Here is a 72,089-nt window from a genome sequence, read left to right on the forward strand (position 1 = left end):
TGATATGCACAACAGGGTAACAAGAACACCATTAATATTGCTCAACAAATAGTAAATACAAGTACACCCAATTAAATTAAGTCCTTCAAATAAATATCTTTCACATATAATTCTTCCAATAAATCTCTCTCAATTATAATTCCTCAAATAAATATTCTTCAAATATAATTCTTTCAATAAATCTCTTCCAAACATAATTTTCTCAAATAGGTATCTTTCAAATATAATTCTTTCAATAAATCTCTTCCAAATATAATTTCTTCAAATAAATATCTTTCAAATATAATTCTTTCAATAAATATTATTTGAATAAAAATCCTTCTAAATAAATGTTTTGAATATAATTCTTTCAATTAAAAGTCACCATGTGATCCTCATTTAAAAATCATAAAATACGGGCCTCAACCCACTTTCATATTTCCACGGCACTTCGTGCCCATAATTAAATCATCATATTTCCCTGGCACCTCGTGCCCACTTCTCATATCACATCTGTACGGACAGTTCACGTGCCAATAATAAAACCATCATATTTTTCCGGGCACTTCGTGCCTGCGTTTCATATCTCAACTGTCACGACCTAAAATTCATTAAAGGTCGTGATGGCGCCGGACCCCGCTGTCAGGTAAATCAAAAATAAATACTTAATTTGATTCTCATTTTAATATTTTTGAAATCATACTTCCTTTAATTAAATAGTAAAAAAATAGAATTTACAGTGTAGATAATAATATTTTTAACAAATTTCAATATAGGACTACCCCTAATCACCTACAAAACCCAGAATGCATGAGCCTCAACTAAGAATGTAAAATAAAATACAACATCTGTTCGAAATACAAATTCGAACAGGAGAAATATAAATACTCTGAAGGAGACTCTGCTGGCTGCGGACTCGTAACGTGGAATGTAACTCACCTAAGTCCCCGTAATAACCGCGCCTCTGTGCCCACAAGACCACTAGACATATACGCACCTGCACAAAATGTGCAGCAAGTGTAGTATGAGTACGTAAATCAACGTGTACCCATTAAGTATTCCGCCTAACCTCGAAGAAGTAGTGACGAGGGGTCGACTTCGACACTTACTATGGGCTATAAATAAAATATCAATGATATAATTAAGCATGGATTACGTAGAAATGACTGTGAGCTCAATATCATAAAATAAGTAAACAATTCTTTTGTTCATAAGAAATTTCCAAATTTATTTTCGTCATTAACATTTTTGTATATCGGGCCAATGAAAGCAATATCAATTATTATCAATTTCAAAAATATATCATGTGCAAATTATGTCGAGGTCGTACGGCCCGATCCAACATAATATTTAAACTGTACACTGCCGAGCGTCGAATGGCATGAACCATAGATGCATCTATCTGCTACCGAGGCATTCGGCCCGCTCCACAAAAGAGAAAATACATTAAACAACCAATTCAAGATTTATTAAGGGGAAAATATTCCAAGAAATTTCAAATTCACATTTAACGGTTAAGTAAATGAAGTTTAACCTTTTTACAATTCCTTTATCGAATTTTTAAATGTTTTAAACAACTAATTTAACAAGTAGGGCACAACATCGCAAGTACAACATGATATGGGTCCTAGACTACCCGGGCATAAGCATAATAGTAGCTACGTACGGACTCTCGTCATCTCGTGCATACGTAGCCCCCACAAATAGAAGCACATAATGATTTGATTCACCTATGGGGTTAATTCCCTCTTACAAGATTAGAAAGGAGACTTACCTCGCTCCGAAATTCCATAGCCAGCTCCCAAAGCCTTTCCAACAACTCAAACCGATGCCCATTGCTCCAAAACTAGTCAAATAATATGCAAACCAATAAGAATATACTCTAATACTCATAACAAATCAATTTAGACAAATTCCCAACTCCACTCAAAAAATCGATAAAAATCACCCTCGGGCCCACGTGCCCGGATTCTGAAAATTTTCGAAGATAACCATTACCCATAACCTCACGAACTCAAATATATAATTTATTTTCAATTACATGCCTAAATTCGTGGTCAAAATCTAAAAATACCAATTCTAGGTTTTCTACCAAAAATTCCATAATTTTCCCAAATTTTCCTCCTTAAATCCACATATAAACTTTACATTTTGCTCACAACAAGTAAGAAACTACTTACATTGTGTTACATGATGAAGACTCCTCAAAATCGCCCAAGAACCGAGCTCCAAATATCCCAAATGAAAATGAAGAAATGACCAAGTTCGATCCCTTATGTTCTGTCCAGTTTCCGCTTCTGCGGATTACTTGACCGCATTTGTGGTCCCGCTTCTGCGGATTTCACATCGCTTCTTTGATCCAGGGCTTCCAGCCCATTTCTGCATATGCGGTCTCCCATTCGCAGATGCGCATCCGCATCAGCGGATATGCTTCCGCACCTGCGCCCCCAAGCTTTCTCTCAATCTCGCACCTGCGACGCACCTCCGCATCTGCGACCTCGCAGGTGCGGACAACCCTTCACACCTACGGTCACTGCCCAGCTTCGTCTAAACTGCACCTGCGACCATTTCCTCACTTCTGCGGTCAAATTTGCGCAGGTGCGATTACACCAGAACTGGTGTACTTCAGCCATCCTTGAAGCTTCAACTTGATCCGCTAATCATCCGAAACTACCCCGAGGCCCCCGTGACCTCAACCAAACCTACCAATAAGTCCTAAAACACCATACGGACTTAGTCGAGCCTTCAAATCACATCACACAATGCTAAAACCACGAATCACATCCCAATTCAGGCTTAATAAACTTTAGAACTTCAAACTTCTACATCTAATACCGACACCTATCAAATCACGTCCGATTGACCTCAAATTTTGCACACACCTACTCCAACTTCCGAAATAGGAATCTGACCCCGATATCAAAAGTCCACTCCCGGCCAAACTTCTCAAAAACCTTCAAATTTCCAACTTTTCGCCAAATGACCCTGAAATGACCTACGGGCCTCCAAATCCACATCCGGACTCGCTCCCAATACCAGAATCACCATATGGAGCTATTCCCAAACTCAGAATCCGAAACGGACATCGATAGCATTGAAATGCACTTCAACCCAAATTTATGAAATCCTTCCAAAAATGCCAACTTCCACAATAGGCGCCGAAATGCTCCCAGGTCATCCAAAACCCGATCCGGACATACGCCCAAGTTCAAAATCATCATACGAACCTGTTGGAACCTTCCAAATCTCGATTCTGAGGTCGTTTACTAAAAAATCAAACCTTAATCAATTCTTCCAACTTAAAGCTTCCGAAATTAGAATTTTCTTTCCAAATCAACTCTGAACTTCCTGAAATTCAATTCCGACCACGCGCACAAGTCATAATACTTAAAGTGAAGCTTCTCAGGGCCTCAAACCGCTAAACGATGCGCTAGGGCTCAAAACGACCGGTCGGGTCGTTACATTCTCTCCCACTTAAACATACGTTCGTCCTCGAACGTGCTAAGAACTGCTCTGGAGTTGTCTGAAATCACTATTTAACACCTTGTACACCTACCCGTGCTACCACAACTCAGTTGAGCACATTAGCTCGAGCAAATCTGAAGATTCTCTCCTTTATTTAGGCAAATAAGCCTTAGAGCCAAATTCCAACATCCGAAATTCTCTACTACGCCTGCTTCCAACATACGAACACTGTTTCAATCACTACACGATGTACCAATACCTGATTGTATACTCTCACTGAATTCACACCATGCGCCGCATTATTCACTTTACTATACTAACATCCTCTGACGACAATAGCCGAAATCCCATGAATCTGATGCTCACAACACACCTCATGACACATATAAGTCTTGTTCCAATTCTCGAAATGCCACGACAGAGAAGATGTGTAGAACTCATAGCCACCTGCCGAATTATAATTTATGGAGTCTCTCCTCCCGAGAAGAACCATTACCTCATTTTGGACTGAATAACAATATCTACTCTTTAATATGCTTCATATAAATCTGATCGCACTGATCCCAGGTCCAATAATCTCTTCTCACCCAGCACAAGCTGCTCAGGCAATAAGCCACCTCAGACACTGCCAAAAATCTCATATGATGCCACAATGTGCCCACAAGCTACAAACTCGAATGTGATACATAAGGAAACGAACTCTGGAAGGATCTACTCAACCCACGTAACTAATTTAAATAACCAAAAAGATGTTATGAACCTTTCTCAGGAAACGAAAAGCAAAACACCCAATAATAGATGTGGAAAACTGTACTCAATAACATACTGTTGCGGCGTGCAACCCGATCCACACATGATACCGTTGTAGCGTGGAACTCGATCTAACCATGATACCCGTTGCGGCGTGCAACCTGATCCAAACAACACTTCCGTGGCGGCGTGCCACCCGATCCCACCATATACCCGTGGCGGCTTGCCACCCGATCCACACATAATAATCTAAGGAAAACACACATCGAGCCGTAACGCTCATACTCACGAAATTGCCCGAATATCAACCATAAGCACACCAAGTGCATAATACAAATACTGGGGAGATGGGTAGCATCATACGCTATAAAACTCAAGCACAACTAAGGTGCAGTAAATGACCTACATCTCGAGAGCCATCCTGCTCATATAACACCACAAACGATACGGGATCTCAATACAAGTGCGAATAATCAAACCGTCTCACAACCCACATGACACAATAGAGACTACACGGAAGGGCCGACAACATAAATAACATCCAAGGCCCGAAGACCCCTCCGAAAATAGCGCTATGCTGAAATGAACACATCCAGCCTGATGTAAAGCCCACATTCACATTTAGATCCATCCACATACCTCAAGTCGATTTTGAGTGTACCGCACTGGGCTAATAACCTTTCAAGGATCCACAACACCCCTTTTCCCATGATACACAAGAACAGCCATCAAATCCGGGACAAACTTCCACAGTCCATAATCAAATGAACCGAGCGCCCATCAGGCATAAATTCTCAAATTAGCGATAGTACCACGATCTCCATACTTGGTTTCAATATTCAATCAAGCAAGTGACTACATGTCACACTTATATAATCTTCCCGTGGTACACGCTCCCACGACCTTCCACACCAGATAAAAAGTCTACACATCCATACCACCAGCCATACTAATGTTGTAAAGTAAATCAAGAATCCGCAATCAGTACGCAAAGCCTCCTACATAGGACACTGATCTCAGGTGACGCTAAAGACAATACCAGATTTCTCTAACCATTTGAATTCCTTTTCCTGCTCATCCGAGCTTGTGGCATTCTTGTCAACATCGAACCGCAACCTTGATCCTCAACTTCCAATTCCCATGTTACTCACTGCACCTAATCATGCCAATGCGCAAGAGTACAAGAATTTCACTATAACTTCTGAACCATTAATTGAATACACACTTCATCATATAGGAACCTCTCACTTGACTCATTTCAGGAGAACCATTGCAACGCATGACTGAATTCGCATAACTGCAGAAAATACAAACCTCAAGTAGTGGTCTAAACCACCATAACTCTTCCAGGATCCATTTTTCACACAACAGGCCATAATAATCAAATACCTCCAAATAAATCAAATTACGTCGGCCGTCAAGCCTCGCACATACCACACAAATCACATGTATAACTCAACACGCTGAAGGAACTAATTATTGCCACCATCAGGCCAATTCAACCATTGCTAACCGATCTGACTTCTTCTAATTTACTCCGGACTTGCCTTCGGAATAATAATGGTTCCATTCAAAACATAACGAACCTAAATTCGCACTTATCTTAAGTGACCTCATTTCACGAGACCACGTTGTCTCAAAACCCACGAACCATCTCATACCCTCCTTGTGCGCATATTCACATCTTCAACTGGTACACCCATTCTGATAATCCCACTATGAATTCGAAGTTACTTTCCCCCATTCCTCCAATGCTACACCGCAGACTGAAGATAACGTAGAACACTCCCGGCCGCTTTCATAATCCACTGCAAAAGCTTGATACTTAACCATACTACGGACTCAAAATCCTGATGCACCACACTTTAACTTTTGAATCCACTAGGACCGTTGTTGAGAGTCACCCACTATGGCTTGGTCCCGAATATAACCAACTCCAAGGCCTTGCTAGCACGTGAACACTCTCTCAAAGAAGCACCCGGCTGGATCACTTTACTTTTACTTCACATCTACACGAAGCATAAACTCTGAGTCTTCCCAAAGCCTGAACATGAATTGATAAGGCCAATTACAGCTCACATTCCTCAAATCTTTTGCTCAAATTACCACTGATGTTCTCTTTCTTTAGTCGTAATAACCCACCAATATGCCGATAACCAGAACCCTCACAAATAGATAACCATGCAATCAAATTGTAGATGGTGGGGCTCTCCCACTTAGCTTGAAGCTACCATTACATGACCCTGGAACCTACCAAGATCCCTTCTTCCTTACTGACATGACCTCGCGTAATCGACCCGCCAAATTCCTCGAAATCTTCTTGTTAACCATTTCATGAACGCTCAGAATCACTAGCCACATTTACATATTCGACCTCTTACCGGATAGCCAGTGAAATTCTTCGTAGAGGCTTCCTCAACACCACGCAACAGTTAACTTGCCCGCCGGAAATAACTCACCTGTGGAAATTCCATGCCGACATCTTCCAACAATGTTGCACCGAGTACAATTACCACGAAACCAATAAACCATCCTCAGCCGGTGCTCGTTCACCAGCTGTACAAGTCCGTTCACTCCTCATGAACAGCAACTAAAGGTGCGACAATACCTTCCTATCCAAAGTCATGTTGTATCCTTCTTCATACCATGCAACTTCTTTTTGTCGTATCCAACCCTTCTCCGTATAGCAGCCAATATTCTAAATTAAGTTCGTAGACTTAGTCACTGTCCACCATGAGCTCCAAATCACTCTATACTTTCCTCAAGGCGTGCAGTTATCCTACCACAGAACCCATATGCTACTCTGCCACTCTCCCACTTTGGTTAAACCCTCTCTTTTAAGCAACTACTCGACTTCTGCCTCTCACACTTGGCCTTCTAGAAACTTAACCGCGACAAGACACCTCCCACATTTCTTTCCTCATCCTCCACTGCCCAGCTGTTGCCTTAAATCAAAATTCGTCTCTGTAGCACTTGAACTAATAGATCGCTACCAACTTTAAACCTCTCTGAAGATCATCCTTCTCGAGCCATCAACATTAGGGTTACCGATTCGATTTTGAACCACAGCACACTGCGTCATCTGACAGCCGGTTCCCTGGCACCATTCACAATACTCTGCCCCAAAGGCGATTTGAAGAAGGCCATAACACCGGCGAACTTAACACATTCAACCAAGGACAACGACACCACATCTCGGATGAAGATTCCACCACACTCGAAAATACCAAGTCTCGTTACTCCATCAATCCAGCCTGAACATTCTTGGTCTGATTGCCTTTCCTTCACTGGAAATAAAACACTGAAACTCTGAATCACGCATTGAGAAAAAACTCCTTTTAATCCATTCACTGCCCCTACACATAGACAAGTATCCTACCATTACTTTAATACTGTGTGATAATAACTCATGAACATTGTAGCAATTGGTGCGTAGCCCCAAAACCATCAGAAATACCGCTACTGAGCTGAGATGACAGAACACCCTTCCACAAGGCGACGACATTAGCCCAATCGAATACGCAGGGAGAAACATCTTGCTCTATATTAGTAGTGCTATTAAAATTTCTCGATACCCAATTGATAACAAGCGCTTCACGTCGCATAAGATTGAATAGGAAAGAAATGAAGGCATAAGCCTCAAAGGAATCAAATCGCACGATGAGGAATCAAGAAGGGAAGTGCTTCTATCAGCCCTGTAGTCTCTCGAAGATAAGTACAAACGTCTCTGTACCAATCCGCAAGACTCTACTAGACTCGCTTATGACTCGTGAGACCTAAGTGAACCTAGTACTCTGATACCATGTTGTCACGACCCAAAATCCATTAAAGGTCGTGATGGCGCCAGACCCCGCTGTTAGGCAAGTTTGGAAAGGCTTTGGAGCTGGTTATGGAATTTCAGAGCGAGGTAAGTCTCCTTTCTAACCCTGTAAGAGGGAATTAACCCCATAGGTGAATCAAATCATTATGTGCTTCTATTTGTGGGGGCTACGTATGCACGAGGTGACGAGAGTCCGTGTGTAGCTACTATTATGCTTATGCCCAGATAGTCTAGTACCCATATCATGTTGTACTTGCGATGTTGTGCCCTACTTGTTAAATTAATTGTTTAAAACATTTAGAAACTCGATAAAGGAATTGTAAAAAGGTTTAACTTCATTTACTTGACCGTTAAATGGGAATTTAAAATTTCTTGGAATATTTTCCCCTTAATAAATCTTGAATTGGTTGTTTAATATATTTTCTCTTTTGTGGAGCGGGCCAAACGCCTCGGTAGCAGATAGATGCATCTATGGTTCGTGTCGTTCAACCCTCGGTAGTGCACAGTTTAAATATTATGTTGGATCAGGCCGTACAATTTCGACATGATTTGCGCATGATATGTTTTTGGAATTGATAATAATTGATATTGCTTTCATTGGTCTGAGATACAAAAATGTTAAATGACAAAAATAAATTTTGAAATTTCTTATGAACAAAAGAATTGTTTACTTATTTCATGATATTGAGCTCACAGTCATTTCTACGTAATCCATGCTTAATTATATCATTGACATTTTATTTATAGCCCATAGTAAGTGTCGAAGTCGACCCCTCGTTACTAGTTCTTCGAGGTTAGGCGGGATACTTACTGGGTACGCGTTGATTTACGTACTCATACTATACTTGCTGCATATTTTGTGCAGGTGAATATATGTCTAGTGGTCCTGTGGGCGTAGAGGTGTGGTTATTACGAGGATTTACGTGAGCTGCATTCCACGTTACGAGTCCGCAGCCAGCAGAGTCTCCTTCAGAGTATTTATATTTCTCCTGTCCGAATTTGTATTCCGGAAAGATGTTGTATTTTATTTTACATTCTTAGTTGAGGCTTATGCACTTGTGACACCGGGGTTTGGGGTGATTAGGGGTCGTCCTGTATTGAAATTTGATAAAAATATTATTATCTACACTGTAAATTCTCAAACTGATGCCCATCGCTCCAAAACTAGTCAAACAATGTGCAAACCAATAAGAATATACTCTAATACTCATAACAAATCAATTTAGACAAATTTCCAACTCCGCTCGAAAAGTCGATAAAAATCACCCTCGGGCCCACGTGCCCCGATTCCTAAAATTTTCGAAGATAACTATTATCCATTACCTCACGAACTCAAATATATAATTTATTTCAAATTCCATGCCCAAATTCGTGGTCAAAACCCAAAAATACCAATTCTAGGTTTTCTACCAAAAATCCCACAATTTTCCCAAATTTTCCTCCTTAAATCCACATATAAACTTTACATTTAGCTCACAACAAGTAAGAAACTACTTACCTTGTGTTACATGATGAACACTCCTCAAAATCGCCCAAGAACCGAGCTCCAAAAATCCCAAATGAAAATGAAGAAATGACCAAGTCTAATCCCTTATGTTCTGCGCAGTTTCCGCTTCTGCGGATTACTTGATCGCATTTGCGGTCCCGCTTCTGCGGATTTCCCATCGCTTCTGCGATCTAGGGCTTCCAGCCCATTTCTGCATATGCGGTCTCCCATGCACATCTGCATCTGCAGATATGCTTCCGCACCTGCGCCCCCAAGCTTTCTCTCAATCTCGCACCTGTGACGCACCTCCGCATTTGCGACCTCGCAGGTGCGGACAACCCTTCGCACATGCATTCACTGCCCAGCTTCGCCCAAACCGTACCTGTGACCATTTTCTCGCTTCTACGGTCAAATTTGCGCAGGTGCGATTACACCAGAACTGGTGCACTTCAACCATCCTTAAAGCTTCAACTTGATCCGTTAACCATCCGAAACCACTCCGAGGCCTCCCATGACCTCAACCAAACCTACCAACAAGTCCTAAAACACTATACGGACTTAGTCGATCCTTCAAATCACATCACACAATGCTAAAACCACGAATCACATCCCAATTCAGGCTTAATAAACTTTAGAACTTCAAACTTCGACATCTTATACCGAAACCTATCAAATCATGTCCGATTGACCTCAAATTTTGTACACAAGTCATAATTGACATTACGAACCTACTCCAACTTCCGGAATCAGAATCCGACCCCGATATCAAAAGTCCACTCCCCGCCAAACTTCTCAAAAATCTTCAAATTTCCAACTTTTCGCCAAATGGCTCCGAAATGACCTATGGGCCTCCAAATCCACAATAGGCACCGAAACGCTCCCAGGTCATCCAAAACCCGATCCGAACATACGCCCAAGTCCAAACTCATCATACGAACCTGTTGGAACCTTCCAAATCCCGATTCTGTGGTCGTTTACTTAAAAATCAAACCTTAGTCAAATCTTCCAACTTAAAGCTTCCGAAATTAGAATTTTCTTTCCAAATCAACTCTGAACTTCTTGAAATTCAATTCCGACCACGCACACAAGTCATAATACCTAAAGTGAAGCTGCTCAGGGCCTCAAACCGCTGAACGACGCACTAGGGCATAAAACTACCGATCGGGTCGTTACATCAACTGCACGGATAATTCACGTGCCAATATCATCATTATTTACTCACAGCACCCCGTGCCCACATTTCTTTTCATAATCCGCCTGGCAATAGCCACAGGCTCCCAATTTTAACATAAATCAGACTATTATCAATTTACCAACAACAAGACAAATTGCACAAGGTATAAATATAAACACAAGGAAAATCACAATATCACATAAAAATCACCAATGCAACCACTCCACATCATTACATATCATCCCTGACAATAGCCACCCTTATCTCTCATGTAGCTAGCCTTATCACTCCTATAATAACCATCATTATCCCTCCACCCTGACAATATCAATAGCCACCCTTATCGCTCTTATTGCCACCCTTATCTCTCTTATAGCCACCCGTATCGCTTCTATAGCCACCATTATCTCTTCTATATCCACCATTATCTCTCCTATGGCCACCCTTATCGCTCCGCCCAGACAATATCTCAACACACATAACAACAATGAAATGCCTCCCGTATGCCCACATAATATCAACAGTGAAATGCCACCCTTATATCCTCAAAATAATAACTCAATTAACACAACAATTTACACGGAATATTATCAAGGCAACGTAAAAAAATCAATTCATATCACAATTTGCCCAATGGCCACAACCAATTCCAAGGATATAAATAAATCAATAAATTTCACAACAAATATCCCAAAGCTCCACACAATATATATAAAACCTCAAACACAATCAACAGATATAGAAAATAATCAGCATAGGGCAACGCCTTCATTAATCTAAATTTTGATAATTATACTAACACTCTTTCTTAAGCTTACTTAATTAATTATTTACATTAGGAAAAATCCATAATAAAATTAAATTCCAAGAAATATTAAACCATCAAACTCATGGAATTCACATAAATATACAAGTAATAATCACCTCAAATTTTCATACAAAAAAAAAAATTCAACAAACGCGAATTGAGGCATGGCAAGTAGATGATTTTATAAACATCAATAATTATCCAATTTACTACACAATATGCCTAAGACTTTAACCCAATATATTTTGTACATATAAGCCTGAGTACGTACTCGTCACCTCGCGTACACGGCTTTTCACATTTCACAAATGGCACATAAGACTCGATGCCTAAGGGGTAATTCCCCCACTCGAGGTTAGGCAAGATACTTACCTTTTTGAAGTTATGTCGATATTCTAAAATCGCCTTCCTGCTTGAATTGACCTCCGTCAAGCTCAAATTTATCCAAATTAATTAACTTCATTAAAATTTATCGGAAACAATTTCGGATAATAATACATCGACTTAAAATTTTATTTCAAAAAGTCAACAAAAGTCAACGTGGGGCCCGCCTCACGGAACCCAATATAATTTTCATAAAATTCGAACACCCATTCCGATACGAGTTCAACCATACCAATTTTATCAAATTCCGGTAACAACTCAACCTCCAAATCTTAAATTTTCCTTTTTGGAAGATTTTGCCAAAATCTTGATTTCTTCGATTAAAATCCGAATTAAACGATGAATATAATCATAGATTCAAAAAATATAAACACTTTAGGATATAGAACACTTACCCAAGTAAAAGTCGTGAAGAACCCCTCCAAAATCACCCCAAAACCGAGCTCCAACAATCCAAAACGAAAATGGTGAAATGCCCATTTTTGATCCTTATGATTCTGTCCAGAACCGCTTATGCGGAAAGTATTTCGCATCTGCGCAATCACAGAAGCGATGGACAAAGGCGCATCTGCAGACCTTGCTGCTTCTGCGTTCCACTGATGGCACCTGCGATGTCGCAGGTGCGCAAATCTGTCCGCTTCTGTGATGAGTTGCTAGCCTTCCCAATCTCGCTTCAGCGAGGTCGCTTCTGCGATGAAGCATCCGTAGAAGCGAGAATACCAGTAATCAAAATTCCAGTAGTTCCAATTGTCCAAAAATCGATCTGTTAACCATTCAAAATCCACCCGAGGTCCTCGGGACCTTAACCAAATATACCAACATGTCCCAAAATAAAATACGGACTTAGTCGAGGCTTCAAACCACGTCAAACAACGCCAAAATTACGAATCGCGCATCGAATCAAATTATGAGTTTTTAAATCTTCCAATGTCTATATTTTGCGCCGAAACGTATCAAATCAATCCGAAATGACTTCATATTTTGCACACAAGTCATAAATGACGTAATAGAGCTATTTCAATTTTCGGAACCGAAATCTAACCTCGTTATCAAAAATTCCACCTTCGGTTGAACTTTCCAAAATCTTCTATTTTTCAGCTTTCGCCAAAATGCGTCGAATTGTCCTACGAACTTCCAAATCCAAATCCGGACGCACGCCTAAGTCCGAAATCATCATACGAAGCTATTGAAATCATCAAAGTTCCATTCCGAGGTCGTTTGCTCAAAAGTAAACTCTTCGGTCAACTCTTTCCATTTAAGCTTCTAAATAAGAATTACTCTTCCAATTTAATTTTGAATCTTCCGAAAATCAAACTCGACCACACCTGCGAGTCATAATACATATTACGAAGTTGCTCGAGACCTTAAGTCACTGAACGGGGCATTAATTCTTAAATCGACAAGTCGGGTCGTTACAATGTACATACACACTCAATGGATTTAATAACTTTTCATTGTAATTTGTTCGCCTTATTATACAGAAGATGTTAATTGACTTTTGATCCTATAAAAACAGATTTTATATTAAATAAAAATATACTTTAAATATTTTATTAATATTTAGGACCTCAAAATTAATTAAAAATTTTCTTATTAAATCTTATCTTATTTGAACTATGTAGGAAGTACAAATATTTAGATCTTCAAAATGGATGATATATATATAAATTAATATGTACATACACACTCAATGGATTTAATAACTTTTCACTGTAATTTGTTCGCCTTATTATACTTCATGTTTTAGTAATGCTTTTTTTTTTCCCACACACATATTGACAAAGTTATATAAATCATATTTTTTTATCCCATCAATTAGAACATCACGGCTTGGGTAACATTGAAATCTTTGAAGGAAGATAAAAAAGACATAAGATTCAATTTTTTATTTATGTTATTTGAAAATCTTTAACGAATCATAACAAAAGTACAACTAATTAATCATGTTGTGTCTTGTTAAATGAACTTGAGCATAGCTTATTAAAAATATTTTCAGAAATTTTTTTAAATCTTCAAGGGTTATGTGCTTTTACCGAAACTAAAAAATGAAGCACAATAAATTTTGAAATTGAACTAATAAAATTATAAAATTAGAATAAATTTTAAAGTGAATATGTTGAATAATGATTGAGGACTTCTATGAGTAAAGTTTTTTTCTTTATTGAGTTAGCTATATATGATCAATATTCATCAATTTAGGAAGCTTACATTTTATTTTATAATTCAAATAAAATTTAAAGGTATATGTTATTTTCTTAGAAAAAATTATTTATTAAGATAAGAAACACGTGCAACGCACATATCGTGAGACTAGTTAGTTAAAAAATGTCAAACATCAACAATTTGCTAGCGACGAAGTTAGCATCTAAGATCTATGACTATATTATGTTAACGGTTTGTATTCCGTTCATTCAAGAGGAATTTTCAGAAATCACTATTGTTTAGTGGCTATTAACTTCCTATAGCTACCATATACATAATTACTTCTTATATCTACTATTCAGTTATTACGGTAGTGTATTCACATGTATTCGCACTGCTGTATTCATGAATACAGAAGCAGAAAGCACCTAAAATCAGGGCAGTCCAGCTGTACGCGCATGTATTCACATGTAAAATGTCAAACATCAACAATTTGCTAGCGACGAAGTTAGCATCTAAGATCTATGACTATATTATGTTAACGGTTTGTATTCCGTTCATTCAAGAGGAATTTTCAGAAATCACTATTGTTTAGTGGCTATTAACTTCCTATAGCTACCATATACATAATTACTTCTTATATCTACTATTCAGTTATTACGGTAGTGTATTCACATGTATTCGCACTGCTGTATTCATGAATACAGAAGCAGAAAGCACCTAAAATCAGGGCAGTCCAGCTGTACGCGCATGTATTCACATGTATTCGCGCACATGTATTCATGAATACAACAGTAAAAAGTGCATAAAATCAGGGCAGTCCAGCTGTACGCATATGTATTCACATGTATTCGCGTTGCCGTACTCATGAATATAGTTGTACACGCATGTATTCACATGTATTCACGCCATGTATTCATGAATACAGTAACGGCAATCCCTTAAAAATAGGGACGTCCAGTTGTCTAAGAGAGAGAAAAAAATCATAAATAGCGTATTTCATACCTCAATGGTAGTATATACCATAACATACTTATTTTGCTATAAAATATAAAAGGTAGCTATAGTAAAAATAATATTTTAAAATAATTTTAATTTATAATAAATAGGGTGTATACCTTTGAGGTAAAATTTCCTTCATTATTCAATCAGTATACTCCTAAGTATCCATAACTGTGATCCGTTTGCTAGAATCATGAGACGTGTCTAGATTTTAGAGAAGTTGTGTTGCATTTTAGAAGACAGCCCAATAAGTTTTTGGCCCAATAAAATGTAAAGTTGGATCTAAATAATATGGCCATACCCAACATACTTTTTGGGTCCTAAACAGTAGGCCTCTATGGCCAATATTCCAGTCCAAGCACAAGCCTACTTTGAGGATAAAGGGTCGTTCAGCCAAAAATAATTATATTCGCTAATCAAATATACAAAACAATATACACCGATTATGTTTAAAATATGTATATTATTTATTAATATACCTATACATATAATTTTCCCAAAAGAAAAGATTGTTTTCAATAACAATTGCTCTGCTTTCTAATTGTCCAAACTTAATTATTTGCTTCTTAACACGATGTGAAACTTTATACAACAAGTTATGCCTCACTTATAAGTAAGTTGGATTGGTATTTGGTTATATGAATCATTACTAATTATACTGCTTCCGTAAAATTCATCTATACTCATATCATACAAAAACTATCTAAAGGAAAAAAAAAAGATTCTCTCACAATAATCTAAATACTAACTTTTTAAAAATAAATACAAACACAAACACTCACAACAACAAAAATAGAATAAGTATATATAATTCGGTACTATATCATATATGTAATGTCCGATCACATATATTAAGTAAAAATTAATAGTTAACTAAACAAAGATTACGAAGATAATGAGAGCTCGTCTATTTAATTTGACAAGTCCTTAATGAAAGACTAATTATAAGTTGGGCCGTCTGCTCTTTCTTAAATGAAAATCAAGCCAAATTGTTTTTCTTTGGGTATTTCTATTTGTCTGTTTTGACATCTACCTTTTATTTATTTGAGAAAATTATTTGAACACATAGAGTGTAGGCTTAGGGCCCGTTTCGACATAAAATTTGATGAAAGATTTTTTTCAAATTCTTTTTATATTTTTTCGAAATCAGTGTTTGTTCATAAAATTTTTCTTTGAATATGCATTTTGGAAAAAAATTTAAAAACTGCAAAAAGTTATTTTTCAAATTTTTCACTCAAATCACTCACAAAACTTCAAAAACAACCCAAACTAAAATTTATGTTCAAAGGCAACTCTAAATTTCAAATAACTTTTTCACTTCAATTTTTTTTTAAATTTTACCATTCTTAACGCCTACTTTTATTGTTTCCTCAAATACAATTCACGTAATTTCTAAATTTGATTCTTTGGATTCTACGGCGGAATCTTCTAGGTGAGATTCTCATTTTCCTTAAACTTCTTTCATAAGCTGTAAAGACTCTTTAATTAGTTTTCTTTCTTTTTCAGACCCTCCCTTTTTTCTGGGGTAAAATTCTTTAGCTTTTAGCTTCAGTGATTATTCATCTACTCTAAGTAAACTGAATTTTTAATTTTATGTACTTCGTTGCTTATTTTTGTGGATTTTTTTTTTTTTTTGAAAGAACTTATTTTTACCAAATTCTTGATCTTTTTCTGCTCTCCCTTTTGTTGATCAATTTGGGTTTTTAGTTTTGTAGTTCTTGTAGTTTTTCAGATTTTTTTGGTGGAGTAAAGCTTTAAATTTTTATTGGGTTTTCAGTATTTTTTTTTTTTGTGCAGATAGTTTTGTGGGTCTGCAGTGTATGATTGAAGAGCCATAGCACAGTTGAATTAGGTTAGTGTAGATTTTGGAACTTATATTGGTTCATGAATCGTTTATTGTTGTAGTTCCCTGTTGGTTTGGTTAATATATGTTTGTAGAATCTTAATTATATTTTCAATCAATGCATGTAGATTGTATAGATCCCTATGTGATTGGTTTTGTTTGCAAGAACTTTTTCATGATTTATTCATCATATATTTTCTTTTTTGGGGGTACTTTTAGGGTTGGTTTCTTTTTGGGTGAGGGGAGGGGTGGGAGTGGGTAGCCTATCCCAACGCTCCTCCTTTATCCGGGCTTGAGATCGACAATGTGAGCAAGGTCACACAGACAAAAATTAGTATGGGTCTAAGATAAGCTTAAATGTAACTATATAGTTAGTGAGGATTCATATAGCCGAACTCAACTTGCTTGGTAGTGAGGTGTAATAGTTGTTAAGATTTTGGTTTATTTGTCTCGTGTTTTCTTAGTTGTAGATTTCGTGTACTTCATATTGTTTCTTTCTCTTCGGTCATTTTATGATTTTGCTGTTGTTACTGAACCCAACTTGCTTGGTATTGAGGTGTAATAGTTGTTGTTAAGATTTTTGTTTATTTGTCTCGTGTTTTCTTATTTGTAGATTTCGAGTACTTCATATTGTTTCTTTCTCTTCGGTCATTTTATGATTTTGCTGTTGTTACTGCTTCTTTTCATGGCTTATACATTACCGTATTCCTTTTTCGTTATTGTTGTGTTTATGCTTTCCTTGAGCCGAGGGTTTATTGGAAACAAGCTCTCTCTACCCCACAAGGGTAGGGGTAAGGTTTGCGTACATGCTACCATACCCAGTTCCCACTATGGGGGATTACATTGGGTATGTTGTTGTTGTTGTTGTTTATGGGAATGAGTTGGAAGAGGGATGAGGGTGCTTGGGTGGAGTGGAAGGGCTAAACCAATCGTTAAAGCTTGCAACTTTATTAGGACAAGCTTGTTTATGGATAATTCTAATAATTTGACATCAGTTATCAGAAATATTTAATTGAGTTGTCACGATGGATCTTTGGCAGCTCTTTGAGATTGTTTATCAACAATACAACAACTAAGGCTCAATGTCAAGCTAGGTTGTTTCACATATTTTATATGATTTGAGAATATGTGGGATATTGCTGAAGTTTGAATTCCTGCCTATTTGGAATTTTTTTATGAGAACCAGTGGGACTAAGAGAACGGATTAAGTATAGCTTGTGTACTTGCATGTGTACCGTGTACGTGTGCCATCTATATATAGGTCTTATTCTATTAGCTTAAAATATATGTTTTTAACCTTACTTAGCAACTAATCGTCTATGTGCAAGGTATAAGCCATTATGTGGTCATAGTCGAGATGGAATAGGTCATATTCGCAACTTCTTTTTTTCATGCATTAATATTTACTTGTATAGGGTAAAATTATAGTAACTTTTTTCCCAAGGTACAAATAATAGCTACCATATAGTGACATGCCATTCATCAGATTTGCTTCAACACACAAAATTTTACTTGGACAACAGTAGGATATGCATTTAAGTGAAAATTTGGAAGATTCTGTTGGCTCCATTTGCAATCGGAAATCGGACCTACTTAGCATTAATTAGGTAAAGTTGATGAATTAATATCTTATGAACATGAAAATGGCCTAAGGAGACATGATGTGCTTCATAGAGACAACAACAACAACCACCCAGTATAATCCCATAAGTGGGGTCTGGGGAGGGTAGGATGTACGCATCCTTACCCCTACGCTGGAAGGGCAGAGTGACTGTTTCCGATAGACCCTCGGCTAAAAAAGGTGAAAGAAGCCCTGATAGCAAGTAATAGCAAGACAAATAATTAGAAAACTAAATCGAAGATAGCAACAGAGAATATGAAAGAGGTACCGATAACAAGTAATAGCACGACAATATATTTAGAAAACTAAATCTAAGGCAGCAAACGAGAATATGAACGAAGTACTGCTAGCAAACTACAGAATTACCGATGACAAGTAATAACAGAACAAGACATGCGAATATAACAAACTAAGGAAAAAAGGGTACCGGACTAGCACTAATACTACCGAACTAGAGAAGACAAAGGGAGACGCATGACTACCTACTAACCTTTAACCCTAATCTTCAACCTCTACACCCTTCTATCTAGGGTCATGTCCTCGATTAGCTCAAGCTGCGCCATGTCCCGCCTGATCACCTCTCCCCAAGACTTCTTTGGCTTACCTCTACCCCTCCTCTCACCTCCCAATGCCAACCTCTCACATCTCCTGACTGGGGCATCTGTGTTCCTCCTCTTAACATGCCCGAACCATCTCACCCTCGCTTCACGCATCTTTGCCTCCACAGGGGCCACTTCCACCTTGTCTCGAATAACTTCATTCCTAATTCTATCCAACCTAGTATGCCCACACATCCATCTCAACATCCTCATTTCTGCTACTTTCATCTGCTGGACATGAGAGTTTTTGACTGGCCAATACTCTGCCCCTTGTTCTTGTACAACGGGATTATCGTACTCCGCCTCCACTCTTCGGGCATCTCCCTCGTCCTAAAAATGACGCTAAACAACCTAGCAAGCCATTCCAAGCCCTCCTTACCCACGCTCTTTCAGAATTCCACCGGGATCTCGTCCGGCCCAGTCGCTCTACCCCTACTCATCCTGCGCATAGTCCCTACAACCTCCCCCACTCGTATGCGTCTACAGTACCCAAAATCTCGCTGCCGCTCTGAGTACTCCAACTCCCCCAGCACAATGCTCCTATCTACCTCTTCATTCAAGAGTTTAGGGAAGTAAGACTGCCATCTCTGCCTAATCTGTGCCCCCTCCAATAAAACTCTACCCTCCTTGTCTTTTATGCACCTCACTTGGTCCAGATCCCGAGCCTTCCGCTCCCTCACCTTCGCCAGCCTATACAACTTCTTGTCCCCGCCTTTATCCCTAATATCTTCGTATAAACGACTAAATGCCGCGGTCTTAGCCGCAGTAACCGCCAACTTCGCCTCTTTCCTAGCCCTCTTATACCCCTCCCTGTTAGCACTCTTCTGCCCCTCGTCTATACTCTCTACTAGCTTCAAATATGCCGCTTTCTTGCTTTCACTTTCCCTTGAACCTCTTCGTTCCACCACCAGTCCCCTTTATACCCACCAGAAAAACCCCTAGAGACCCCTATCACCTCTCTCGCCGCCTCTCTAATACAGTTTGCTGTCATAGACCACATACAACTCGCGTCCTCGCTACTCCTCCAGGCCCCCACAGCCAGCAACTTCTCCTCCAACTCCTGGGCCTTGTCCTTAGTCAATGCACCCCACCTGACCCTAGGTATACCAAACATAGCCCTCTTCTTCCTCGTCCACCTGATCTCTAAGTCCATAATCAAAAACATATGCTGGGTCGTACAATTCTCACTCGGGATGACCTTGCAATCCGTGCATAAACCTCTATCACATTTCCGGAGAAGTAGATAATCAATCTGGGTTTTGGCCACCGTACTCCGAAAGGTTATCAGGTGCTCCGCCTTCTTCGGGTAACACGAGTTAGCGATCACCAGCTCAAAAGCTTTAGCGTACTCCAGCAGCGAAGTACCTCCTCCGTTTCTATCTCCAAAACCGAAGCCACCATGCACACCGTCATATCCTCCGGGCAACCTCCCAATGTGGTCGTTAAAATCACCCCCTATAGTAAGCTTTTCGGTGGGCGGTATACCCCGCACCAACCCATCCAAATCTTCACAGAAACGTCTTTTAACCTCCTCGTCCAAACCCATCTGAAGCGCGTAAGCACTAACTACGTTCAGAGTATACCCTCCCACGACTATCTTAATGGCCATCAACCTGTTATTCACCCTCTTAACCTCGACCACTAGCTCCCTTAGATCCTTATCAACTAAAATGTCTACCCCGTTCTTCCCTCTCACCCTCCCTGAATACCACAACTTAAACCCATCAGCCTCCCGAGCCCTGTTCCCCACCCATCTAGTCTCCTGGACACAGGCTATGTTAATCTTCCTCTTATGGAGAATCTTTGCTAACTCCATAGACTTCCCCATTAGAGTCCCTATGTTCCATGACCCCTCTCTCAACCTAGAAGGTACCTTACCCCCTGCCACCCTTACCCTCTATCCCCCGCTCCCCCCGAAGACATGCCCTCACTCTATCATAGCTCGGACAAAGCTACAAAAGGAAAAGACTATAAAGGAATAAACTAAACAGAAACCTACATGTACACAAGGTGCTAATAAGGGATACAACTAAGCAGAGACAAATTATGTATTAGCTATAACACTAAAGTAATAGACAGAGACAGATATAAGCAGACTAACTAAATATAATATAAAATAAGGTACTGTAGATGTCAAAGATACATGCAAGCAAAAAAGAAAAAAGACAAGAAAGAAATATTGATACCACAAATACCAGAGATAGAACGAAAGAACATGGAGCAAGTTTTCCTGAAGTGTATCGGATCTGGTCAAGAGCACTGACAGTCCTGCTGCGTCCCGCCGGAAAGCTGTTCGGAAGTCGCCGGAATTAATGAAACTTGCCGGGAATCTGTACACACACCGGGAAATAATCCGTCCTCGCTGGGAAAATGCTGCACCTGCCCAAAGAAACAGAACGCACCCCCACACACACACACAAAGGGGGGAGAGAGAAAGGGAAAGAGAGAGAGAGGAGGGAGAAGATAGAGCAAGACGAGATGGGTCGCCGGAAAATGCAAAACAAGAAGAGTCGCCAGAACTCAAGGGTCGCCAGACTTGCAGCAACTCGCCTGGAACACGCACGTCCCGACTGGTCGCTGCACCCACCCGAACGGAGAAAGATGGGGAGAAGAAAATGGCTTCGGCGGCGAGAAGGGCCCGAAGCTACCGGAAAAGAAGAGAAAGAAGAAAAAGGAGAGAGAAAGAGAAAGAGAGGGAGAGAGAGAGGACAGAAGGAGAGAAGTGAACTTACCTGGAACAGCACCTGCGGCGGGTTCAATGGGTGATGCCAAACACTGTAAAGAAAATGCTATGTAGCTGAGCCGGTTTCCGTAGAAGAAGCAAGCAAAAGGCGTGAAAGTTCGCCCCGTTAGCTCTCATGTGGACTTGGGGAGAGAGAAATAGGAGAGTTTTTGAGGGAATTGAGTCTCCTTTTTCACATCTTAAGAATAGTCTTTTATCTTTGATCGCTTTTTGGTGCACCCATATAGCCCCTGCTTGTGTAGAAGATTGGGCGTCTTTTGTAGAGAATCATGTTCTGATGTAAATTCTCTACTTTTTGGTATACTTCTTGTATACGGGAGTTTTTTCTCCCTTATGATTAATACAATTTACCTTATCAAAAAAAAAAAAAAAACTGCGGCGGAGACGGCGACGGCAAAGCAGCAGATGCCGTAGTGTAGCTACTGGGGGTTACAGCTGGGGGGGGGGATTAGAACGTTAGGCAGTCAGAAACGTTTAGAAGGGAAAGAGAGAGAAAACTTTGTGAGGACGACCACCCAATTAAACACAAAAGATAGCCACAAATTAAATTAAAAAAAAATCAACTCAAAAAGCCAGATTCTTCAAGTATTGATCAAGAAAATAATTTGAAGCTCAAATTCAATAGGATTACAAAGAAAAGCTTACTTGAATGACCAGTGATGGCCAAGAAAAGTACCGAAAAGAGTACAAAAGTGGCCATGATAGTGGTGGCAAGATCGTGGAAAAGAATGATGTTATATATGTCCCAAAGTTTTTTTTGAAGAAGAAAGAGGTAGAGAGCAAAAGAGGAAGAGAGAAGTGAAAAGGTGGAAAAGGGGTATATGTGCTTCATAGAGAATTAACAAGAAATATATTGATTGGATTGGATCAAAAAGCCTTGGTTAGAGGCAATTCAATCAAGCGGTGAGAGTCTTTCGCTGAGTACTGCATAAGAATACATGTTGCTATGCTAAACTAGAATGCTTTTCATGCAGTTTAATAATAGTTTGCTCTCTCTCTCTCTCTCTCCCCCCCTCTCTCTCTCTCTCTCTCTCTCTCTCTCTCTCTAGGAGTTCTGGGGTTTTCTAATTTGGACTTGTGAACTTATCTTTGTAAATGTGAAGAGATCTTCTAGACATTTTATGATTTAGCGTAGCTACTTATGATCACTAGAAATTTTCAAGTGTCATAAAGAGGTAACCTTTTCTCATTTGCACAATTACTGGAAGCTACTGTTATTAGTTATATTTTCATAGAAATTCGTCCTTTCCTCGTCATTATTTTACTTTTGAGAAGAATGGAGACCAGATAGAGTCAAACAAATTAGGTATTTGTAGTCATATCATAATTGAAACTTTTGATTGAAAATTTATTATAGATAGAATGGGGGCCCTTGCAATTTTATAATCATACATGGATTATCCTTCATTGTTGTGGAGTGTTTCATTCATCATCGTTTGGGTTTTGAAATACCATATATATCATTATTTAATACACATAGAAAGTTTTATTATCGTGCATGGATTGTGATTCATTGCTGTGGATTGTTTCATTCATCATTGTTTGGGTTTTTGATATATGAAATACCATATATATTATAAATATGGCCGAAAGTTTCTTTATGGGTCTTTTCATATTTTTGGTCAAGCTTATAATTGTCTGGTCGGTAGAGGAATTTCCATATTGGGATTATATAACGTTGCTATTTGAGAGCGTGATATCAGTTTCAAGAGTTGCACCGATGTTACACCTAATCTAAAGATATTGCAGTGAAAAATGCCTACTTTGGGTGGGGATACTGGGAACCAGAGGTCTACTGGACTTAATCTACCTTGATTAGGCGGATTAGCTTTCCAGATTATGTATATATTGCACCTCCAGGAACAAAATGAAGGGCAAGGAAGTTTTCCTTTTTAATGGTCAAGGAATTCATAATTCTCATGTTTTAAGCTCTAAATTTCTCATTTATGTTTCCAATATTTTGGAAACTTGTTACTGCTAATATTTTGGCAGCTGAGAGAGAGGATATTTATGTGAATTGTAGTTTTAAGGTGGGGCCTACCTTTTTCATGGATTTGTTTCCTTATTCTGCTTCTAGAACATGGAGAATGCTATTGGAGCGCATGCTTACCATTTTCAAGATAAAGTTAAAAGAAAGTTTATATGAGTTTAAGTTTTGTATAGGAGGTAATGTAGTTGAATTTGTTCAGCAAAATGATTTCAGAGTGGTTTCTCATTGATATGCAGAATGATGTAATGTTATTTTCTGTTTCTTCCCCCCCCCCCCCCCAAAAAAAAATAATAATAAAAGAAGCCCTTTTTCTCTTTGCTGCCTTAGCTTGTCCCCAAGGAGGGAGAAAGTGAGGTGGTTTCAGAACCTTCAGTTTTATGTTTGATTTGTTGAAACAGGATGTAGTGTAGTAAAGATCATTCAGTAGAATGATTTCACTAAGGTTTCTTATTGATATAAAGCACGATTTCATATTGTTCTTTTTCCCTTTTCTTTCTTCCTTCCTGCATCTTCTCATTTGCTGTAAATATTAGAATGAATAGTTTGTTCACAAGGAGCTGGAGGATCTGGAGTCTGATTTTGATACCGACGGGCTTAGATTTGACCCATAACCACTAAATGATCCCCTTAGCTTAAGCACATATATCATTTGGAGGCAGGGTGTTTAGTTTGTTGCCTATGCTTGGAGGAGTTCTTTGTGATGGCAGAGTTAGAACTTTGGTGGATATTTCCTATATTGGAGTTTAAGGTAGGAGAATGTGAGTCCTGTGTAGGAACTTTGGTGGATAAGTGCGTGCCAGCTTGAAGGATCTTGTTCAATTGTTTTAAGGACAAAGTGGGTTAGTGTGCGCCATTATTTCTTATGTCTATGATACCAAAAGATTTTAGTTCTGTGTTGTTGTGTCCCGTGAAACTCTTTTTATCTCTCTCTCTCTCTCTTGGTTACTCATTTAGGGTGTATTGGCATCTGCGCTTTTAGTGGAAGTCGATAATTTCTTCCATATTCAGTGTGTTTCAAGTGCTCGTATTAATTAAGAGCAGCTGAGACTCTGTAGTTTTGACCTCTTGTAAGCAATGAAGCGCTTTCTCCAATATAACTTCATAGTCGCAATCATTTGATGTCCATTTGAACTTGACATGTTTCGGGAGGATAGCTCTATAGATCTTGCATGAAGGTTTCTGCCAAGGGAATACCTTCATTGGATTCGAAGTTTGATAGGATTAGGATGTTTTTTTAAACATTTATGAGAAGCTTTTACAGTAGAAAAGAATTGCTTGAATCCATGAAGCTAGTCATCTTAGTTTCAAACCGTCATTGAACAAGGTCATTCTCTTCCATTGCAGGTGCCATGTATAACCAGGAACATAATGTATCATGTCTTTGTTCATCTGAACTGCGTAATTGTTCTTGGTTTCCATTTAGGATATCTTTTTTTTGAGTATCTGTTTAGTGTTTTATCTAATTTGTATATATCATTATTTTCCATTTGGTAAGCTTATTATATTTAGCCTTTTAAAATATATGCTCCTGCTTTAATGAGTGGATGACACCTGAATAGTTATTAATTTAAGGCTTTGAATCATTTCAAACTAAAGGTTCCATCTCTTCTTTTTTTTCAGGTTATCGATTCCTCTGTGCACAGCTTTTACCATCTTAGGTGGTTTGCGCTACTCGTCGTTGAAGTAAACATGAATCAACCACATCAATATGGTGAAGATCAGGTAAGTTGCAAATTTCCTGTTAGTAATTGTACCACTAATTCTTAAACTATGTTTAATTCTAAGTTATGCACACAGGATGAAGCCACTGTGATAGGTTTCGAAGTTTCAAGATCACCCGATGCAAGTTACAACAACGTGTATCCTGGGAACGAAGATGAAGGACGGGAACCGCCAATGCTCCCGTTACATCTGCACCATACCTTGTTAAACCACCGAGCGACTAGAGATCAATCTGCATCCCTCCCCTCGCCACAAAATGTGGTTTTAAACCATCTCTATATCGAGAACAGAGAAGCTCCGAGATCAGTTGTGGCGCTCGGGGTAACACATCGCTTTCGCTCGAAGTATGTTACTGTAGTGCTTTACAAACCAGTTCAAAGGAGAGGAGGTAGTAACAACGCCTAAATCACGTGATGGAAGCACCATCTTTGTTCGTTTTAATGGAAACAATAGAGGTAAATACACAGCAATTGAGCAGCGGGAGAACATTTACTTCTACACAGCTGCCTGTAAAAGTAGGAAAAATTAGGATCTTGATCATCCTTGGACTTGAATAGTTGAAATTAGGTTTTGGTTGGTTTCAAAAAATTTACTTGTACTATGGAAAAAATTAGTCATGTTCTTGGGGTTAGCTTGGGTTAAGCAGATTTTTGTGGTTGTGCATTGCACTGTAGCACCCGATTGATGAAAATTGAAACAGTGAAGTTCTTGATGAATATATATTCAATATGTATGATGCACTTTACATTTATTATACTCTTCGCCTATTCTACAAAACTATTTGAGCTATCATATATGAAGAAAAAAGATGTTGATAATGGCTCAATAGACAAGTAGCTGCTGGTTTTCCCATTGGGGTTGTAAAGATGTTAATCTGCAACATGAAGTGATTGAGAGGAGCAATGCTTTGTGAAGATCTCCAGCTGCTGCTCCTTTCTTGATTAGCAAAATGATGTAATCCATGAAAAGTGAATCACATGGCAATGTAATAGGTCCACAACTAAGCAGCCCAAACTCTTCTTCAGACATTTCCAAGAGTTGCCTAATGACCTCATTTTCCAGATAAGATAATGGAATCGCAAAGCGCCTTTGATCAGCTGTGTACACTACAAAATGGCCTTTCTCAACTATAGATGATAATGTTGTACTGTAGTCTGCATCATTGCCATTTCTTGGAAGTGATATCCTCTTCCTTTGAATGGCTGTAAACTTCTGCCATTTTCTGGCCATCTTCATGAGTTTCTTAGCACTGAGCATTGTTTGACAGTAAAGTAGATATAATTGAAAACTTTGAAGCTTGGATAATTAGAAGTTCCATAAAGAGGATTATTTATACTGGAGGCCTTAGATAGGCTTTGAGTTGCAGCTGAAGATTTTGCTATTATTCGCCAAAAGGCAAAACCATGTGGTGATGTCTGCTGGTAATGTTTGATATGGGGTCATTTAGCTTGTGGATAAAGCTAGTTTGAATCATAGATGATATGTTTCTCTGTATTCTCTTTGGTAGAAAGAAGACATTATTGGTCAAAATTCAATTCTTTTGGACAAGTTAGGAGAGCTAATACCCAAGGTTATGATAAAAGGTGTAGGGCCTTCTGTCTCAAAATAATTTGGCCTGATAAACAACATTACCAAATGCTTGTCAGTCAGTATGAAGGCAATTTCATGTGTGCTACATGTGGTATTGTTGTTGTAGTTGGACTTACCAAAAGCTTTCCCAATCTTTTCACAAGTAAATTTCAGGATGTCTTATGACATTACTTATTATAAACGCACATCCAATTTTTCAAAAATTTCTTTCTTTTCACTCTAATAGACAGATAAAATAGTCCTATAGAATCATGGCTATCTGCATCCTTTGTATAATTAATTATTGGCTGCAGAAACTAGAATTATTTACAGCTCTCATCCCCTGCCCTATGTGGTTGTACATTGAACTGCCTCATTATACAAAGTTCCTAAGTCGACCAATGTATATAATACATTAGAACAACAACAACGACAACAATAACAAACCTAGTGAAGTCCCACAAGTGGGGTCTTGGTAGGGTAGTGCGTACGCAAGCCTTTCTCCTACCCTTGTAAAGTAGAGTGGTTGTTTCCGATAAACCTTCGGCTCAAGAGGATGAAAAGCAACACTAGAACAAACCAGAAAAATAGACAGAAGAGAGCTTGTTTCCATATTTTGTTTCAGTGTGTATCTAAAGATAGATAATGCCTGAAGGTCTTCATCATTATACATTTGGATATGAATGACTTGTTGATAGAAACTACAATCCAAGTGGAGATGGAATAAGTATGTGGCATGACCAAAGTCAACGATTGAGCTTTTTTATAACATTCCAAATGATTGTTGCGATCTGCAGCTTCCTTTTCAATCTAGTGCTATCAAGTATGAGATTTTGCTGTAGTTAAAGGGGAACACTTCTACTATTTCACTTCATTTCCTCTTTTGAGTTAATTTTCATGTTAGCAAGACTTGCGTGGACATTATTCGTATATCTGAAAGTCTTGATCGACAAAGTTGACTATTCGGATAAAAAATAAGTGTATTCCTGTAAATAGTGCCAGACTAAGATGAATCTAAAAGTCCTCAATCAGTAAATTGAAAGCAATAAATCTGGTTAGATTCAGATAAAACTCTATTGCATCTACATACTTTCATGTGCCTACTTTTCATCTACTATACAATCTGTTTTGATCTATCATTTACTAAAGATAATGATCACGACTCAATAAACAAGAAGCTGCTGGTTTCCCCATTCTTTGTGTAAAGAAGAAGTTGAACAACAACATGAAGTAACTGAGAGGAGCAATGCTTTGTGAAGATCTCCAGCAGCTGCACCTTTCTTGATTAGTGAAATGATGTAGTCCAGGAAGACTGAATCACACGGTAATGTAATAGGGCCTCCACTTGGCAGCCCGAACTCTTCCTCAGACATGTTTAAAAGTTGCAAAATGACCTCATTTTCTAGATAAGCCAATGGAATCACAAAGCGCCTTTGATCAGTTGTATATACTACAAACTGGCCTTTTCCTGCTATAAAGGAAGAATATGTACTACAACTGTCTGCAGCATTGCCATTTCTTGGAAGTGAAATCCTCTTCCTCTGCATGGCCGCAAACTTCTGCCATCTCCTTGCCATCTTTATGAGTTTCTTAACACTGACCATCGTTCTTTTCTCCGGAAGATTGGAACACAAGAAGGTAAAGCAGGTATATATCTATAGACCTTTGACGGCTGAATCAATATGTTCGTGGTTGATGCTGAAAAGGCTCATGGAAGGGGTATTATTTATACAAGAGGCTGGAAACAGTAGTTGAGTTGGATCTGAAGTTTTTGCCACTAACCACTGGATTAGACAAAACCATGTGCTGATGCCTGTTTATGGGGCCTCAAATTTATGGATGAAGCTAGTTGAATTCATGTAAGATGATAAGTTTCTTCCTTTTCCACTTTGGTTGACACCAGAATGGACATATTAGTTCTGATATCAACTCTTATGTATGACTTCTCATATGTGCCAATAGTTAGAGAACCTTTAAATGAAGAATTGATTTTTCAGTGGTAGATTTCTGTTTTGCTGGTGAAAGGCAAAACCATGTGATGCCGCCTTCTTGGTCATGTAAATAAGGAACATTTAAATTGCGACAATGACCGGTTGTGTTATGGATTTTAGAAAAAATATGCAAGCAACAAGAAGGTTGAAAATAGGATTAAAAAAATTGTCTCTAAAATTTTATTAATCATAGGGCTTTAAATAGCCAAATAAATAAAGTAGTAAACTCCTCCTATAACTAAATTACTAAACTCTTACTATAATTAAAATTCTGAATCTTCTAGCAGACCAACAGGTTGGGCTATAAAGACTACAAAGAAGGATTAAGTTTGTTCTGGTTCTGCTTTTCTTTGGCCAATATCTTTTGGGGCTTATCCATTCCAGTGCCAGCTGTTGGTTACCTTAATGATAATGCAAAAACAAGAATTTGTTCTAAATAAGCAATCTTTTTATGACCAAAATAAGCCGTCATCAACATGAATGAGATGAACGTTATCCATTTGATAGTAAAAATGGTTTTATGCAGCTATTTGCATAACTTTCTTCTGAGTTTGTCATAGCATTACCTTATCCATTTAATTGTAAAAGCCACAAGACAGATACGCCAGGTGCGCGACCTGCAGGGTAGATAAATACTTGTAATGATTTTTGTCCTATGGAGAGATATATTAAAAAAAGGTAAAAAAAGAAAGAGAGACCTAAATGAATGTACCATAATACCAGTGGCTCATAAGTTTATTTGAATTTGAGGCTTGCTATACTCTTCATTTCCATCTAAGCATATTGTAGAACTATGATCTTGTGAGCCAACAGACATGCACCATGCAAAGTAATCATACTGGATTTTCATTTCTTAGTCCAACTTGCTAAGACCACTTGTTTCTGTTAGGTGTTTTTTCTGACCACGGGTCCAGATAATGGTTTATTTACATCAGAGTTATGAGCTTATTTGGAATTGCACATTCAATGTCTTAATATAAACTGTGACAACCAGCAGCTTTGCGACGAAACTTGGTGGAATCTGCAGCTTCATTTTCAATCTATGATTGATCAAGTATGAGAGTTAACTGCAGTTAAAGGGGATCACTTTTATGATTTAACTACTTGTGTGGGAATGATTCATATAGTTTTAATCCACAGTGTTGACTACTGGCATAAAAAAATAAGTGTCATGTACATTACACCAGTCCAAAATGAGAATGCTAGAAGTTCGCAATCATCGTATTGAAAGTTTGAGATCTATAAATCTGGCTAGATTTCAGATAAAGCTCTATTCCATCTATAATACACTTTTTGAATGGCCTAGTTTTCGCCTGCTATACAATCTGTTTTGATTTATCATTTACTAAAGATAATGATCATGACTCAATAAACAAGAAGCTGCTGGTTTCCCCAATTTTGGTGCAAAGAAGAAGTTGAACAACAACATGAAGTAACTGAGAGGAGCAATGCTTTACAAAGATCTCCAGCAGCTGCACCTTTCTTGATTAGTGAAATGATGTAGTCCATGAAAGCAGAATCACATGGTAATGTAATAGGACCGCCACTTGGCAACCCAAACTCTTCTTCAGACATGTTCAAAAGTTGCAAAATGACCTCATTTTCAAGGTAAGCCAATGGAATCACAAAGCGCCTTTGATCAGTTGTATACACTACAAACTGGCCTTTACCGGCTGTAAAAGATGAAGATGTGCTACAACTGTCTGCATCATTTCCATTTCTTGGAAGTCGAATCCTCTTCCTCTGCATGGCTGCAAACTTCTGCCATCTCCTGGCCATCTTGATGAGTTTCTTAGCACTGAGCATTGTTCTTTTCTCTGGAAGATTGGAAACAAGAAAGTAAAGTAGATATCTAGATACCTTTGACGGCTGAATAGATAATGCTTGTAGTTGATGATGAAATTGTTCAAGGAAGGGGGATTATTTATATAATAGATTGGAGCTGAAGTGTTTACCACTAACCACCAATGGCAAAGCCATGTGCTGATGCCTGTTGGCCATGTTGATATGGGGCCATAAATTTGTGGACGAAGCTAGTTTAGATTTATGGGAGATGCAAAAGTTTCTTCCATTCTTTACTATGCTCTATAACAGAATGGATGTGTTAATTATGATATCAACTCATATCTAGGATTCTCATAAGTGCCAATAGTTTACAACAACAACAACATGCTCAGTATAATCCCACAAGTGGAGCCTGGGGAGGGTAGTGTGTACGCAGACCTTACCCCTACCTGGAGAGGTAGAGAGGCTATTTCCGATAGACCCTCGGCTCAAGATAAGGTGGAAAAGAAGAAAAGGAAAAAAAGAAGCAGAAGAGGGGGGGGGGAAGACGAGGGAGACAAAAAACGATAAAGAAAAAGAGGAGAAAAAATAGCATCAGATAGTAACAAATAAGGGAGCAACAATTTCTGGTAAAAGGGAGAAAGAGTAGCATCAAATACTAACAATCAGGGAGCGATAATTTCCAGTAGCAAGTTTCAAAATCAATGGACGAGGTTGCTAAGTACCAGATATAATAACAAACTAAAAGGAAGATAAGTGCCAATAGTTTGAGATCTTTAAATGAATAATTGAAATTTCAGTGATAGATTTATGTTTTGCTGGTGAAAGGCAAAACCATGTTTTGCTGACTGCTTTGTCATGTAGATAGGGAACCTTTAAATTGTGACAATGGCTATTTGAGGGTACATAATGACTTTGAGTTGTAGCTGGAGTTGACATCTCTATCAGGTAGGGAAGGTAAATATATATATCATGTCTTGATATATATTTAATCATGTCACCAGCATCTCTGAAGATCTGGCATTAGTTTAATAGGCTGAGGAGAACTCGGAGGATTAATCGATATGCTTAACAACAAAGAAGCCTCTAACTAGACTCAGTAACATCTGTGCCTGAAAGATAATGTACAACAACCTTCACCACTATATATACGGATATGAACGACCTATTATCAGAAACTAAAATGCATGTGGTAATAAGGTAAGTATGATGTAAGAACAAAGTGAACTATCGAGCTTTGTTATTGCATTCCGGTTAGTTGTGTAAACAGTGGCTTTATTTTCAATCTAAATTGATCAAGTATGAGATTTAATTGCAGTGTATTTCACTTCATTTGAACTCTTTCAAGTTAGTTTTCATGTCATCAATAGTTGCATGGACATGATTCATATGTCTGTAAGTTTTGATCAACAAAGTTGACTATTCGGATAAAAAATAAGTGTTTCCTGTAAATGAGAATCTGAAAGTTCTCAAACACCAAGATGAGAATCTGAAAGTTCTCAATCACCAAGTTGAAAATTGAAAGGTACGAATCTGGTTAAGTATCAGATAAAGTTCTATTCCATCTGTAACACAGACTTTCAATTGCCTACTTTTTCACTTGCAATACATCAATTTTGAGCAATCATTTACAAAACATAATGATAATGACTAATAAACAAGGAGCTGCTGATTTCCCCATTCTTGGTGCAAAGAAGTTGAACAGCAACATGAATTAACTGAGAGGAGCAATGCTTTACGAAGATCTCCAGCAGCTGCATCTTTCTTGATTAGTGAAATGATGTACTCCATGAAGGCTGAATTACACAGTAATGTAATAGGGCCGCCACTGGGCAGCCCAAACTCTTCTTCAGACATATTTAAAAGTTGCAAAATGACCTCATTTTCCAGATAAGCCAATGGAATCACAAAGCGCCTTTTATCAGTTGTATACACTACAAACTGTCCTTTTCCGGCTATAAAGGATGAAGATGTACTACAACCGTCTACATCATTGCCATTTCTCGGAAGTGAAATCCTCTTCCTCTGCATGCGTGCAAACTTCTGCCATTTCCTGGCCATCTTGATGAGTTTCTTAGCACTGAGCATTGTTCTTTTCTCCGGAAGATTGGAAACAAGAAAGTTAAGTGGATATCTAGAGACCTTTGATAACTGAGTAGATAATGTTGTAGTTGATGATGAAAAGGCTCATGGAAGGGGTGCTATTTATACAAGAGGCTGGAGAGAGTCTTTCAGTTAGAGCTGAAGCTTTAGCCACTAATCTCTGAATTAGGCAAAGCCATGTGGTGATGCTTGTTGGCCAGGCTGATATGGGGCCATAAATTTGTGGTTGGAGCTAGTTAGTAAGTTTCTTCCTTTCTTCCACATTGGTCGACAAAGAATGGATGTATTAGTGCCAATAGTTTATGACCTTTAAATGAAGAGTGGATTTTAGAGTGGTATATTATGTTTTGCTGGTGAAAGGCGATACCATGTGGTACTGCCTGCTTGGTCGTGTAGATAGCAATGTTCAAATTGATATTACGGCTGCATGGAAGTTATACAGGGACAATGAAGGTTAGTTTGTTATATTCTGCCTTTCTTTGCCAACATCTTTTGGAGTTTGTTCATTCAAGTAAAAAAATAAGCATTCTTTTTATGACCAAAATAAGCCTTTCATCAATAGGAAAGAGATGAACCTTAACCATTTGATTGTAAAAATGGTTTAATGAAGCTTTTGATATTACTTTCATTTGAATTAGTCATATCATCATCTTATCCATTTACTGTGAAAGCCATAAGCTGGATATGCTAGGTGCACGCCTTGCAAAGATTTGAAACCAAACTTAGGTAGTTTACGTATTTGTTAAGTCAAATTAGCAGCTTGCAGCCTGCAGCCAGAACTACTTTTTCGTTCTGGAAAGTTGTAAGTTGTAATCCATATATGGCATGCATAATTCAAAGGTCAAATAATTAGATTGGATATAGAGGGTCTAAATGGAGCACATGAATAATGGGGATTCATATAGCCTACCCTAACTAGATTGGAACTGAGGCGTAGTAGTGATATTCGGCTTATCGTATGTATATTTATATGCATATTGCCTCACATTTTACTCATATTCCGTGGATTTCGAATGTGTAATGTAATAATTTATTCTAATTCGTGGTATTTTTATGGGTAGGAGTCACCCGGAGGCAACGTGGGACAAAAGTGCACGAGTTGAAGCAAAAAGAGAACCAAAAAAAAAAATGGGCCAGTGTAGCGCCCAGAGTAGTGCATCGCGCTACCCGTGGCGCAAATAACAGACTCGAATTTTTTTTGGCCAAGGCCAGCGCCAGGGCTAGCATGACGCGCTATCCTGAACGCTAGGTGACAGAATTTTTTCCCACCTTGCTCGGGACAGGGTTTTTCAGCCCTACACACCCCCAACTCGTATAAAAAGTAGTCTAAACCTACTTTGGAGAGGAGGACGCCACTTTGAAGGCGAATTCACTCACGGGAACGCAGACCACACTTGGAGGAGACTTTTAACTAGTTTTTCTTCTCTTTTCTTCCATCTCATAGTTCATTAGTTCTAAAGTTGTGGGTGCTACATTAACGTTGAAGTTTGAATTATTTTTATTATTTTATTATATTGGTTTATTTATTCAATCTTGCGCTTAATTATTCGATTGCTTGATCACCAATTGAATACTATTTACCAATCTAGGATTGAACTCGAGAGAGGGAATTTTAGATTGCATATAAGATTGAGTAGAGCGAGATCTTAAACATGAGTATCGGGAACGGATTTGCGGTTAGGATATGGATATACCTAATCGTCTTGCTTGGTTACTATACGAGAATTATTAATGTGTTATTGTTAATCCTAATTCCATAGGAATATAGGCATTAGATTAGCTTGAATAAGCGAGTAGTACTTCGGGAGAATACTACAACTAATATTAACTCTGTCAATCAATAAACCACATAAATTAATTAGACAATTAAACTAAAAAACTCAACGGGGTTGTTAGCTAACCCATAGCTCTAGAATATTGTCTCTCATTGAATTTGAATTTAAGCTTACCGACGTATTTTCTTTAATTTCTTAGTTTTCGACTCTAGATTAGTTGTAGTTAATAATCTTTAGAAAATGGCTTGAATAAATTAATTGTCTTAGTTTAATTTAGTAAATAGTTAATCACAAAGTCCCGGTGGGTATGATATATGGACATAATCATATATTACTTGTACGACCATGTATACTTGCGTGTGCGTTTGGGAGCAACAAGTAGTAGGTAGTAGGTGTAGTAGTAGTAGTTATTCAGACCATTGGCCTTGTCAAATTTTCAGTCATCTTATCCGGATCCCTGCTGAAAGATGCAATGCTACTGGTGGAGGTTGAAGTTCTGAAATGTTTTTCTTGCCTGTCCATAACGTTCTGAGAGGATCTCCTCGCCAGGGGATTTTTTTTTTTTTTTTTTTTTTTGTATTTAAATCTTGAAAATCAACAGTAAATCCATTATCTATCATTAGGCATGTCAGTGCTCAGAGAAGAAACATCAATAGTTTTATCAGACAATTCCCAGAATAATAATGAATGTTCTCCGAGATAGAAGAGTGGGGAGTTGGCGAAGGGGTGGAAGATAAATTTTTAATCCAAGGTTGCTGTTATTGTAACTTAACGAGATCCTGCTGCAGAAATGTTACTGTCTTGTTTTTTGAATACTTTTGAGGCCAAAATGAATTGACTAAATAAAATTTAATCATACTTCGCTGTTGTTCGTTGTTATATTATCACTATAAACGGAGTTCCTTTAAATTTGTAAGACTATTAGGAGGAAATGAAAAGAGATCAGATTCTCCTAAATAATCAGAGAACTAAACGGTTCAGAGAAAAGAATCTAGAGTTTGGAAAAATAATTAGATGTTAATATGCTGTACAATTGTTGGATATCATGAATCCATTACAAAACTAATCAAGGTCAGCTCAATAAACTAGCAATTGTGTGTTTCTTTGGTCCCGTAGGCACGAAGCAGATATAAATCGACTGGAAGCAACTGATACAAGCAAAGCATTCTGAAGATCTACAGATACTCCTCTTCTGATGAGTGTTATGATATAGTTCATGAAGGCGGCATCACATTGTAATGTAATAGGGCCATCAGTTGGGAGTCCAAACTCATCTTCAGATATGTTCAGTAGTTGTATGATTTACCTCATTTTGAAGATGTTTATCCAAAAACCGGATAGAATTGAATTTATACGTAGTTCTAAGGATACGTGCTATAACTTGGCACAAATCAGAAAGTAAGTAGAAATATATTGAGTATTGACTGTATAAAGAATGAAATACAAACCAAACTGAGTGGAAAATATTTTATGAACAAACAAGATGAATCAATGTACTAAGCCCAAAAAGGGATAATCTCTATATGAATATCAGTATGTTTTTCTATGTGAATATCAATAATATGAGAGTGTATGAATGCCTTGATGTCCGATCTCCTTACAGAAATAATAGCCATCCCTCTTATAGTGGAGGGATCCTACTTTGAATATAATTAAAAATACATAGTGAGGAACCCATGATAGAGTAGTTTTTCCCTAATTCCCGCCGAGATTCTCTCCCTCAGTACGGCCGTAACGACTCTTGTCTCTTGGCTCGATCTTGATTGGATTTGGTATTGGTCGATTTCCAGATTTATAGCTCGATATTAACTCGAGGCTCGATATCGACTCGGGCTCGATATTGGTCGGTCTCTGGCTCTTTGGCTCGATGACACTACCTCACATCATAGTTCGATTTGGACTCGAGATCGGTAATGAGTTCGAGATCGGCATTCGATAGGTCCCAGTAATTTGAGCTCGGTAACCTGACTTCAGATCTCATACTCGATATTATGAAGATGGCCTTCGGTCTATTATGTTCCAATCTTGACCAATCATACGAAGGTCGAAACCGATTTTGACTGTATACAGATAGTCCCCTCATTTCTCGAAAAGAATGTGGCGAGAAACGATATGATTTTCCAATGGTATGACTCGATACAAACTGACGTTTGCACCGAGCCCGAGCATGACATATGTGATAGATGTCCCGTTGGTTCAGTTTACCAAGGCATTAAATACGTGTCAGACGATGGTCGGCCATTGTTGACATTTAACCGTCATTGCCAACCCTATAAATAGCCCCCTCTTTTTACAATTTTTTACTTTTACATCTCCAAATCTTCTAAGTTCCCTTTCGCATCTTCTGAGTTCTTCATCTGTAAATTTGTGATTTTTACTACAAAATCCCTCTTTTAGAACACCAAATCTTGTCATCTTCCTCTATCTTCAATCTTCAAATCCCAATGGCGAAAATATCAAAAACTGTTCCTCAAAAAGAAAAAGCTTCTTCTTCGCGGCCCGCCGACGACAAAACACCGGTGGAGCCACGACCTGAGGAGTGTGTTCCCGGGGGGTGTGTTCTTACCTCTGATTTTAAGATCGACAAAGCTTTTTCGGTCCCCAGTTGATGCGAGCCAGTATCAAGGTATATGTGCTCGATAACCGAGGGCCATCTTAAACAGTTAAGGAAAGATTGCAACTGGGAGGACAAAGAAGTGATAATCCCGGCTCCCGAAGAATATATTACTACTCATGTGAAAGGATTTTTAAGTGTGTATACTTACCCTTTTACGTTGGGCCCTCTCGACCCTGTTGTCATCGATTTTTGCCTCCAATATCAAGTAACCCTAGGCCAAATCCATCCTTCTTTTTGGCTGATCGTTATTCTGATCCGCCTTTTCGTGAACAAAGTCGAGGGGATGTCTTTCACCCTCGACCACCTCATTAGATTGTACAGCCCCCGCCTCTATCGAGGTGGGTTAATAAAACTCCAGCGCCAGGCTACCAAAGTGTTGTTTTCGAGCATTGAAGAGGACAAGGATCAAGGCTAGACGGGCAGGTTCGTTCGAGTGAAGACTTCTGACTTAATCCCGGCCGAGAAGATGTTGTTTCCCGAGGAATGGAACATGAAGCGTAAGTATAATTTCTACTGTTAGCTCCTATTATTTTGCTCCTTTGTTTCTTTCTCATCGATATCCTTTTCCGTTATGTAGCAGTTGTGTGGATGCCCGATGCTATTCCTAACCTTAAGAGTTGGGTAGGGACTTGGCTTCGACCTCCACATATGCCAAACGCTCGTGGCGCGACTTATCAAAGGGCGGATGGGAGGCTAAAAATCATGGTAAGCCTCTTTTCCATGTCTTCGATGATTCGAACAAAATGTCTTTCCTATACTTAACCAATTTTCTTGTGTGTAGGCCTGGGCAAAGAGGCAGTCATGAGGCCCTCGTCTGGCGAGGAAGAGACTTCGGCCCCGGTTCCGAAACCGGCAAAGGATAACAAGATAAAAAGGGCCTCTACTGCCGAGGATCCAAAGCTTAAGACGAGGACGGCTCATAAGCCGAGGAAGAACATCATCCCTTTGACCGAAGAATCTGTTCGGCATCTAAGGGATGAAGATGAAGAATAAGAAGAAGAAGAAAATGACGGGTCCATACTGATGGCCCGAGTGAAGAAAACCATCGATGCCCCAAAGGCAGCTGGGTCGATGGCAGTTGATAAGGCTCCATCTCGAACTGAGGGGATATCGGAGAAGGACTCGGATAAAGTCCCCGAGTCGTTGGAGATCGAGGATGCCTCCCACCAAAGTCATCAATCGTTGGATATATCAGAAGGGCCCCGAAGCTCTTCGAACTGAGGAGAACACCCCAAGCGACTCGATTGGGGCAATAGTAATCGGAGACTCACCTACTCTCCCTGCTTTTTTCGAAGAGGCAATTCGGGAAGCCCGACCTTTGGGGACCCTCGAGGTAGCCGGGGCCCATGAGGGTGAGGACCCCTTTCGTGATTTATTTACCAGTATCGAGGATGCTGCCGGCCCGAGTGATGTATTGGGTCTTTTCTTCGAGGTCCAACGAGCCCTGAATCGGGTAAGTCTCGATTCCCTTTGTTGATGTCTTATTTTTCCATTTTCAGCCTAACTTTTTCTCTTTTTCATATAGGCTTTAGCTCTTCATCAAGAGGAGTTTTCCAAATCTTGGGCAGAGCTGAGCTGACGTGAGGCCGACTTCCGAGTGCTTTCGGAGGTGAGAAATGCCCTCAAACTTCTTAATGGGCAGAAAGAGGAAGAGATCAAAGATCTTCAAGCTGAATTGGCCAAGGCATAACAAGATCAGACCGACCTAACCGAGCAGGTAATGATAATCTTAAAAACCTATGGGCTCGATTCGAGAATGGTGGATAATATTTCAATCTCACAACTGTAGCAGAAGCTTGAGGTGATCGGGCTGCTTCGTGAGGAGGTCGATACGATAAGGACAGAGACCTTGGGGTGGAAAGAAGGCATGGACCGCCTTGCTGCAGAAAAAGAGACTACTCGAGCCAAATTATCATCGGCCGAAAGTCAACTTCAAGGCATGAAGGAGAAGAGATCGGTTCAAGCAAGAAAAATAAAGGAGCTCAAAGCTCGGTTGGCGTCCGAACTTGCCAAGGCCAAATCTGAAGCCAAAAAAGCAAAGGCCGAGGCGGATGTATTCGTGGCCGTCTATTGGGCTGATGCTGAAGCCACTCAAGTACAAGCGAAAGAGAAAGCCGAGACCGCTCAAACTCGAGCATATTGGATTGTTGAACTCGCCAAATGCCAATCTCGGAGGGAAACCCTTGAGGAGATCCATGCTCGAGGTTTTGATCTTACCGAAGAGATTAAAAAAAGCTAAAGAGCTTGAAGCCAATGCTGGAGCCTTGGCTTCCGATGATGATGATGATGATGATGATGATGGGAGCAAGAGTGGGTCTGAGAGTGGGGAGGAGCCCGATGGAGAAGAGACTGCCCCCAGAGATAACCAAGAAACTTAGGGTTTTTTTCCATTTTGATTTTTTATGTAGGGTCCTGATCGAACGTTGTAAATACTCTTATATATATAAAAAGATCTTTTCCTTTCCCGACTTGTATTTGTTTTATTCTCTGCCTTGTGAAGATTTTGTTTCATTTATGCCTTATGAAAGTTTTCATAAGTTTGAGGCCTTAGGCAATTTGATCGAAGTCGGACCTTGTAGTGTTTATAACCGAGTGAGCATTTGCTCGAACTTGAATTAAAAATAGCCTTTAGGCTTAGTAGTCGAGTGTGTTTGCTCGAACTTGAAGCAAGAGTAGCCCTTAGGCTTAGTAATCGAGTGAGTGATTCTGCTCGAACTTGAAGTGATGTAGCCTTTAGGTTTAATAGTCGAGTGAGTGTTTGCTCGAACTCGAAGTGATGTAACCCTTAGGCTTAATAGTCGAGTGAGTGTTTACTCGAACACGAAGTAATGTAGCCTGTAGGCTTAATAGTCGAGTGAGTGTTTGCTCGAACTCGAAGTAATGTAGCCCGTAGTTTTTATGGTCGAGTGAGTGATTGCTCGAACTCAAGGTAAAAGTAGCCCTTAGGCTTAATAGTCGAGTGAGTTCTTTCTCGATCTCGATGTAAGAGTAGCTCGTAGGCTTAATAGTCGAGTGAGTATTTGCTCGAACTCGAAGTAATGTAGCCTGTAGGCTTAATAGTCGAGTGAATGATTGCTCGAACTCGAAATAATGTAGCCCTTAGGCTTAATAGTCGAGTGAGTGTTTACTCGAACTCGAAGTAAGAGTAGCCCTTAGGCTTAGTAGTCGAGTGAATGTTTTGCTCGAACTCGAAGTAATGTATCCCTTAGGCTTAATAGTCGAGTGAGTGTTTTGCTCGAACTAGAAGTGTTGTAGCCCTTAGGCTTAATAGTCGAGTGAGTGTTTTGCTCGAACTCGAAGTGATGTACCCCTTAGGCTTAATAGTCGAGTGAGTGATTGCTCGAATCTCGAAGTAATGTAGCCCTTAGGCTTAATAGACGAGTGAGTGTTTACTCGAACTCGAAGTAAGAGTAGCCCTTAGGCTTAGTAGTTGAGTGAGTGTTTTGCTCGCACTCGAAGTGATGTAGCCCTTTGGCTTAATAGTCGAGTGAGTGTTTTGCTCGAACTCGAAGTGATGTAGCCCTTAGGCTTAATAGTCAAGTGAGTGTTTTGATCTAACTCGAAGTGATGTAGCCCTTAGGCTTAATAGTCGAGTGAGTGATTGCTCGAACTCGAAGTAATGTAGCCCGTAGGCTTACTAGTCGAGTGAGTGATTGCTCGAACTCGAAGTAATGTAGCCCTTAGGCTTAATAATCAAGTGAGTGATTTCTCGAACTTGAAGTAATGTAGCCCGTAGGCTTAATAGTCGAGTGAGTGATTGCTCGAACTCGAAGTAATGTAGCCCTTAGGCTTAATAGTTGAGTGAGTGTTTACTCGAACTCGAAGTAAGAGTAGCCCTTAGGCTTAGTAGTCGAGTGAGTATTTTGTTCGAACTCGAAGTGATGTATCCCGTAGGCTTAATAGTCGAGTGAGTGATTGCTCGAACTCGAAGTAATGTAGCCTGTAGGCTTTATGGTCGAGTGAGTGCTTGCTCGAACTCGAAGTAAGAGTGTCCCTTAAGCATGTTTGCATAATAGATCACGAAGTAGAGGATGGATTCTGAGATATGAGATATCGGTAAAGAAGAAATTTCTCTTTGTCATTATACATGTGTTCATGTTTTGTATCAGGGATCAAGCAAACTACACGAGCATGGTTCGTTTTGACTATTTGGTTCTTACAATTTTTCCTATCGAAACTCTATTGTCATGAAGTAACTTCCTCGCATCGAACTTGATAATCGAACTCGATATATTCGAGGGTAATGCCCCCCAGTATTCAAGGTTGATTGTAAAGTGGCCTCGGATACTGTTGAATTATTATAAGTTAACACGATCAATGGTTGCCTCTTTACAAAACCTTGCCGAAAAACCCATTTGGGGCAAAACCGGTGTAAGGGGAAAAAAGTGCAACACGTGCTTTCAGGCCTAAAGGCTTCGAGTTGGATAATCCATCCCTGTTTCTGATCGAACACATGCAAGGGTTAGTTTCGAAATATAAATGAACATAGGAGGGTCGTACCTTAACAGTAGTATCGTTTTAGGTGTGACACGTTCCAATTGCTTGGTAGTTGTTTGCCGTTTATTACACCGAGCTTGTAGGATCCTTTTCTAATGATTTCGAGAACCTGATACGGTCCTTCCCAGTTCGGACCCAGTTTTCCTTCATTTGGATTTCAGGTGTTGAGGGTGACTTTACTTAGCACTCTATCCCCGATTTTAAAATATCAAAGATTGGTTCTTCGATTATAATACTTTTCGATCGGCTATTTTTGGGCGGCTAATCGGACGAGAGCTGCTTCTCATTTTTCATTCAATAATTCTAGGCTCTTGTTCACTGTCTCGTTATTCGACTCATTAGTTGCATATCGAAACATGATACTAGGTTCTCCGACCTCTACTGGGATAAGAGCTTTTGTGCCATAAACCAACGAGAATGGTGTTGCTCCGGTACTGGATTTTGATGTTGTGCGGTATGCCCATAGGACTTCGGGTAATATTTCTCTCCATTTTCCTTTAGCGTTGGTTAATCTTTTCTTAAGATTTTGGATGATGGTTTTGTTCGTCGATTCGGCCTGTCCGTTCCTGTTGGGATGATAAGGTGTTGATAGGATCCTTTTGATTTTGTGGTCTTCGAGAAATTTAGTTACTTTGCTGCCGATGAATTGCTTTCCATTGTCACATACAATCTCGGATGGAATCCCGAACCGACATATGATGTGGTCCCAAATGAAGTCTATTACTTTCTTTTCTCTCACTTTCTCGAAAGTCTATGCTTCAACCCATTTAGAGAAATAATCAGTCATAAACAAAATAAACTGAGTCTTACCTGGGGGCGATGGGAGGGGCCCGATGATATCCATTCCCTATTTCATGAGGGGAGGGCATTACCTTATAACAGTAAGTCCCGTACTTAGTGATAAACGAGGTCTTTTCCTGATCCTCTGGGTTCATCTGTATTTGGTTGTACCCGGAATAGGCATCGAGAAAACTAAGAGTCTCATGGCCGGCCGTGGCATCGATCATACGATCGATGTTAGGCAAAGGAAAAGAATCCTTAGGGCATGCTTTATTTAGGTCTTTATAATCTATACACATTCTAAGTTTGTTCCCCTTTTTAGGGACTACCACTATATTTGCTAGTCATTCGGGATATCTTACTTCCAGAATGGACCCTATTTTAAGAAGTTTGGTTACCTCGTCTTTGATGAAGGCATGTTTGACCTCGGACTGGGGCCTTCTTTTTTGTTTTACCGGGTGGAACTTTGGGTCCAAGCTTAGCTTATGAGTGGTGATTCTCGGTGGGACCCTAATCATGTCAAGATGGGACCAAGCGAAACAGTCTATGTTAGCTATAAGAAATTGAATAAGCTTTCTCCTGAGCTTGAGATCTAACCCCGTGCCCAGGTATACCTTTCGTTCGGGCAGATATTAGATTAGTATGACTTGCTCCAGTTCTTTGACCGTTGATCGGGTAGCGTCAGAATCACCGGGAACTACGAAAAATCGGGGGACTCTATGTTCGTTGTCTTCGTCAGTCTTCTGATTCTTTAATTGGGTCGAAGCTGACATTTGTGATTGCTATTTGGTATTTCGTTCCTCCTTTGAATCTGATCCCTTTGCTGATGATAATGATGATATCGAAATCACTTCATCAACGACAAATATTTCTTTTGCGGCCGGTTGCTCCCCATAAACCGTTTTGATTCCCTCCGACGTTGGGAACTTCAAAACCCGGTGGAGGGTCGAGGGTACAACCCTCATGTTGTGGATCCATGGTCTTCCGAATAGGGCATTGTATCTCATATCGCCTTCGATCACGTGGAACTTCATTTCTTGGATGGTCCCAACCACGTTAACTGGTAGGATTATTTCGCTTTTTATAGTTTCACATGCCATATTGAATTTGTTTAGTACCAAGGTTGCGGGCACGACCTGGTCCTGTAGACCGAGTTGCTCTACGACCTTCGATCGAATGATGTTGGCCGAACTACCTGGATCAATTAACACACGTTTAACTTGAGTTTTATTCATAAGTACAGATATTACTAGTGCATCGTTATGTGGTTGCATGATTCCTTCCGCGTCTTCATTATTAAAGGATAAGGTTCCTTCAAGGGTGTAATTCTGAGTCCGATCGCTTTTCTCTTACAATCGACATCTTAGTGCGTTTAAGCACCGGCCCTTGGGTGTATCGATCCCACACATGATCATGTGGATGATGTATTGTGGCTCTTCTTGTTCGTTTTGTCTACTGAAATCCCTGATTTTGAAATGGTTTTTGACCTTGTCGCTTAAAAATTCTCGAAGGTGCCCTTTATTGAATAACCAGGCTACCTCCTCCCTCAGTTGCCTGCAATCTTCCGTTCTGTGGCCATGAGTGCCATGATATTCGCACATTTGATTGGGATTCCTTTGGGCGGGATCGGTCTGCAGAGGTCGAGGCCATTTATTATCTTTGATGCGTCCGATAGCCGACATGATGGCAGATGCATCGATGCTGAAGTTATACTCTGATAACCGTGGTGCTTCCTTAGGTCCGGTATGCCTGTCGAATCCAATCCTGTTCATCAACCCCCGAGACCCTTGGCCTCGATCATTTCTCCTTTATCCTTGTACGGGGTTACGTGAAGGTTCGCTACCCCTACGATCTCCGTTATATGGCTTATATCGATCCTTGTTTGACCTTGGTTCTCGGTCGATATCCCTTTTAATAATGGACCAAGACCCCAACTGGTCGTCTTTAACTGTGATCTTCGATTGATATCGATTGTGTACATCGGCCCAAGTAATAGCCGGGTAATCGATCAAATTCTGCTTCAACTGTCATGAAGCCATCGAGCTCCGCTCGTTCAGTCCTTGAGTGAAAGCTTGTACATCCCAATCGTCAGTGACCGGTAGTAGATCCATTCGTTCCATTTGGAAACAAGATACGAACTCTCTTAGCATCTCGTTGTCCTTCTATCTTACCTTGAAAAGGTCCTATTTCCTGGTCTCGACCTTTATGGCTCCGGCATGTGCTTTTACGAAAGAATCTGCAAGCATAGCAAAAGAATCGATAGAGTTAGATGGTAAATTATGATACCATATCATTGCTCCCTTTGACATGGTTTCATCGAATTTTTTCAATAATACAGATTAGATCTCATCGTCCTCTAGATCGTTCCCTTTAATGGCACATGTGTAAGAGGTGACATGTTCGTTGGGGTCGGTTGTTCCATTATATTTAGGAATTTCGGGCATGCGAAACTTCTTTTGGATTGGTTTAGGAGCCGCGCTCGGGGGAAAAGGCTTTTGTACAAATTTTTTGGAATCTAAGCCCTTCAATATCGGTGCCCCTGGGATTTGATCAACCCTGGAGTTATACGTTTTCATTTTTTTGTCGTTTGCTTCGATCCTCCTTTCTCCTGACTCTATTCATTTCGTCAGTTCTTCGAGCATCTTAACAATTTCAGGATTAGTCCCCGATTCTTACTCATTTGACCTTACTATAGCTAGCCCCGTTTAGTGGGTGACTTCTTGGGGTGGACTGGGCTCGAGTCTGGTCGGTGCCTGGGTTTGGCTCTGCAACTAGGCTATTGCTACTTGTTGAGCTTGCAACATCTCGAAAATCATACGCAAGTTGATTCTGTTTTCCTCAGCGTTTTGGGTATTTCGAGCTGCAGACTGAGTTCCACCATGAATGTTATTTTCAGGGTCGGAACGCTGGTTTGCCTCGATGGCCGCATGTGAATTAACGTCTATTGGCTCTTCGACCCGAGCTCCAATGGGATCGACGAGTGGCCTTCCACCCCCGGGGGTTAAGTTGTTGTTCTCATCTTGAAGGCTAGCTTCATTGTCGATAGGTAGGGCCATTAATTGAGAATTCGTTATTTTCAACCTGAAATCAAAGATACTTCCAAGAGCAAGTGTAAAATGGTGTGTTTTGCAGAGATTCGTACCAAATAACAACTGTTATCCTTAGCCCCACGGTGGACGCCAAACTGTTTACCCGAAAAACGGATAAAGTTGAATTTATACGTAGTTCTAAGGATACGTGGTATAACTTGGCACAAATCGGAAAATAAGTAGAAATATATTGAGTATTGACTGTATAAAGAATGAAATACAAACCAAACTGAGTGGAAAATATTTTATGAACAAACAAGATGAATCAATGTACTAAGCCCAAAAAGGGATAATCTCTATATGAATATCAGTATGTTTTTCTATGTGAATATCAATAATATGAGAGTGTATGAATGCCTTAATATCCGATCAACTTACAGAAATAATAGCCATCCCTCTTATAGTAGAGGGATCCTACTTTTGATATAATTAAAAATACATAGTGAGGAACCCATGATAGATTAGCTTTTCCCTAATTCCCGCCGAGATTCTCTCCTTCAGTGCGGCCATAACAGCTCTTGTCTCTTGGCTCGATCTTGATCAGATTTGGTATTGGTCGATTTTCAGATTTAGAGCTCGATATTAACTCGAGGCTCGATATCGACTCGGGCTCGATATTGGTTGGTCTCTGGCTCTTAGGCTCGATGACACCACCTCACATCATAGTTCGATTTGGATTCGAGCTCGGTAATGAGTTCGAGATCGGCATTCGGTCGGTCCCAGCAATTTGAGCTAAGTAACCTGGCTTCAGATCTCATACTCGATATTATGAAGATGACATTCGGTCTACTATGTTCCAATCTTGACCAATCATACGAAGGTCGAAACCGGTTTTGACCGTATACAGAAGATAAGCCAAAGGAACCACAAAGCGCTTCTGATCAGCCGTATAAACCACAAAATGCCCTTTGTCAACTACAAAGGATGATATACTACAACTATCAGCATCATGTTCATTGGATCTTGAAAAAGTAATTCTCTTCCTCTGTATTGCTGCAAACTTCTGCCATTTCTTGGCCATCTTGATGAGTTTCTTAGCACTGAGCATCATTTTCTTTTTTGGAAGATTAAAAAAAAAAAAAGACAGTAGACTAGATAATCGATAACTTTAAAGGAAACTGATAGTGTTTGTCTTTGATATGTACAGGCTCATAAAAAGGTTTATATATAAAAGAGGCCTTAGATAGACTTTGAGTTGCAGCTTAAGATTTTGCAACTAATCACCAGACAAAGCAATGTGGTAATGCCTGTTGATAATGTTGATATGGGGTCTTTGAGTGTAGATATAGTTTGAAGCATAGATGATGATAGGTTTTTTCTTGTATTCTCTTTGGTGAACAGAAAACATTAGTTAATTATACATGAGAGCCTCACCATTGCCAGCACATGGTTTTTCCTTTCACCAGCAAAACATAATCTGCCACTGAAAAGTCATAACTACTGAGACTGTTCAAAGGTCCTACATATGAGTTGATGTCATAACTAACTGTTGTTATCGACCAAAGCAAAGAAAGGAAGAAACTTATCATCTTTCGAACATTTCAAACTAGTTTCATTCACAAATTTTAGGTCCCATATCGACATGGCCAACAATCAGCTCCAACTCAACTCCTGTTTCCAGCCTCTTATATAAATAATCCCCCTTGCATGAGCCTTTTCATCATCAACCCCAAGCATTATCTACTCAGCTATCAAAGGTCTATAGATATCTACTCTACTTTCTTGTTCCCAATCTTCCAAAGAAAAGAACAATGCTCAGTGCTAAGAAACTCATCAAAATGGCCAGAAGATGGCAGAAGTTTGCGGCCATACAGAGGAAGAGGATTTCAGTTCCAAGAAATGGCAATGCTGCAGATAGTTGTAGTACTTCATCTTTTATAGCCGGTAAAGGCCAATTTGTAGTGTATACAACTGATCAAAGGCGCTTTGTCATTCCCTTGGCTTACCTGGAAAATGAAGTCATTTTGCAACTTTTAAGCATGTCTGAAGAAGAGTTCGGGCTGCCAAGTGGAGGCCCTATTACATTACCGTGTGATTCAGCTGTCATGAACTACATGGTTTCACTAATCAAGAAAGGTGCAGCTGCTGGAGATCTTCACAAAGCATTTCTCCTCTCAGTTACTTCATGTTGCTGTTCAGCTTCTTCTTTGCACCAAGAGTGGGGAAACCCACAGCTCCTTGTTTTTTAGTCATGAACATTTTCTTTACTATATAATAGCTCAAAATAGATTGTATAGCAGGTGAAAAGCCTGAAAGTGTATATTACAGATGGAATACAACTTTATCTGAAATTTAGCCAAATTTATAGCTTTCAATCTCAATTTTGTGAATGAGAACTTCTAGATTCTCATTTTGAGCCGGCACTATTTACAGGAAACACTGTATTTTTTAATCCAAGTAGTCAACTTTGTGATCAAAACTTACAGATATATGGATCATGCCCATGCAAGTCTTAATGACATGAAACTTAATTCTAAAGAGTTCAAATGAAGTAAAGTCGAAAAAGGTGTTCTGCTTCCACTGCAATTAAATCTCATACTTGATCGATTCAGATCGATAATGAAGCCATTATTTACACACACTTACCTCATCACCACTTGCATTTTAGTTTCTGGTAATAGGTCGTTCATATCCTTATATATAGTGGTGAAGATTGTCGTGCATTATCTTTCAAGCATAGATGGCGGATCCAAGATTTAAACTCTATGAGTTCAACTTTTAAGGTTTTTAGCATTAAACGTAATGGGTTCATATATACTGTTTTGCAATTATATGATTTTTTACACACAAATTTTTACTCCGGCCTCAAAAGTTATGGGTTCAATTGAACCTGTCACTAGCACACTACATCCGCCGCTGTCTGAGTCTAGTTAGTGGCTTCTTTGTTGTTAAGCATTTCTCCTCAGCCTATTAAACCAAATCCAGCTTTTCAAATATGCTGGTGACATGATAAAAAATGTATCAAGACACTGCATGTGCAAGTGCAATTGCAGTTAGCTCTATAATTCTGATGTAAGTAAACCATAATGTCTTGATCCATTGTTAGAGAAACCACCTAGCAGAAACAAAGTGGGTTCAGCTGCATAGAAATAAGGTTGTAAATTTATTACTTTAACTTGGCCCTAGAAAATGGAAGAAATATATCAACCTCTTTGCTTAAAATAGACAAAGAACCATGTCCACTAATCCTAAGGTCCCATATTAATTAGCAGCACATGATTTTGCCTTGCCTACCTTCAAATAGCCATTGTCACTATTTAAGGTTCCCTATCTACATGACAAAGCAGTCACCAAAACATGGTTTTGTCTTTCACCAGCAAAACATAAATCTATCGCTGAAAATTCAATTATTCATTTAAAGGTCTCAAATTATGGCACTTATGAGAATCCTATATATGAGTTGATATCATAACTAACACATCCATTCTGTTGTAGATCATAGTAAAGAAAGGAAGAAACTTTTGCATCTCCCATAAATCCAAACTAGCTCCATCCACAAATTGAAGGCCCCATATGGACATGGCCAACAGGCATCAGCACATGGCTTTGCCTTTGGTGGTTAGTGGTAAACACTTCAGCTCCAATCTCTTGTATAAATAATCCCCCTTCCATGAGAATTTTCATCATCAACTACTAGCATTATCAATTCAGCTGTCAAAGGTCTCTAGATTTCTACTTTACTTTCTTGTTCCCAATCTTCGAGAGAAAAGAACAATGCTCAGTGCTAAGAAACTCATCAAGATAGCAAGGAAATGGCAGAAGTTTGCAGCCATGCAGAGGAAGAGGATTTCACTTCCAAGAAATGAAAATGATGCAAATAGTTGTAGTACATCCTCATCTTTTGTAGCCGGTAAAGGCCAGTTTGTAGTGTATACAACTGATCAAAGGCGCTTTGTGATTCCCTTGGCTTATCTAGAAAATGAGGTCATCTTGCAACTTTTAAACATGTCTGAGGAAGAGTTTGGGCTTCCAAGTGGAGGCCCTATTACATTATCATGTGATTCCGCTTTCATGGACTACATCATTTCTCTAATCAAGAAAGGTGCAGCTGCTGGAGATCTTCACAAAGCATTGCTCCTCTCAGTTGATTCGTGTTGTTGTTCAACTTCTTCTTTGCACCAAAAATGGGGAAACCAACAGCTTCTTGTTTATTAAGTTATACTTTAGCGAATGATAGCTCAAAACAGATTGTATGTAGCAGGTGAAAAGTAGGCAATTGAAACTGTGTATTACATTATCTGAAATTTAACCAGATTTATAGATCTCAGTTTTTCAGTTTGATGATTGAAAACTTCTAGATTAATCTCATCTTGGGCTGTCACTATCCGAGTAGTCAACTTTGTCGGTTAAAACTTACAGATAAATGAATTAAGCCCAGGCAAGTCTTAATGACACGAAAATTAACTTTAACGAGTTCAAATGAAGTGAAATCGTTAAAAGTTTACTCCTTCCATGGCATTAAATCTCATACTTAGTAAATCTAGAACAATGCTCAATGTTCACTCTGCAGCATACTTACCTCATCACCACTTAATTTCTAATTTCTACTAATAGGTCATTCATATTCAAATATATAGTGGTGAATATCGTCGTGCAATATCTTTTAGACACAGATATTCATGAGTCTAGTTAGTGACTGCTTCTTTGTTGTTAAGGATATCTATTAATCTTACTGGTTCTCCTCACCCTATAAACCAAAGTCAGCTCTTCAAATATCAAGACATTGCATATGCAATTCTAGTTAGCTCCGCAATCTGATGTAAGTAAGCCATAATATCTGGATCCGTTGTTAAAGAAACCACCACGCAACTTGAACTTGGGATATAACTAATAATTTGATTACTGACTTATCTTGTTCTGGATTACAATATTCAGACCCACAGTAGTTCTACCAGGGAAGTTTTCATGAGTCTTAATGCTGGTCGCAGACTGATGATTTGACTTGACAAATACAAAAAATACCTCTGTTTTAAATCCCTTACAGGTTGTGTGCACTTAGCATATCCAGCTTTTGGCTTTCCCAATTAAATGAATAAGCCGTCTTTACAGTCATATGGATAAGTTTCATCTCATTTCTGTTGATGAAAGCTTATATTGATCATGAAAATCAAACAGTTGCTTTTGAATTACCATTCAGTTATCCAACAGCTGGATGGCACTGGAATCAATAAGTCCGAAGAGATGTTGGCAAAAGAAAAGTAGCACAATTTGCCTTGGTTACAATTTAAAGGTTTCCCATAAACATGACCAAGCAGGCAGCAACACATGGTCTTGCCTTTCATCAGCAAAACATAATCTGCCACTGAAAAATCTAATCTTCAATTAAAGGTCTCAAAAACTATTGGCACTTGTGAAAAGTCCTACATGTGAGTTGATATCTCAAGTAACTAGGACTCGCACATTCTGTTGTCGACCAATGTGAAGAGGGGAAGAAACTGATCATCTTTGATATATTCAAACTAACTTCATCCAGATATTGAACGCCCCATATCAACTTGGCCAACAGGCAGCAGCACATGGCTTTGCTTTCTGTGATTATTGGCAAATATATCAACTCCAACTAAAATTTTGTCTTCAGCCTCTTGTATAAATAATCCTCCTTCCATGAGCCTTTTCATCATCAACTACAACCACTATCTATTCAGCTTCCAAAGGTCTCTACATATCTACTTTACTTTCTTGCTTCCAATCTTCCAGAGAAAAGAACAATGCTTAGTGCTAAGAAACTCATCAAGATGGCCAGGAGATGGCAGAAGTTTGCAGCTATGCAGAGGAGGAGGATTTCACTTCCAAGAAATGTCAATGCTGCAAACAGTTGTAGTACATCTTCATCTTTTACAGCCGGTAAAGGCCAGTTTGTAGTGTATACAACTGATCAAAGGCGCTTTGTGATTCCATTGGCTTACCTTGAAAATGAGGTCATTTTGCAACTTTTGAACATGTCTGAAGAAGAGTTTGGGCTGTCAAGTGGCGGCCCTATTACATTACCCTGTGATTCAGTCTTCATGGACTACATCATTTCACTAATCAAGAAAGGTGCAGCTGGTGGAGATCTTCACAAAGCATTGGTCCTCTCAGTTACTTCATGTTGTTGTTCAACTTCTTCTTTGCACCAAAAATGGGGAAACCAGCAGCTTCTTGTTTATTGAGTCATGATCATTATCTTTAGTAAATGATAAATCAAAACAGATTGTATAGCAGGCGAAAACTAGGCCATTCAAAAAGTGTATTATAGATGGAATAGAGCTTTATCTGAAATCTAGCCAGATTTATAGATCTCAAACTTTCAATACGATGATTGCGAACTTCTAGCATTCTCATTTTGGACTGACATTATTTACAAGAAACTTATTTTTTTATGCCTGTAATCAACATTGTGGATCAAAACTACCATATGTATGAATCATTCCCACGCGAGTCCTAATGACATCAAATGAAGTTAAATAATAAAAGTGTTTCCCTTTAACTGCAATAAAAATGAAGCTGCAGATTCCAGTAAGCTGTGTCTTAAAAACTGCTGGTGACAAAGCCAAAACTATATCAAGACATTGCATGTGCAATTCCAGTAAGCTCATAACTCTTAATGTAAATAAACCATTATCTGGACACATTGTCAGAAATACCATTAAGAGTCAACACATCCTCCTTTTAGCTTCTTTTAGACAATAACACATGTAGAACACATGGAATTGCCTTCATACTGACTGGCAATCATTTGGTGATTTTACTTATTAGGCCAATTGAAGGGGAACTAACCGGTAATGTTGCAGCCATGTGATCAGGAGGTCACGGGTTCAATTGCAGAAATATAAGATAAGACTGCGTATAATAGACCCTTGTGTTCTAGCCCTTCCCTGGACCCCGCGCATAGCGGGAGCCTGGTGCATCGGGATGCCCTTTTACTTGTTAATTATTTTGAGATACAAAAGGCCCTACACCTTTTCTCATAACCTTAGGTATTAGCTCTTACTTTTGAGTCTAATTCCTGAATTGACTAGATAAAATTTGATCATACATCTATAGCATTCATTATTGTATTATCATTGTAAATGGAGTCAAATTTAAATCCATAGGGCTACTATAAAAGGAAACGAATAAATGTAAAGGCAGGTATTTTAATCACTTAAGGTATCCTTTATCTGATTAATGGAGCAGATTTGTCAGATTAACCAAATAAATTAACTTCGCAGAGAATTATCTACTATTGTTAGATTGCAATTATAATTTAAGAGGACATTTGTGAAGAATATAAGGTCAACTTTGAGATAATTTAAAAATTATGCATATTGAACAGGAGTCAGATCCGGTTTGGGGTGCTTATGTTGAATTTAGTTAAAATTATATGCAGATTATGACATCATATCCTATGTCATTAAAAATTAAAATATGAAGTTATATATGCGGCTAACTTGATTGCAAATATCATATTCCTTCTAACTTTAATAAACCTTAAAGTTGTGTGATGCGAACAAAATGACAAAAATATCCCTCAAATTTGGCAGTATGTTTAAATAATCCGTTTAATATACTTTTGAGTGTTATGAATATATTATATTATGGATGTTCATTTAGTACTTTGTTGTAAATAAGCTTCCTGAAGAAGTTTATCCATATGAGACTCCGCCATAAATATGTTTATCTATTTAGTACTCTATTGGAAATAAGCCTCCTGAAGAAGCTTATCCTTTCGGTACTCCGCTATGGATAAATATTACCCATGATAGAAGATTATCTATATCTGGCACAACAGTTTAGAGCGGCAGCTTACAAGCAGCTTACACAGCAGCAACTTACAAGCAGCTTACACAGCAGCTTGCAGTAGCAGCTTCCTTTCTTCTATAAATAGAGGAGAATTCAGTTCATTATGTACAGAAGTTTGAAGTTTGAATAATATATCAGTTTCTCTCTATACTTGTCTTTACTTTACAGTCTTTATTTTATAACACATTATCAGCACGAGACTCTGCCATCTCGAGTAAATACTTTGAAAGTATAAGAGGTATGAACTTTCTTTTTCTAAATAATGTCAAATCTTTCTAAACTTGAGTTTATAGCCCTGGATATATCGGGCAAAAGCTACATATCTTGGGTGCTTGATGCCGAAATTCATCTTGATGCGATGGATCTGGCAGACACCATCAAAGATAAAAATCAGGCATCAAACCAAGACCGTGCCAAAGCAATGATATTCCTACGCCATCACCTTGATGAGGGCCTAAAAATGGAATATCTTACTTTTAAAGATCCAGTCATACTGTGGAGTAATTTGAAAGATAGATATGACCACCTGAAGATGGTCGTTCTTCCACAGGCACGTTATGATTGGACTCATCTAAGGTTACAAGATTTTAAATCTATCAGTGAGTATAATTCTGCTATGTTCAGAATTATTTCCCAATTGAAACTATGTGGTGATAATATTACTGATCATGATATGTTGGAGAAAACTTTCACCACTTTTCATGCCTCGAATATGCTCCTGCAGCAGCAATATCGAGAGATGGGATTTAAAAAGTATTCTGAACTTATCTCACATCTTCTTGTAGCCGAGCAACATAATGGGCTATTAATGAAAAACCATGAAAGCCGACCTACTGGTTCTTGTCCATTCCCTGAAGTGAATGAGACGAACTTCCACCAAGCTAAGCGTGGAAGAGGACGTGGCCCCAGTCGTGGTCATGGCCGTGGTCGGGGAGGAAACTCTAATCGTGGTAATAATAATGCACCAAAGAACCCTCCTTACCACCAGCAGTGGAAAAGGAAGGAGCAAAAGCATGAAGCGGTGCAAGCAGCAAAGCCAGAAAATATATGCTATAGATGTGGAGGAAAAGGGCACTGGTCACGTACATGCCATACGCCAAAGCACCTGGTTGAGCTATATCAAGCTTCCCTGAAGAAGACAGAGAAAAATGCTGAAGCAAATTTTATTTCTGAAGATAATTTAGACTTCATGCATTTGGATGTAGCTGATTACTTTGCACTCCCAGAAGGAGAAACAAGTCATGTGATCGGTAGTGAATCTGTAGAGATGTAAATATTTTAATTTTTGTTATTTGTAGTAGATAGTATGGTTATGTAATTGTTGTACATAAATAAAAGTTATGCTTTGATAATAATATTTACTATCATATTTATTTTGTTTATGTCATTTTGAAGAATATGGATAATCCTCAAATTATGTTTGGATCAAAGACCAATCATGAAGATATTTGTGTAGTTGATAGTGGAACAACTCATGCCATATTCAAAGATCAGAAATACTTTTCTTATTTACATAAGGAAAAAGCAAATGTTTCTACAATTTCTGGTAATATAAGTTTGATTGATGGCTCCGGAAGAGCTATTGTATTTCTGTCTAAGGGAACAAAACTTATTATCGACAATGCATTGTACTCCTCCAAGTCCCGAAGAAACTTGTTGAGTTTTATAGATATCCGCCGAAATGGGTATCATGTTGAGACAATAGATGAAATGAATGTGGAATATCTTTGTATTACAAAGAATATTTCTGGCCAGAAATGCATTGTAGAAAAGTTACCAACTTTATCTTCTGGCTTATACTATTCAAAGATTAGTACAGTTGAAGCACACTCTATCGTAAATCAGAAGTTTACTGATTCAAATATTTTTGTGCTTTGGCATGGCCGTTTGGGCCATCCTGGATTAATAATGATGAGACGAATTACTGAAAATTCGAGTGGGCATCCATTAAAGAACTTGAAGATTCTTACAAATAATGAATTTCCTTGTGATGCTTGTTATCAAGGCAAAATGATCACTAGGCCATCACCAATGAAGGTTGGCATTGAGTCCCCTACCTTTTTAGAACGTATACATGGGGATATATGTGGACCTATTCACCCACTAAGTGGGTCGTTTAGATATTTTATGGTCCTAATAGATGCATCTTCAAGATGGTCTCATGTGTGCCTATTATCATCTCGCAATCTAGCGTTTGCAAAGTTATTAGCCCAAATAATTCGATTAAGGGCACAATTCCCAGATTATCCTATAAAGGCTATTCGCCTTGATAATGCTGGAGAATTCTCATCTCAAACTTTTGATGATTACTGTCTATCAGTTGGGATAAAAGTTGAACATCCTGTAGCTTATGTTCATACTCAAAATGGCCTTGCAGAGTCATTCATTAAACGGCTGCAATTGATAGCAAGACCACTACTTATGAAAATAAAATTGCCCACTACTGTTTGGGGCCATGCTATCTTGCACGCAGCATCACTTATCCGTCTCAGACCAATGCATTATAATAAATATTCTCCGTCACAATTAGTTTTTGGTCATGAACCAAATATTGCCCATCTACGAATTTTTGGATGTGCTGTATATGTGCCAGTAGCACCACCACAGTGCAGTAAGATGGGCCCCCAAAGAAGGTTAGGAATATATATTGGGTTTGAATCACCCTCTATTATTCGCTATCTTGAACCATTGACGGGAGATTTATTTACTGCCCGATTTGCAGATTGTCGATTTGATGAAACAAATTTCCCACAATTAGGGGGAGAGAAAAAGGAAATCAAAAGAGAAATTGTGTGGAAAGTTTCATCATTATCTCACTTTGATCCACGTACCCCTATATGTAATCAGGAGGTCCAGAAGATCATCCATTTACAGAATATAGCAAATCAAATGCCAGACGCATTTACTGATTTGAAAAGGATAACTAAGTCACATATTCCTGCAGAGAATGTGCCTATCCGAATTGATGTCCCAGCAGGACCATCTATTAGCATGAGAGCTAGTGAACCTAAAGCACGCCTGAAGCGTGGTAGGCCTATGGGTTCTAAGGATCGAAATCCTAGAAAAAGAAAATCGACAAATGATCAAAATGATATTATGAAGGGATCTCCTGAAGAGACCCAAGATCTGATTAGTTATGAGATTCCTGAAGAAATCAATAAACCCGAGACTCAAGTGAGCGAGGAACTTTTAATAAGTTCTACTGGTGATGGGATTAATTTAAATCGATCTGAAATAGTGGTGGATAATATTTTTGCATATAATGTTGCACTTAACAGTATGCAAGATAGTGAGGATTTTGAACCCCGATCCGTCGAAGAATGTCAACAAAGATCTGATTGGCCAAAATGGCAAGGGGCAATTCAATCAGAATTGAACGCATTTGCTAAAAGAGAGGTCTTTGGACTAGTAGTCCAAACACCTGCTGGTATAAAACCAGTTGGTCATAAATGGGTTTTTGTGCGAAAAAGGAATGAGCAAAATGAAGTTGAAAGATACAAGGCTCGCCTTGTCGCACAAGGATTCTCACAATGACCTGGAGTCGATTATGAAGAAACATATTCACCCGTTATGGATGCCATAACATTTCGATATCTCATCAGTTTAGCCTTACGTGAAAGGCTTGAAATACATCTAATGGATGTGGTTACAGCTTATCTGTACGGGTCACTTGATAATGAAATTTACATGAAAATCCCTGAAGGATTTAAAATGCCTGAAGCATATTCAAAATCTCGGGAAATGTACTCAATCAGATTACAAAGATCTTTGTACGGTTTAAAGCAATCTGGGCGCATGTGGTATAATCGCCTCAGTGAATATTTGCTGAAAGAGGGTTACATAAATGATGTTATTTGTCCATATATTTTTATAAAGAAAATGGCTTCAGAATTTGTTATACTTGCTGTTTATGTTGATGACATAAATCTTGTTGGAACTTCAGAAGAGCTCCAAAAGGCAATTGAATATCTTAAGAAAGAATTTGAGATGAAAGATCTTGGGAAGACAAAACTTTGTCTTGGTCTGCAAATTGAACATTTAGCAGACGGGATCTTTATCCATCAATCTGCCTATACAGAAAGGGTCTTAAAACGCTTTTACATGGACAAAGCATACCCATTGAGTACACCAATGGTTGTTCGATCACTTGAAGTGAATAAAGATTTGTTCCGACCTCCAGAAGAGGATGAGGAACTCCTTGGTCCCGAAGTACCCTATCTCAGTGCAATTGGTGCACTAATGTATCTTGCTAATGCTACAAGGCCTGACATAGCATTTTCTGTTAATTTACTAGCAAGATATAGCTCTTCTCCTACACGGAGATATTGGAATGGGATTAAGCATATATTGCGATATTTAAAGGGAACTCTTGATATAGGTTTGTTTTATGCTAACAAAGATAGTGCAGATTTTGTTGGTTATGCAGATGCAGGTTATTTATCTGATCCCTATAAAGCTAGATCTCAAACCGGGTACGTGTTTACATGTAGAGGTACTATCATATCATGGCGCTCCACAAAACAATCTATTGTTGCTACTTCTTTAAATCATGCTGAAATAATAGCTATTCATGAAGCAAGTAGGGAATGCGTATGGTTGAGATCAATAATTCATTTTATTCGAGAAAAATGTGGTTTGGAATGTGAGAAAAGACCCACAATTTTATACGAAGACAATGCTGCATGCATATCCCAATTGAAGGGAGGATTTATAAAAGGAGATAGAACGAAGCACATTTCACCAAAATTATTCTACACACACGATCTTCAGAAAAATGGTGACATTGATGTGCAACAAATCCATTCAAGTGACAATCCAGCAGATTTATTCACCAAATCTTTACCAACTTCAACTTTTGAGAAGATGGTATACAAGATTGGAATGCGGAGACTTAAATATTTGAAACAAGGTTTTCATCAGGGGGAGTAAAATACGCGATGTACTCTTTTTTCCTTATTAAGGTTTTTTCCCACAGGGTTTTCCTTATAAGGTTTTTAATGAGGTAGTTAGCAATGCGTATTACTAAATATGTGTACTCTTTTTCCTTCACTAGGATTTTTTCCCATGGGGTTTTTCCTAGTAAGGTTTTAACGAGGCACATTATCTTTTAATGAACATACCAGGGGGAGTGTTATGAATATATTATATTAGTTCATTTAGTATTCCGTTGTAAATAAGCTTCCTGAAGAAGTTTATTCATATAAGACTCCGCCGTAAATATGTTTATCTATTTAGTACTCTATTGAAAATAAGCCTCCTGAAGAAGCTTATCCTTTCGGTACTCCGCTATGGATAAATATTACCCATGATAGAAGATTATCTATATCTGGCACAACAGTTTAGAGCAGCAGCTTACAAGCAGCTTACACAGCAGCTTGCAGCAGCAGCTTACAAGTAGCAGCTTACGCAGCAGCTTGCAGTAGCAGCTTACACAGCAGCTTGCAGTAGCAGCTTACACAGCAGCTTCCTTTCTTCTATAAATAGAGGAGAATTCAGTTCATTATGTATAGAAGTTTGAAGTTTGAATAATATATCAGTTTCTCTCTATACTTGTCTTTACTTTACAGTCTTTATTTTATAACATTGAGCAGTTTTAATCCTTTAAGTTGCTCAAAATGACCACTTTTATTTTCATCAAATATTTTAACAAACTTTGACTATTAGAAATATAGAATTGTAATAAAAGATTGAACCAAAAATAAAATCTGTTGTAAAACTAGTTGAAGTTATATAAGTTTTATCTTCCGCTTTCTAATAATTATTGGACAACTTTAGGGCTAAGTACTGAGAAACCTCATTGCAACCTTAATGTAAGAAAATTTATTTATACCTTCTTAAGACTGCAATCTATTCCTTATAGAGATAGAGATAGAGGTAGAGGTTGAGCAAAGGAATTGAAGTTCATGGATAGAGGTTGAGCAAAGGAATTGAAGTTCATGGATTCTAAATTTGCACTGGATTCATTGCTCGTTTTAGTAACATTTAGATATATTTAATGAATTTTCAAGTACAAATACAGGATCTATAAGTAAAGTTACAGATTCCGTCCGTGCTTGTATCTATAGTAAGCTAGCCTTTGTTTTTTGTTGATAATGTAGACAACATTATTAATAAAATTTAGCTTTTACAATATTTAACTGCTCTGAGAAACAAAGATAGGTGTATAGATAGGCATCCTTCGCCGGAAAATTACACTGTATATATAGGTTTAAAAAAAATAATAATATATACAATGAGTTGACAACCCTTGACATAAGACAAATCTCTAGTGTAATGGTTAAGGGGTATCAAAAGTTGCTGAAGGTTACAAGTTCTATTCCCAATTGCAACATAACGTCTGTTTTAGATCTTCTTCTTTTTTAATGTTTAAACAACATCGAACGACGTTGTTTTCTTATCTGTGAGTATTTTTTTTAAAATTAATTAATAAACGACATGACATGAGGGCAATTGGGAGTAAACTGTAAAGAAATTCCTAATTTCAAAACTCAAAAGAGAACATCTCTCAGTCTCACGGCTCATATTCTCAAATTGCTACTTGCTAGTGTTCATTCTTGTCTCCGACTCGCCGAGACGTCGATTCGTGTCGTTAGTCATCTTTGAAAATTGCTTGACGCTGGTGCTGGTCGATCTTTGCCACTGGTCATGGCAGCCACAGTAAGTTCCTTTACTCTATTTCTTTACCCATTTCTTTTTAGAAGTTTGGAAATGTCTTTCTATAAGACTATAACTTTCACTAGAATAATTTAATGGACGACAAAAAAGATTAATTCCAGTGAAACAAAATATTACTTGTATTTCTTGTATTTCTTCTAACTGTGAATTGACAGTTGTTATAACCGTGAATTGTGATATTTTACAGAAATCATTACTTGTATTTCTTCTAAATAAATTTTGTTTTATAATTCAGAATCAGAAATAAATGAAGCAGTTTTTTTGTAAAGTATCAAAATCAAGTTTGGCCACTCATAATCAATCTAATTTGGAAGAAGATGTAGTACCAAAATCAAATTTGGCCACTAATAATCAATCTAATCTGGAAGAAGATGCCAACTAATCGGAAGTACCACTGTATTCTTCTCAAAAATAACAAATTAATCTTGAAACTTTAAACTCTGATCCGGCAGAAAGAACTCAAATCTTGGACTACCATCCAAACCTCCGCGATGTGAATAGAAGAGCATACATTCAGAGAGGTGCTTGTCAACCTCGAGAACATAACTTTCCTCAAACATATTTTTATGGAGTAATGCGTCGTTTTAATCCTAAATGGTTTGTTGATTATCATGGGTGATTGGAGTATAGTATAAGTAACGATGCAGCATATTGTTTGAGTTGTTATTTGTTTAAAGACGATAACATTCATCAAGGTGGAGGTGATGTATTTTCGAGCATATGGTTTAAGAGTTGGAATAAAAAGAAGAGCTTTGATAAGCATGTTGGTGGGCCAAGTAGCTTTCATAACCAAGCAAAAAGGAAATGTGTAGATCTACTACGGAAACAACAGTCCACTATATATGCATTTGAGAATAAATCTGATCAAGTTAAGCATGATTACTGGATCGGTTAATGTCGTAAGACTTCTTTTGAAGTAAGGATTTGCATTTCGGGGTCATGATGAATCTAAAACATCATTTAACAGGGGTAATTTTCTTGAAATTCTCTCATGGTATGTAAAAGAATGTGATAAAATTCATGATTATGTATTGGCATATACTCCTCAAAATGATCAGATGACTTCTCCAATGATTCAAAAAGACATTGTGACTGCATGTAAGATGGAAATAATTAAATCTATCATTAAAGAATTAAATGGTGACTACTTTGCCTTATTAGTTGATGAATCTTTTGATGTGTCGCGAAAGGATCAAATAGCTATTTTCTTACGATATGTTGATAGAATGAGATTTGTGGTGGAGCGACTTGTTGATATTGTTCATGTCAAAGATACATGTGCTTCATCTCTAAAGAAGGCAATTATTGATTTACTTGCTAAACATTCCTTAAGTCTATCATATGTTCGTGGGCAGTGTTACGATGGAGCAAGCAACATGCAAAGTGAGCTCAATGGCCTTAAAATGTTGATTAGGCAAGAAAGTAGATCGGCTCATTTGCTCACCAACTTCAATTAACTCTTGTTGCGGTTTCAAAAAAATGTATTCAAGTAGGAGAACTTGTAGTTTTGGTCTCAAATATTTTGAATGTGTTGGGATCTTCTTTTAAGCGTATAAATGAATTTCGAGAATCTCAAAAGGAAAGAATTGAAGAGGCATTAGATATGGGTGAGCTTAAAACTGGTAGAGGCTTGAATCAAGAACTTGGTCTTTCAAGAGCTTGAGATACTCGTTGGGAATCTCATTACAAATCTTTTAAAAATTTTATTCTTATGTTTGGCTCTATTCTTGATATTCTTGAAATACTTGTTGTTGATGCACGTTTGATGGATGACAGAACCAAGGCAATGTGATATCTCAAAACTTGTCAAACATTTGAGGTTGCATTCATGTTGCATTTGATGGTAGATGTTTTAGCAATCACAAATGAAGAATTTAAACTTCCCTCTTGTATTCTGCTTGGTAAAATTTGTTTTGCTTTTTTCAGTTGCCATTGCATCGGTTGAAAGAGCTTTTTCGGCAATGAATTTTATCATGAATGACATGCGGAATCGAATGAATGATGAACTTTTGAGTGGTTGTTTGGTACCTTATGTAGAAAAAGATATATTTAGTACTATATCTAATGATGATATTATAAAAATATTTCAAGAAATGAAATCTCGTCGAGTACAATTGTAATAATATAATATTATTTTGCTTTAGGCTGTGGTAACTTTGGTTTTGCTTCTAAGGTGGAGTTACATATTTTTCGTCATAACTTTTGCTTGTAATAGTTTGTTGGGTGTGTGTTATCTGATGTGCTGAATCTTCTTGATTTGTTCCCTCTTTTCCCCTGTACTGCTTCTTATAACTATCTGTAGCTAAGATGAATAAAAAAAATGGTGTCTTCCTTTGAACCTACCATTGTCTGCTTTCTCAAGCTCGTTAGTATGTATTTGTTCCCAATATTTTGGGCAGTTCACAAATTGTCAGCTTGTTTGTTTAGTGTCTATCTAGCTTTCTGCTTGATTCACCATATGAGGAAAACTGTGGTCTGACGGAAAAAAAAGTTTGTTGTTGTTCTTGTTATTTCACTAGTAGAATCATTTTTTTTGGTTTCTTCTTTAGATCTTGACACCCCTTTGTGTAAATCCTGGCTTCGCCACTGATTGTTTGAATGTCAAGAAAAATGATAAGTGACACATAATTAATTTGGGACGACGGAGAGAGTATTTTCCAACAATGTAATCAAGGTCGAAGGAATGACTATTGTACTTGTTTGTTTGGCTCTTCGTTGACTTGAAAGTTGCCTTACTTACACATTAACATTTGCTATCGTATTATTAATTGTACCTTATTTTAAGCCGAATAACATGACCTTAATTCTAATAATTTGAGCTCAGTATTAACTTAGCTAGGTAAACACAAATAATTATGGTTTTGTTTACCCTAAAAATTGAGTAAAAATTAAATTTATATTGTGGTTTTAAGAATATGTGATTTAATCAAGTATCAATTGATAAACAACGAATTGAATAAATAAATTGGATAATGAAATGAATCAAACCGGTTTATAAACAATACTTCGACCTCGATTCGAGACAGTTTTGAAGTTAGTTAATAAGAACAATAGAGGACGGAACAAATAACGATGAACAGTGATGAACAAAGAAAACAGTCTATATGTATATTCTTCTCTGTGAATAATAATGATTTTACAAGTGAATGAGATCTCTCTTTATATAATAGAGGAATCCTAAATAAGGTATAACTCTAATAACGAAAGTAGATCCTATGATTGGCACTAACAACCACTTTGATTTGATCTGTTCCGGGATTTCCGTCGTGATCTTCGACCGGTTACTGATATCTCGCCATTACGTTATTATTCCTTACTCGATATCAGTCATGCTTGATCTCGATTGTTGCTGGCTTCGATCTCATAGAACACTTCGATCTCTAGGCTTCGATGTTCTATCTTCGAGCTCGAGTTCGATCTATTATGAGGTTACCCTCGGGGCAACTCCCCTACCAACAAAATCGGGTATGTCCGATTTCGACCGTATACAGATAATCCACTCATTTTTTGAAGTGTAATGAGAAGAAACGAATTTGAGACTTCGATTTAATTCCTCGATCAATTATGACGTCAACATCATGACGTAAATGACAAAAGCGATTGAAGCGTCGTGTCTGCACAGTTTGCAAGGTCATTAATTAATGTCAGTTGATGGTCGGCCACCGGTGCTTTCAAACCATCAAAGTGGACATTATAAATAGATCGCCTTCATAATCTTCTCAAACTTTACTTTCAAACTTCTTCTAATCTTCAAAAGCTCTTCTATTCTCTTCAGGTTCATCAACTTTGTCGGTTTTCGTTTGCCAATCTCTTATTAAAACACAAATTCCGCCTTCTTCTTCCTTAAACCTCATATAGCAATGGCAAAAACATCAAATACTATTCCTCAAGAGGAAAAGGCCTCCTCATCGCGGCCGACCGGTGACAAAATACCGGTGGAGCCACATATCGAAGAGTGCATCCCTGGGCCATGTGAACTCACTTCCTACTTTAAAGTCGAAAAACCCTTTTCGGTTCCTGGCCGATGCGAGCCCATGTCTAGATACATCTGTTCGATATCTGAAGGTGATCTCGAGCAGGTGAAAAAAGACTGCCACTGGGAGAATAAAGAGGTAGTGATTCCTATCCCCGATGAGGACATCACCGCTCATGTGAAAGGGTTCTTAAGTGTATATACTTACCCTTTCACACTGGGTTCCGTTGATCCTGTCATAATCGACTTCTGCCGCCAATACCGGGTAACCATAGGCCAAATCTACCCCTTTTTTTGGTGCATTGTCATTTTGCTCAGATTCTTCTCGAGAGAGGTCGAGGGTATGTCTTTCACCCTCGATCATCTCATTAGGCTATACAACCCTCATCTTTATTGGGGCGGACTGATAAGGCTTCAGTGTCGGGCCACAAAGGTGTTGTTCTCGAGCATAGACGAGGACAAGGACCGAGGGTGGATGGGCCGGTTTGTCCGAGTAAGGACCTCGGACTTAATCCCTGCCGAAAAGATGCCATTCCCCGAAGAATGGAACATGAAGCGTAAGTAGAACCTCACCGATAACGTTTGATTACTCATTATGTTTCCTTTACCTCTTCTAATCTATATTCTTCTATTTGGTGCAGCTTCCCCCTGGTTTCCTTGTGCAGTCCCGGGCCTTGCAGGTTGGGTTCAACAACTGGTTTCAACCTCTTCGTATGATGAGCGCTCGTGGCGTGATTTGGCCAAGGGAAGATGGGAGGCCAAAAATCGTGGTAAGATTTTTGTTCTCACTCGTGGCGTGTTTGATGCTTTCTTGTGAAATACTTCTTTTTAACTTGATTTCTCCTCATACAGGTCTTGGAGATAATGTCATCATGAGGCCTCCTCCCCTCGGGGAAGGGGAGGCCCCGAAGCCGACCAAAGACAAGAAAAGGAGAAGGGCCTCGATTCCAGATACCCCAAAGCCCAAGAAAAGCAGGGCTCGAAAGTCAAAGGCTGATCCCTCCGTCTTATCTGCCGATGTAGTCCAAACGCTAAGAGATGAAGATGAGGAGGGAGAAGATGCCAACTGCCTGCTGGTGGCTCGGGAGAGGGAAGGCACCGAAACTTCAATAACTGCTGAGCCAGTGACGGTCGAGGAGGTTCAGCTGCATATCGAGGTGATATCGGGGGAAGGTCTGAGCAGGGCCCCCGAGTCATCGGGTGTTGATGATGCCTCCTGCCGTGATGAGAAACCAGCGGGTGTTCCCGAAGGGTCTAATTCTAAGGACCTTCAAAGAGAAGAGAATGCCCGAAGTGACTTGCTCGGGGCAATTAACATTGATGATTTGCCGCCCGGCCCCACATTCTCTGAGGGGCAGTTTCGGGATGCCCGGTCCATAGGGACCCCCGAGTGGGGACGACCCTCGAAGGGGATGATATATTTCGCGGCTACTTCGCGGGGGTCGAAGATGTTCCTGAACTGGACGCATCACTCATTTTTGATGAGGCTCAGCGGCTTCTGAACCAAGTGAGGTTTAGCCTATGTTACCAGGATTGCGTTTGTTCTTATTTTTCTAAGTCTGATTTACTTTCTTTCTATGCAGGCTTCGACGCTCCATCGAGAAGCGTCCTCCAAATACCAAGCTGAGCTGGCCCGATGCGAGGCCGATCTCAAAAAGCTTACGGAGGAGAGACACGCCCTTAAACTCCTCTATATGCACAATGAAGAGGAGATGATGAGTATTCGAGTCGAGCTGACAAGAGCTCATCAAGATCAAACCGAGCTCATTGAACGGGTAATGTAAATTTTTGGGAGCTTGTTATGTATTAACTTGATTTTGGCGACTAACGCTTTGATCCTGCAGGTTCAGCAGAAGGCCGAATTGGTTGAGCAGCTTCGTGAGGAGGCCAAGATGAAAGAGGCAGAGACTTTGGGGTGGAAGAAGAACATGGACCATCTCACCTCGGAGAAAGAAGCGGTTCGGGCCCAACTATCTTCGGTTGAGCGTCAACTCCAAAGTGTGAAGGAGGAGAACTTGGCCCGAGCCTAGAAGGTTGAAGAGCTTGAGATTCGGTTGGCCGCTGAGCTAGTAAAGGGCCACATCCGAGGAAAAGTTGATCGTGGCCTCCTACCTTGCTGACACCGAAGCCGCTAACACTCGGGCAAAGGAAATTTCTGACGCTGCCGAGGTTAGATAGTCCCGTGTTGTCGAGCATGCTAGGCGCCAGTCTCGAAGAGAGGCTCTTGAGGAGGTACATGCTCGTGGCTTTGACCTCACGGCTGATATCGAGAATGCAAAGGTTTTAGAGGACGAGACCGGAGCTTTGCTTTTCGATGAAGAGGACTCTGCGAGTGTATCCGAGAGTGGAGGAGATGAAGATGAAGCTCCCGAAGCGGACTAGGATTTTTTTCTCCTTTTGTTTTTTGTGTAAAACCCTGTGGTCTTTGTAAATACTTTGCATATATGAAAGATTCATTTTCATTCCGTTTCGTCTCCGATTTCTGATTTATGATAAACTTTGTTTTGCCTTTGCCTTGTGAAAACTTTGTTGCAATCGGGTTGATGTAGCCTCTATAATCGAGTGAGCAATAGCTCGAACTCAGAGTAGAACAACCCTTAGGTTTTTTAGTTAAGCGAGGGGGAGTCCCCGAGCTTAACAATATGTTCGGAATTTTGATTTAGGACGGCTTGATCGAAGCCGTAATTGTATTGTTTTTATAGCCGAGTTCGAGTAAGTTTCGAACTCACAGTAACAGACCCCTTAAGGTTTTATATCAAATAATAATGAATCCTCGAGCTATATTCAAGTCAGTTTTATTTGAGTGAGAACAAAATTTTGAACTCTAAGTGTATTAGCCCTTAGGCTCTTTAGATTGGGCCGATATGGCCTCTAAAAGATGGCTATTTTTTCCCTTTTTCGGCTTAAAAGACTTAGTAAAAAATTTATTTATGCTTTAACACGTATTCTTTACCCATTGGGTTTTTTGAGGGTTCAATGTCAATTGAAACCCATTTGCTTTTTGTGCCTTAGCACGTTTGTGTTAAGATAATTTATACCTCTTAAGTTTTTTCGAGGGCTGATTTTATCGAAGCCCTTTTGATTACTTGCCGAGGGTAGCCTTTTTAACCAGTTTTTCAAATAATTCGAAGGCCTATTTTTATTGCGGGATTCGGACGTCTCCGAGCTGCCTTAATTTGGCCGTAGCCTTTGGGTATGCCTCTTGGGCTTATTTCCCAATAACACTTCGAACTTGTTCGAAGTGTTATCCCGAGAATGATGGCCTTGGCCTATAGATCAAGGGGTGTCTCTTTAAGGTCTTATGAATTTGAGTTTAGATTACTCGAATATATCGATCGTCGACGTCAGTCTTCGAGTGTACGAGGTATATTTGCACTTGGCCCTTGAGCCATTTCTCACAAAATCATAAGTATGGAGCTTGTATAGTAGAAAAGTTTCTTTGAGACACCAAATGTTTGATATAGAAAGAATGCTTCTTTGTATAATTTATACATGCATACATGTTTTGCCATCGGGGCTCGACTAATCTATACGGACACGGTTTATTCTACCATTTGGCCCATTACAAAGTTTCTCTATCGAGACCGAGACCTTTGACACGAAGTATTTTCCTCAAAAGTGTAACATCCTAGGGTGATGTCCCCCAGTATTCGTGGTTGATTGTAAAGAAGCCTTGGATACTGTTGAATGGTCCTCAGGTAGCACATAATTATTGCCTCATTAAAAACCTCGCTGAAAAAGCCCACTTGGGACAAAAACCGATCTAAGGGAAAAAGAGTGCAACGCGTGCTTTAAAACCTGAGGTCTCGATGTCTTCGATCTATCACTTGCAGTGAGTTAGTGTCGAATATATAAATGAAAAAAGGGAACAAATTCATAACTTAGCAATAATACCGTTTGAGAAGCGATATGTTCCAATTATTTGGCAGTTGTTCGCCATCCATCATGTCGAGCTTATAAGATCCCTTTCTGACGATGTCGAGGACTTGGTAGGGTCCTTCCCAATTTGGGCCGAGCTTTCTTCAGTAGGATCTCGAGTGTTGATGGTGACTTTCCTAAAGACTAAGTCCCCGACTCTGAAGTGGCGAAGGTTGGTTCTCCTATTATAGTATCTTTCGATTCGTTTCTTTTGTACAGCCATTCGAACGAGTGCGGCTTCTCATTTTTCATCCAATAATTCGAGGCTAGTATTCATAGCCTCGTGATTTGATTCTTCTGTTGTATGTCAAAACCTGCCACTGGGTTCCCCGACTTCGACTGGAATCAAGGCTTCGGAGCCATATACTAAGGAGAACGGGGTTTCCCCCGTACTGGATTTTGACGTTGTTCGATATGCCCAAAGTACTTCGGGTAGAATTTCTCTCCATTTCCCCTTAGCGTCGTTCAACGTTTTCTTTAGGTTTTGAATGATAGTCTTGTTTTTCGATTCGACCTGTCCGTTTCAACTAGGGTGATACGGCATTGATAATATCCTTTTTATTTTATGGTCTTTGAGGAATTTCGTCACTTTGCTGCCGATAAATTATTTTCCATTGTCACACACTATTTCGACAGGTATCCCAAATCGACATACGATGTGATCCCAGATGAAGTCTATAACTTCTTTCTCTTTCATTTAGAGAAAAAATTCAGTTATAAATAAAATGAACTTGTCTTTACCTGGGGTCGATGGTAGAGGGCCGATGATATCCATCCCCTATTTCATGAATGGCCATGGGGATAGGACTGAATAAAGTTGTTCTCCGGGCTGATGGATCATCAGTGCAAACCTTTGACATTTATTAAATTTTCGAACAAACTCCTTAGTGTCTTTTTCCATGCTATCCCAGTAGTATCCTGCTCTAATGATTTTGTGAATCAGTGATTCGGCGCCGGAGTGGTTCCCATAAGTGCCTTCATGGACCTCTCGTAGAACATAATCGGTGTCTCCTGGCCCTAAGCATACTGCCAATAGTCCATCGAATGTCCTTCTGTATAATGTTCCATCTTCAGCCAGTGTGAATCGAGCAGCTCTAGTTCGTAGGGCCCTCGACTTTTTAGGGTCCGATGGGAGCTTTCCATTCTTCAAGTATTTAATATATTTGTCCGTCCAATCCCAAGTTAAGCTTGTAAAGTTTATCTCGGCATGACCTTTCTCGATCACGGATCTCGAGAGTTGGACGACAGTCCCCGAGCTGATCTCATCTTCCTCGACCGATGACCCAAAATTTGAAAGTGCATCGGTCTCACTGTTTTATTCTCGAGGTACATGCTGCAAAGTCCATTCCTTAAAATGGTGCAAAGTTACCTGCAGTTTGTCCAAATACCTTTGCATTCTATCCTCTCGAACTTCGAAGGTTTTGTTTACTTGGTTCACCACCAATAAAGAGTCACACTTGGCTTCAATGACTTCTGTTCCCAAGCTTTTAGCTAGCTCGAGACCTGCAATCATGGCCTCGTACTCGGCCTCATTGTTTGTCAACCTAGAAGTTTTGATAGATTTCCTAATAGTGCTATCCGTGGGCATCTTCAAAATGATGCCTAGCCCAGCCCCCTTCGCGTTTGAAGCACCGTCTGTGAAGAGGGTCCATACCCCCGATGATGTACCTGATTTTAACAAGAGTTCCCTTTCAACTTCGGGTACGAGGGTTGGTGTGAAATCGGCCACAAAGTCCGCTAAAATTTGAGACTTGATGGCCGTCCGGGGTTGATATTCGATATTGTACCCACTGAGTTCGACGACCCATTTGGCCAATCGGCCTGATAGTTCGGGTTTGTGCAAAATATTACGAAGTGGGTAAGTAGTTAATACGCATATGGGGTGATATTAAAAGTATGGTCTTAACTTTCTAGAGGCGCTTATCAGTGCAAGTGCCAATTTCTCCAAGTGTGGATATCTAGTTTCTGCTTCTCATAAGGTTCGACTTACATAATAAACGAAAAATTGCGTACCTTGCTCTTCTCGAACTAGAACACCACTTACCGCGATTTTCGATATTGACAAGTACAAGTAAAGTTTCTCACTGCCTTTGGAGTGTGAAACAGTGGTGGGCTTGATAGGTATCGCTTTAATTCCTCTAATGCCTACTGGCATTTCAGGGTCCAGGTGAAATCGTTTTTCTTTTTTGAGTAGAGAGAAAAATTTGTGGCTTCGATCTGATGACCTCGAAATGAATCGGCCTAAGGCAACTATCCGTCAAGTTAGACTCTGCATGACTTTTACACTGTCCACGGCAGTGATGACTTTTACAAATGAATCCCCCGATTCGATACCATAAAGCCAAGGAATTTGCCCGAAATGACCCCGAAAGCACATTTCTCGGGGTTGAGCTTCATGTTGTATTTCCTTAAAATCTCGAACGTTTCCTGCAAATGAGCGAAATGGTTCTCTGCGCGCAGGGACTTATCTAGTATGTCATCAATATAAACTTCCATTGATTTACCTGTTTGTTCTTCGAACATTTTATTTACTAGGCGTTGGTAAGTAGCTCCTGCATTTTTTAGCCCGAAGGGCAATACATTATAACAATATGTTTCATACTAAGTGATAAATGAAGTCTTTTCTTAGCCTTCCGGGTTCATTTGGATTTGATTGTACCCGGAGTAGGCATCGAGAAAAGTAAGGATCTCGTGGCCGGCCGTGGCATCGATCATGAGATCGATGTTAGGCAGTGGAAAAGAATCTTTAGGGCACGCCTTATTTAAATCCTTATAATCTACACACATCCTAAGTTTGTTCCCTTTTTTAGGGACTACAACTACATTGGCTAACCATTCGGGATATTTCACCTCCCGAATGGACCCTATTTTGAGAAGTTTAGTTACCTCGTCCTTTATAAATGCGTGCTTTATCTCGGACTGGGGTCTCCTCTTTTTCTTCACCGATTTGAACCTAGGGTCCAGGCTTAGCCGATGCGTCGTAATATCCGGTGGGATCCCTGTCATGTCTAAATGGGACCAAGCAAAATAATCTATGTTATCAATAAGAAATTGAATAAGCTTTTTCCTGAGTTCGGGGGTTAATCTTGTTCCTAGGTATACCTTTCGCTCGGGCAGGTACTCGATCAATATAACCTATTCCAGCTCTTCGACTGTTGATTTGGTGGGAATCTTCGGGAACAATAAATGTTCGAGGGGTCAGAAAATCCTTCTTTTCTTCTTCTATCTCCTGCTTCCCTGACTCGGTCGAGGCTGGTGGCTATGATTGCTATTTGATTTCCTGTTTATCTTTGATGCTCGACCTTTCCGAGGTTGATAGTGTCGATATCGGCATTACCTCATCGACCACAAATATTTCCTTTGCAGCATGCTGCTCCCCGTATCTTGAATGGACTGGACGACGTCGGGAATTTCATCATTTGGTGGAGAGTCGAAGGGACTGGCCTCATATTGTGGATCCAAGGCCTTCCGAGTAGGGAATTGTACCTCATGTCGCCCTCGATTACGTGGAACTTGGCATCTTGAGTGGTTCCAGCCACGTTCACTGGGAGAATAATCTCCTCTTTAGTTGTTTCACTAGCTATATTGAAGCCGTTTAAGACCCGATCTGCTGGCACGATTTGATTTTATAGGCCGAGCTGCTCCATGACCCTCGATCGGATGATATTTGCTGAGCTACCTGGATCTACTAAAACACGCTTAACTTGAACTTTATTTAATAAGATAGAAATTACCATAGCGTCATTGTGGGGCTGAGAAATGCCTTCTACTTCTTCGTCGCTGAATGATAAAGTGCCTTCAGGCTCATAATCTCGGGTTTGTTTTTCCCTAGTGATTGATACCTTAGTGCGTTTGAATATGGATCCCTGTGGGACGTCGACCCAATCGACGATCATATTAATGACATGTTGGGATTCCTCTTGTTTATTTTTCCTATTGGCGTCCCTTTCTCTGAAATGATTCTTGGCTCGATCGCTGAGGAACTCTCGAAGGTGGTCCTCAGTGAATAGACGGGCTACCTTCTCCCT

General features: G+C 39.1%; 6 protein-coding genes, 1 long non-coding RNA gene and 2 pseudogenes across 9 annotated transcripts; 5 read left to right on the forward strand and 4 right to left on the reverse strand.

Annotated features, from left to right (window-relative positions):
- The first annotated feature begins 16,351 nt into the window (after positions 1 to 16,351).
- LOC107779776 (SNF1-related protein kinase regulatory subunit beta-3) lies at positions 16,352 to 26,244 on the forward strand. 3 transcript variants are annotated; one of them, XM_075222049.1, is made up of 4 exons: positions 16,352 to 16,442; positions 16,808 to 16,862; positions 25,427 to 25,528; positions 25,604 to 26,244. In XM_075222049.1, exons 3-4 carry the CDS (start codon positions 25,496 to 25,498, stop codon positions 25,931 to 25,933), a joined length of 363 nt encoding a protein of 120 aa, XP_075078150.1. In that variant the 5' UTR covers positions 16,352 to 16,442; positions 16,808 to 16,862; positions 25,427 to 25,495; the 3' UTR covers positions 25,934 to 26,244. The 3 variants fall into 3 exon arrangements, with proteins under 3 accessions (XP_075078150.1, XP_075078149.1, XP_075078151.1); XM_075222048.1 differs by lacking the exon at positions 16,352 to 16,442 and adding an exon at positions 16,451 to 16,535; XM_075222050.1 differs by lacking the exon at positions 16,352 to 16,442 and adding an exon at positions 16,542 to 16,582.
- Positions 26,245 to 26,350: 106 nt separating this feature from the next.
- LOC107779771 (auxin-responsive protein SAUR68-like) lies at positions 26,351 to 26,758 on the reverse strand. The gene has a single exon (XM_016600257.2). The coding sequence runs from the start codon at positions 26,756 to 26,758 to the stop codon at positions 26,351 to 26,353; it is 408 nt and encodes a 135-aa protein (XP_016455743.2).
- Positions 26,759 to 27,895: 1,137 nt separating this feature from the next.
- LOC107779779 (auxin-responsive protein SAUR68-like) lies at positions 27,896 to 29,024 on the reverse strand. The gene has a single exon (XM_016600265.2). It carries the CDS (start codon positions 28,699 to 28,701, stop codon positions 28,261 to 28,263), a length of 441 nt encoding a protein of 146 aa, XP_016455751.1. The 5' UTR covers positions 28,702 to 29,024; the 3' UTR covers positions 27,896 to 28,260.
- Positions 29,025 to 30,347: 1,323 nt separating this feature from the next.
- On the reverse strand, positions 30,348 to 31,341 carry LOC107779778 (auxin-responsive protein SAUR68-like). Its single transcript, XM_075222364.1, has one exon. The coding sequence runs from the start codon at positions 30,892 to 30,894 to the stop codon at positions 30,454 to 30,456; it is 441 nt and encodes a 146-aa protein (XP_075078465.1). The 5' UTR covers positions 30,895 to 31,341; the 3' UTR covers positions 30,348 to 30,453.
- A 1,182-nt stretch (positions 31,342 to 32,523) lies between these two features.
- LOC107779775 (auxin-responsive protein SAUR64-like) lies at positions 32,524 to 32,961 on the reverse strand. Its single transcript, XM_016600260.1, has one exon. It carries the CDS (start codon positions 32,959 to 32,961, stop codon positions 32,524 to 32,526), a length of 438 nt encoding a protein of 145 aa, XP_016455746.1.
- A 14,016-nt stretch (positions 32,962 to 46,977) lies between these two features.
- Positions 46,978 to 48,088, forward strand: LOC107779774 (auxin-responsive protein SAUR64-like; annotated as a pseudogene).
- A 1,165-nt stretch (positions 48,089 to 49,253) lies between these two features.
- On the forward strand, positions 49,254 to 49,889 carry LOC107779777 (auxin-responsive protein SAUR68-like). The gene is made up of 2 exons (XM_075221268.1): positions 49,254 to 49,292; positions 49,386 to 49,889. Exons 1-2 carry the CDS (start codon positions 49,254 to 49,256, stop codon positions 49,887 to 49,889), a joined length of 543 nt encoding a protein of 180 aa, XP_075077369.1.
- A 1,383-nt stretch (positions 49,890 to 51,272) lies between these two features.
- LOC107779773 (auxin-responsive protein SAUR67-like) lies at positions 51,273 to 52,048 on the forward strand (annotated as a pseudogene).
- A 7,828-nt stretch (positions 52,049 to 59,876) lies between these two features.
- LOC107790340 (uncharacterized) lies at positions 59,877 to 61,314 on the forward strand. The gene is made up of 2 exons (XR_001649027.2): positions 59,877 to 60,152; positions 60,623 to 61,314. It is a non-coding gene; the product is annotated as an uncharacterized LOC107790340 (long non-coding RNA).
- Positions 61,315 to 72,089: the final 10,775 nt, after the last annotated feature.

Source organism: Nicotiana tabacum, chromosome 9 (genome assembly GCF_000715075.1).
Source record: "Nicotiana tabacum cultivar K326 chromosome 9, ASM71507v2, whole genome shotgun sequence".
NCBI classification, from domain to species: Eukaryota; Viridiplantae; Streptophyta; class Magnoliopsida; order Solanales; family Solanaceae; genus Nicotiana; species Nicotiana tabacum.

Excerpts from the sequence above, each read along its gene's own strand:
- LOC107779778 (XM_075222364.1), bottom strand. The coding sequence starts at position 30,894 with ATGCTCAGTGCTAAGAAACTCATCAAGATGGCCAGGAGATGGCAGAAG.
- LOC107779776 (XM_075222049.1), top strand. The coding sequence starts at position 25,496 with ATGAATCAACCACATCAATATGGTGAAGATCAG. Across the intron at positions 25,529-25,603 it reads ATCAATATGGTGAAGATCAG|GATGAAGCCACTGTGATAGG; the intron begins GTAAGTTGCAAA and ends TTATGCACACAG.
- LOC107779771 (XM_016600257.2), bottom strand. The coding sequence starts at position 26,758 with ATGGCCAGAAAATGGCAGAAGTTTACAGCCATTCAAAGGAAGAGGATA.
- LOC107779777 (XM_075221268.1), top strand. The coding sequence starts at position 49,254 with ATGGCCAACAGGCATCAGCACATGGCTTTGCCTTTGGTG. Across the intron at positions 49,293-49,385 it reads ACATGGCTTTGCCTTTGGTG|CTGTCAAAGGTCTCTAGATT; the intron begins GTTAGTGGTAAA and ends TTATCAATTCAG.
- LOC107779775 (XM_016600260.1), bottom strand. The coding sequence starts at position 32,961 with ATGCTCAGTGCTAAGAAACTCATCAAGATGGCCAGGAAATGGCAGAAG.
- LOC107779779 (XM_016600265.2), bottom strand. The coding sequence starts at position 28,701 with ATGGTCAGTGTTAAGAAACTCATAAAGATGGCAAGGAGATGGCAGAAG.